This window comes from Anas acuta, chromosome 1 (assembly GCF_963932015.1).
Source record: "Anas acuta chromosome 1, bAnaAcu1.1, whole genome shotgun sequence".
Classification (NCBI taxonomy): Eukaryota; Metazoa; Chordata; class Aves; order Anseriformes; family Anatidae; genus Anas; species Anas acuta.
In genome coordinates, this window is record NC_088979.1 from 21456769 (window position 1) to 21512222 (window position 55454).

Here is a 55454-nt window from a genome sequence, read left to right on the forward strand (position 1 = left end):
ACAGAGCACTCAGAGTATGCATAAATGGAGACGAAGGAGAAGGCATCATGACTTTGTTAGGGAGATCAAGCTGACGTTGCTGTCCAGGCCAGAAAGCAGATAGAGGTGAGGGGAAAGGAAAGTCCTGAAGCTACAGCAAGTGAATTTGTGTAGCACAATAATAACAGTGTGGAGGAGAGGGGTTTGCAGGAGTGGCAGCATCCCCTCTGGCAGGCAATGCTGCAGGGTCACCCCACCTTGCCCAGCCCAGCTCGTCTGTGAACCCGTGGCTACCAAAAGTGGGAATCATGAGTCATAAACCAGGTGCTGGGGCTGAGTTTAGTCCTGAAGCTGTAAGAACAGCATCCTGTGGCTGAGCCTGGGCAAGTAATTCCTAGTTTGAAAGCTGAGGGAACCCGAAAAGCCAGAGGAGAGAAGAAGAGAGTGGGGTGGTGGGATGAGTCGGGGTTGTCGGGAGTCGAGGCTGAGGAAAAAAGAGGAGCAGAGAGTGGGACCATGTGGGTGAAAAGATCTGTCCTGAGAAGCAGGTAGAGTTAGGAGGTGGGGAGCAGGTCATATAAAATCTGAGACTCACACCCACTAAGAAATTGGGGCCGGAGTCAGGGAGAGTGAGGTGGGGCTGAGACGAGTCAGAGGGGAGGGGAGGTGGTCAGCCTTTAACTGCTGTTAAAGGCTGACCACTTGTCAGGTAATATGAGAGGTGTGGAGGCTGGAAAGGCACCAGGAGAAGGGTGCCGAGCTCAAATAAGTAGCCTGGTTAGAAACTCCAGCAAGAAGCACCTTACATGAAGAGTCACGCACCACTTAGAGGTGCCCCGCAGCAGCAGCTGGAGAAAAATTATAGCTCTGTGGTACACGAGAGGCCACAAGGAGAGATAAGTAGGAAACCTCCTCCTCCGGCCTGGGGAATCAGAAGGTTCTTCCGAGGTCATTTATTTTCTTCAGAAAATCTCTGTGAAGTCCACTTGTGACATCAAATGGCTCATCTCCTCTCATGCCAGACTGTTCCAAAGATAATCATCACACATCTCGCTCTGTTAGCTCAAACACCCAGTTCTTTTACACAGATCTCCAAGGGATGGTGACTCCACCACTTCCCTGGGCAGCCCATTCCAATGCCTAACAACCCTTTCGGTAAAGAAGTTCTTCCTAATATCCAACCTAAACCTCCCGTGGTGCAACTTAAGCCCATTCCCCCTCGTCCTGTCACCAGGCACGTGGGAGAACAGGCCAATCCCCACCTCACTACAGCCTCCTTTAAGGTACCTGTAGAGAGCAATAAGGTCGCCCCTGAGCCTCCTCTGAGGACACAACTGCACACACATGGCAGGAGATGTTCCTCTACGGATGCACCATACCCCACTAGTGGCTTTTGCCCTGGACACTGCAAGGTTGGCTGTCTCCTTTACCCTAGGCTCTCATCAGAGGGAGAAAGATCAGATTTGAGAAGTCAGATATCAATATCAGTTGGTTGGTAGGTGGCCCACTGCATGCTCAATGTACTGGAGCTTCTTCAAAGCTCCCTCCTGCAATCCCATCGTTTGCCTGTGCAAATGCCTGGATTTCATTTTTGACACTGAAAAAAAACACCAACATTTTTCAATACCATTAGACCCTCTTCTCTCCAAGCAGCCCTCCTTTTAAAACCACATGCCACTGACATGAACCTAGCTAATTTTGCTCACACAACAGCACTCTAAAACAAACAAACAAAAATCCATAATGCAGAATTAGCCCTTGGTGAAATTCCAGCTGACAATCACCTACTTAGCACATATCGTAGGTGGTGTGGCCCTGGCAGGACTGGTTTAACTGCAGTGTTTGAATTCTGCAGCAGAGTGCAATGTCCTCCCTCCCACAGACACCCAGAGCTGTACCTGAGCCCGAGTCCTAGTGTGGTCACCGACCCTGACTGCTCTGGGTGGCCTGGAAGCAACTGAAGGTAAAGCCCAGGGTGACCCTTCAGCTGTCTTTGCATCTAATTATGACCTCGGTAAATCTGTTCCACAACCATAGTGATTCAGGTTGTCTTGTGTTTGAATACTATGGGGTGGCACTTACCTTTGTGTCACAGCCTGCGTAAAATTGAGGACACATATTATGCTACAGGCTTGGGGCAGAGCAGGGCTACGAAGCTGGTGAAGGGCCTGGAGCACGAGTCCTGTGAGGAGCGGCTGAGGGAGCTGGGGGTGTTTGGTCTGGGGAAGAGGAGGCTCAGGGAGGACCTCATTGCTCTCTACTACCTGAAAGGAAGCTGTGGGGAGCTGGGGTCGGCCTCTGCTCACAGATAACCAGTGATAGGACCAGAGGGAATGGCCTCAAGTTGGGGCAGGGGAGGTTCAGGTTGGCAATGAGGAGACATTTCTGCTCAGAAAGAGCAGTCAGGCACTGGGACGGGTTGCCCAGGGAGGTGGTGGAGTCACCGTCCCTGGGGGTGTTCAAGGAGAGGCTGGACGTGGTGCCTGGGGACATGGGTTAGTGGGTGACATTGGTGGTAGGGGATGGTTGGAGCAGATGATCTTGGAGGTCTTGTCCAACCTTAATGATTCTGTGATTCTACAGCAGTCAGTATTCCTCTTTGCTTACTAGTTCTAATCCAGCAGAAACGCTAAATTTCATTTTTAATCTTGGGGCTCTTTGAAAAGAGCACAAGAAAGGCATTAGGAAAGGCCAATATTTACATCTGGCAACCAAAACAATTTACAGAAACTAACCAAACACCAAGCCCTCCAGTCAGCCAGCCATTCTGTAGCTCAGAATTGCACTTTATTAAATCAACATCATGAATGTTTATTTCAATAATTTTTCAAAGATATATACAGTTTCACAGAATTATATATTTATATTTAAATTATTATCATTTGTAATCTAGTTTATTATATGGGGTTACATGTGTGTGTGGGGGGGAGGGCTTTTCTTCTCTAGTACCATGTATATGTACCAAAACAAACAAAAAAGGTCAACTGTGTAACAAAACAGAATCAGCACAGTTCGCCAAGTACTATTAATTCAGTTCTGAAGATTTGAATTTCTTTATGTAATGAACAAACTATTGGTGAGCTGTGAATGAACTAATCATGACTGTGCTTGGCTGCATTCTTCAACTCAGTTTTAGTTAGAAAAATTGTTCATTTGAATTTATAAAGGAATAAAAAATGTTTTCAAAAGACTATTTAAAGAAGATAGAACTTGTCTCCCACACTTAGTATGTGAAAGCTCTTGCTGTTGATGTTGATATTTCTGTATGAATAGCATTAATCATCCATAAACACAAATCTGTGCCCACATAGGTTTGAATGCACTGTGTTATTATGGCACACTTGGAACATTTTTAAAACTTTGACCATTGCTATTATTAGCTCCATTGATTTTAAGATGACTGGGATTTAATTATGTGAAAACTTCTTTTCTGTTATATGTAGCTGTGCATTGTCATTGCAATCTATGACATGGATTCTTTACCATATGTGAAGCTATTGAAAAATTCTTTTAATCGAGCCCAAATTGTCAAGTCTATGTATAAAGTTACACTTTCAAATTTGAATTACACACCTATATTAAAATAACCTACGACCTTTTGACCTTTCCAGAGACACTGAAAGTATGTAGCTCCTTTTTTTTTTTATTATTATTTTTTATTTTTTCTGTTAATAGTGAAAAATATTTAGCAGACAAATAGAATTTTAATTCATAGTGAGACAATTGGCTCCAGGCACTTGCATTTCAAAAGCTTTTGTTTTTAAATACATAGCCTGCTTGCCAGCATAAGAGTAGCAGTCTGAAAACATCCATGCTTAGACACTGCAGAGTTGAAGCATTTCCATGTCTGCATTCAACTTCCATTGGCACGAATGTGTCAAAATGTTTTTCAATTCCTCCTCCTGCTCTAGGAGAAACATTCAGGAACTGACAAATTTGTAGTAAATAACCCTCAAGGTGGCCATTAGCAAGAGTGGGGATTTACATATAATTATCTAAACATCCACAACAGACCAATCTGCCAAAGAAATGGAGTGCCAAATGTGAAAGCTGACTTTTAATCTCCAGATCTCCCGTCCTATAATTAAAAAAGTAGCAGCAACAATGGGAAGCCAGCACTGATCTAAGTAGACCTAGAACTTTATTCACCAAATGTAGTAATTTGTGAGAAGTATTTCATTAAATTATTAATCACATAACTTCAAACTAATTTTAAACGAGAAAGAACTTCAGCCTCAAAATTTATGCAGACCCTGCTCGCAGAATGAGAAAAATGCTTCATTGCTCCTCATTTCACCAGAAAATGTTGCTATTTGCATAGAATCAGCTTCTCAAGGACAATGCACTGGGAGAGCTGTTGTTTTTCGAAGGTCTGTGTGCTTTTATGGAGCATTTGGAAGGTCTAAAATATTCAAGAGCACAAGCCTTCAGTACTCCTTGCTTCTGCAGCTTTTACAGTATCCTATCTGTGTTCCATATCAACAAAGGTATTTAAAATCCACAACTCCTATTAAATGTAATGATTAATTGGATTTTTCTAGTCTCTCTGCATGTTGACCCCTACAATCTTGGCCAGCCCTCGAGGGAGCTAAGCAGAAAATGCCGTGCTGCTCTTGGCACTTAAGTAAATAGCCACAAAATGTCAGAAAGTCTTTCCTATCCATGCACTGCCAGCGATGGAAATTGGAGTCAGATCACGATTTAATGAAATTATCTCCATGAGCAGATGCTAAATGCCCCTCAGTTAGAAACCACCAAATTGAGCGTGTCACAATAAGGATGAGTTGAATATAAAAACCAACAAGGTTACACTCCAGTCCTAAAAGCTGCCATACCTGTTGCACAGAAGCAGAAGAACAAGCAACCAGTTTATGTAGGGTTTTACCCAGTCTTGCTGCCAACTTTGCGAGGATTTTTTTTTGAGATTCAGTTTTTATGTGCACTTCATGTCTGGGCACAATGCCAAATGCAACAGTCATTGCAATGTCAGACTATAGGCAGGAGTCCTGCACAGGAGATTTTTGACAGCTCTCTGAAACACACACATTTTCTTGAAGGGAAACACCGAAGCAGGACTGGATTATCCAGGACTCCACAGTGACGCTCTCAGTGACTTGAAAAGGGGAAACATAACCCCTGTTTTTAAAAGGAGAAAAAAGGAACACCTGGAGAACAACAGGCCGGTCAGTCTCACCTATGTGACAGGCAAGATCATGGAGCAGATCCTCCTGGAAACTGTGCTAAGGCACATGGAAAATAAGGAGGTGGTTGGTGACTTCGAAAGACTCTGGGGAGACCTTATGGTGACCTTGCAGTACCTAAAAGGGGCTATAGGAAAGCTGGGGAGGGACTCATGGTCAAGGGGTGTAATGACAGGACAAAGGGTGACAGCTTTAAACTAAAAGAGGGTAGCTTTAGACCGGATATTAGGAAGAAATTCTTATCTCAGAGGGTGGTGAGGCCCTGGCACAGGCTGCCCAGAGAAGCCATGGATGCCCCAGCCCTGGAGGTGCTCAAGGCCAGGTTGGAACTGAATGGTCATTAAGGTCCTTTCCAACCCAAACCGTTCTATGAGTCTATGACACCAAGCATCCCCAGAAAGCCACATTTTTCATTTTTAAGGACATGTGGCAGCTGTTTTTTTTTCCCACATTATTCCCTTTCAGAGCATTTCTAATATTCACGTTGACATTGAAGTAGTTAAAGACAAATATTCACACGCTGTAGCTGTTATCACAGGTATGTTCTTTAAGAAAGTTTTCCATTGAATGGCAAGCTGTGTCTTTTGATGGATTTGAATATATCTGACATACAGCACAAACATTAGAAGATGCCATTTTTGGACTTGTAGGCTCATAGTGCAGGCTGATAGGAGGCAGCATGTTATACAGACTATCAGCCTGCACAGCTTTTTTTCTTTTTATTCTTTGCACACCCCCTCCCTCATCCCCCAGTCTAGCAGGATGCTCATTGTTTTCAGATTTCAAGTGTAGGACTTTTTTCATCTCCCTCTAATCCTTATTAAAAAGCTTACAATATTCCAGTTAGTTTTACTTTTAAAAGTTGCCAAATTTAACCCAAAGCAGTGTTTTGCTGCTTTATATTCTTTAACAATTACTGTTACTCACTGAAGCACAAAATTATCATGCACTGTAATTTTTCTAAATGCTGAAGTTCTTTTTTAATATATATTTGGGGAAAGAAAAGGTTGTCTTGCACACAATCCCATAATGTAAAAAGACTATAGACAGCTTAGAAACTGTAGTCATTTTTGTCTCAATTCTCCTCTGGTGAATTATGATTTTTTTCAGTTTGTAATATAAGAGGCTAATTAGTGTTTCAATATATGTGTGGAAAATAGCTCGTGGTCTCAGGCTGGGGTCCCTACCACTAATGCTTTGCAATTCAGTGGAGAGGCCCCTGGTGGAGCAGGCTGTCCCCCTGCAGCCCATGGGTCCCACATGGAGCAGATCTCCACGCTGCAGCCCCCCCATGGGTGGAGGAGTCCCCGGTGGAGCAGGTGGATGTGGCCTGGAGGAGGCTGCGGCCCATGGAGAGCTCCCGCAGGAGCAGGCCCCGGGCCGGAGCTGCAGCCCGTGGAGAGGAGCCCACGCAGGAGCAGGGGGGCTGGGGGGAGCTGCCGCCACCCGTGGGGGACCCGTGCTGGAGCAGTTTGCTCCTGGGGGATGGACCCCATGGGACGGAGCCGTGTGGGAGCAGTTCCTGAAGAGCTGCAGCCTGTGGGCAGCCCCCGCAGGCTCAGTTCGGGAAGGACGGCATCCATGGGAGGGACCCCACGGGGAGCAGGGGCAGAGAGGGACCGCGAAGGAGTGGTGGAGATGAAGCGCCAGGGACTGACCACAGCCCCCATTCCCCCGCGCTGGTCAGAGGGAAAAGGTGGAAGAGGTTGGATGGGGGGGAAGGTGTTTTTGGTTTCTTTGCTTTGTTTCTCACTTCTCTAGCTTGTTAGTAATAGGCAATAAATCTTACTCTCTCCCTACTCTGAGTCTCTTTTGCTTGTCACAGTAATTGTTGAGCGATCTCCCTGTCCTATCTCAACCCTTGAGCCCTTTGCATCGTATTTTCTCCCCTTTCCCTTTAAGGAGGGGTAGTGTGAGAGTGACTAAGGTGGAGCTCCACTGCCCACCCAAGTAAAACCGCCCCGTGCCACTGACAAAGATGTTAAATAGTGCCAGTCCCACTATAGACCCCAGAGGAACACCACTCATTACTGATCTCCACTTGGACATTGAGCTGTTGACAGCAACAGTTTGAGTGTGGCCATCCAGCCAACTCCTTACCCACCAAGTGGTCCATCCATCAAATCCATTCCTCTCCAATTAAGAGACAAGGATATCATGCAGGACAGGGTCAAATGCTGTGCACAAGCCCAGGTAGATGATATCATGGATAGAGATATCCCTTAGTAAAATTTTTGTCCTATTAGAATACGTTGGGATTTCCAAATAGAGTAAGGTATCAAAGAAATCTTGGTATCTAGCTCCTAATGGATCTGTTGCTCATTCTGATAGACCCCTGATGTAATAGGGCCATGTCACCACACTGAACTCAAGCAATCTCAAAATAATTTGAAGTTACCTTCTGTAAAAGCATATCGTTCAATTTTCAGATATATTTCATGTTCTGTAACAATGTTAAGGACTGCTTCCATAGTTTTTAAAAACAGGAAGAAAGGGGTACATCATGGTTGTCACATTTGTTCAATCCCATGACTTCAAAAAATCATTTTTGCTGTTGGAGAACCTTCACCATAGATGCATAGGGATTAGAAGACAAAAAACCTCCATCTCTTTTCAATGCAAAAATCTTAAATATTGATCTAATCTCTGAAATACTGTTCACTAATTTAGCAGACATTGCCTGCATCTATGCATCTGCAGTCTTGCTTGACATGAAAGATGCAGAGAGAGGACTGACATAACGTTAGGATAATCAGTTCCTAGAAACACAAATAAATGTGCTCACATGGAAGTATAACTCGAGTTGAATGTCATTAACACAACTCGTAACAAGACAATTAAAACTGCCTTTACAATAAAGCAACATTTAGTGAGAGTTGAAATAACATAATAATCACACTCGAAGCAGCTGATACGTGATTGCTTTATGACGTGATGACATTCAGACTCTTAAGAGCCAACGCTTGACAGCAGCGAGACTTTTAGGCATTCGTGGATATTGCATCACTGAATAATATAGCATGCTAGTAAAGTATTTGGAGATCTTGAGATTTTTTTATTTTTTTTTCTACCTTAAAAACAGTAACAGGAAATACAAAAATGAAAAATACTCCTAGCGAAAAGCTGAAAATGCTTTCTGGATCAGACCGCTGCAAGATCATACTCCGTTCAGCTGAAACATACACATAAACTGTTTCTGGAAGAGCACTAAGTAATGTAGTCATATCGACCTCACAAATATGTGTACAAGTAGAAAATTTTGAATTTAGACTTAACAAATTTTAACAAAGCACACACATATAGGCATGACTAATTAAAGCAACAGAAGCCGAGAGTATGGAGGATGTTTTGGATACACCCTAAATTCTCCCAGCACCTGAGATCTTCATTAAATTTTTTACCTTTTAGGAACTGTTGCTTTTTTATCTAGTATTGCAGTGAATAATTGCAAAGTTACTTCTCCATTTTCTCTGTAAGATCTCCACTCATGAATTGCATAACCTGTGGAATGCAGATCAAGGACATGACTGATGATCCTTCTGTAATTAAAGCTCCCTAATGCTGCCAGCACAAGCTCTATACAAAGAGCTAGGGAGGCAGTACCTCTGCCCTTTTCTGAACCCTTAAAATCTCTTGTGAAGGCAGCAATCACAAGCTGTTAGAGGGAAAGGAAGAATATAATCATTTGGACTTTTGGGAAGAAACTGGAAGATACCCTTTAGTTCATTTCAAAGCTGGTGATGTCTGCAAACAATCCTCCTTATGTATCCAAAACACACTTATACAAGCTCCCCCAAAAGGAACTCAATGACCATTTTCAGATTAACAGATTTCTTAGTGTTAGCCTGAAAATTAACTCGCTAAAAGAAGAGAAGAAAAAAGAAAAAGGCAGACAATTTTGCAGATGTTTTTGAACATAAGCCAAACAAAGTTTATTTCTGCCTCACCAGACTCCATCATTAAAACTGGAAACAACAGATTTCAGAGATCTCCATAGTAAAAAGATGAAGCCAGTGTTTGTTTGCATGGTAGTTGACCTGCATAGTTCAGTTGTAACAACTGATCAGCAATGCTGCTGCAAAATGAACAGCCCTTGAATACAGATGATGTAGAATATTAATTTTGGCAATAATTGAGTACTTGGAGGCTTGCATGTAAAGAGACAAATGTATTATACATCTCACATTACACTGTGAGAGGTTAGAGGATTTTTGAAGCCTTACAGGACAGAAACCATAAAATGTGCACATTGTATTATCAAGAGGGAAAACAAAGACTGAATTTCAAAGACATACAATCTTGAGATCAACCCAGACAAACATGGGGGGAGGGAGTGAACAACTCAGACTATAAAGCCCCTCTATGAAAGCAAACAAACCACATCTGGATTATTTAAACTTCTGGAAAAAAAGTCACATAAACATTTGCAATGTAACGCTGCAACCCACAGATTTAACCCATAGTAAGATTTCTCTTGTACAGGCAATTGGAAATTTCTGTGCAAAAAAATAAGAAATAAAGCTAAGGAAGTTCTGTTAAATGAAGATTGAACATTTCACATAACAAAATTTCTATTTAAAGGGTAATCGTAATAATAACTGATCATCTTAAACCCACAGCTGAAAGACTGGACCAAACAGAACATAAAATTCTTTTAATTTTAATAAGGGAATTAAAAAAGTAACCAGAGGCCTCAGAAAAGTAACGAAGTGATAGAAACTTTCATCTTTATATGCACCAAGGAGGGCATATGCAACAGTGCTTGTGAAAATGCTGAGACAAAGACATGGGAAGCAAGCCAGGATGTCCTGTCCAGCCTTAAGCTGCTGCTCCAGAAGGATGCAGATCTTTTGTAAGTCTTGTGTGAGATCTGCCAGTCCTACGCAGATGTCTCAGGGTATGGCAGTAGATCTGAAACGGCATCACATCTCTACGTGCTAGCATCTGAATGTCACCTAAACCTGACTTATGAGTAACTTCTCACAACAGAGTTCATTTTAGTCATCCATACATGAACCTGAACACCTTAAAGTCACAATTTCTGTACACTGAAAGACCATGGATGTGGTATGGTTGTCACAACTACAAATACGGCAGGGTATGATCTTTATGATCTGTTTGTAAAAAGTACATACATTCATTGCAAACAGCGGCGTATACTCCAAGTGAAAATTAACCTGATACCAAATCACACATAGATAACAAAAAGAGATTTTTACTAAAGTAATGCACCTTTTTCTGCTGATGGTGGACTCCAGTTCTTTCGTCAGTCTCTCTCTTATGCTAATACTGTAAGCACTCCTATTTTTCTTTCTGTTTCCCCTCCCACAAAGTGGCAACCGAAGAAATCAATTAGGTAACTTGAATGCACATTTTGTAGCAACATAAAGATTTTTAGAGGAAATGGAAGTCAAGAAAAAATGGTATTTCAAAACACTCCCTCTTCTCTGCCTCAGAGATCAACAACTGACTTAAAAACTAGTTTTAGAGAAGTGCACCACCAAAAACATTACTGCCACCAAACCATTATTTGTAACAACAGACAGAGATATAAAATGCACCATATTTAAACACGCTTCTCCCTCCATGGCTAAGGGCAGTTAACTTAATACAGGAAGCTCCAGATACTTTTTAGGTTTGAAAACACTGAAAAGCACAAAAGACAGCAGACTGACCATCGGGGCTCTGCAAAGGATGCAGTACTTACCTTTAGAGAACATACTTTATTTAATAGAAGTTTTTTGCTCCAATATACAAAATAGGGGACTGCAGTCCCAATTAACATTTACATAGGTACACAGCAAATCATTTCCACCATTTACAACAACTGACGACTTTCCCATACTCCCCTCTGTACTACAGCCAAGAAATAATCCTATAATGCTTTACATACCAATCAGTCATATTTTGCACTTCCCTGCCTCTTTTCTTTTCTTTTTTTATGAAGTTGCAGTTTCTGATAATAGTTTAATTGAGAACTTCCGATTATTTCAGCTGCACTAAAAGTAAAATGAAATATATAATTTGGAATACTATCTCAAAAACCCTATACAAAACGAAAGTCAGCGCCTTATAAAAATATGTGGCAGGAGTAAAACCAGTGAATAAAATGAAAATGTTTTGAATTTTGTTAGGGTATAAAGTATTTAGCAACTAGTCTCAGATTTTGACTACACTAGGAAAAGAAAAAAGAAAGAAAAATAACAAAAAATTGTCCATTAGCAAAAAGTAACATGACAGTTCTTTTACAATGCTGTACCTTTAGTATGCAAAGGACTTCATCCTTCTAACATGCACCATTAACCAACCGGCTCACTCCTCAACCCTTTTCCCACTGAGGGCTTAAAACAGGTGTTAAAATTACTTGAATCCCTTAAGAAAAATCCAATCCTATTTCTGCATCTCCCACAATATTTGAGCTTTACTTTACAGTGCTGGTAGTTTAATCATGATACATAATTTTATACAAAAGAATTCTAGCCAAACCAGGGCTTTAGAAACTTTGCATTTTACAAAAGCAATTTGTTACAGCATGACAGTTGCTAAATAGCCCAATTTATTTAGTGACCCTGTTAAAGATTTGTTCAACTGAGCGGATAGGTGAAGTCATTTCCTGAGCTAAAAGATACAGGTAAGTAAATAGTCAGTTATAGCAGCAGACAGGAGACATTCTTGTCAAAAGTTGTAACAGTATCAATAAAATAACCTTAGAAAACTACAATAATGTAAAAATCACTAGCTGAAGAGGGGTGACAAGGACATCCAAGACCTGATTGCCATCATCTGGAACATATATCCCCTGACTTTCCAGAAATTACATTCAGCTACTGTCAGACAAAGTACTGTTAAATGGAAGAATGTCAGTCAGATCACAGTAGTTCACATTTATTACAGATCAGGTGTTTTGTCAAGAGTTAGTTCTTAATGCTGTTTCGTAAACCTAAAGCAGGGTAAAACAGCTGGTTTCAGTGAAAAACCCTACTCTTCATTCTACTTTTAAAGGAATGCAGTATCTTCAGTCTCATTAAATTTTAAGCTTTTTTCTTTTATTACTTAGAAAAAAATATACTTGAGACCTTGAGTGGTTTTTGAGACAGTCACCCATGTTATTGGTAACATAAGTGGATCTGTTTTTAAGAAAGGGAATGATATTCTGAAAACAGCTTACTTTGATCCAAATCATTCTAATTTGCTTAGAGTACAAGATATTAATAAATTATTAAAGAACTATAAAGACTGGTATACCACCGCTGCACCATCATTTTCTTTTGATATGCATTCTTAAAAGTCTTCTGTGTAGTATTTGTTCACTTTTTTCATCCATTAATGGAAAGATGATATTCTAGTTTAATTAAATCAAGTACCTCACTTAGATACCAGTTCTTCCAGAAGGAAATCTCTCTCCTATGTTACTAATCTTTTTAAGACATTGTAGACACTGTTTTTAGAATTTATATTGGCTCTTCTTTAACATTTTAACATAGTTTTAATTCAAATTAATATATAAAATTCTCAATACTTGTTAGAATAAAGGACAGTCAGTACACAAGATCCTAAGTTACAATAATTTATAAATAAAAATAAACTATTACAAACCAAACCTTTCCCCATACGGAGATTAAAAGCCATAATCTTGACTGATTGTTCCCGATCATACATTATAAATAACGTAAGCTTCTTCAGAGAAGCAAAACATACTTGCCTCCCTGACACCAGTTTATATCTTCAGTTAAACTACTACCATCAAGAAGGCAATTGGGCCCAGATATATCTTCTTGCTTACATGTTAACCCTCCCAGCCTCATTCTTTCAAACTTAAGCACAGGAAACTAAGTTCACAAAGAGTCCTTTACTTTTTATATGCGAAGTCTGTATAAAATACAGATTTCTAATGCTCCTATTGCACCAACCTGGCAGTGCAGTTAGAACCTGACTCAAATTCCACTGAAGTCCATGTAAGGTTCTCCAGTGAGCTTAACGGGCTTTGAATTAGGACCACAGAAACAGCATTACCTAATGGAAAGCTCCTGCAAGAGCGGTTGGTATCTCTTTTTTGCTTACGGGATGCAGTGAAGACGTGTAGTCAGCGTGATACCTGAGCAAATAAAATGGTAATGATATGAAGGTTTTAAAAATCTCAAACTCTTTGCTTAGTTGTGTGCAAACTGTGCTACCACCCCTGGAGCTTCCTGCTTTTCTTCAGTGCTTGCTCCATTCCAAGATAGAGATGCGAGGCATAACAATCTCTCTCCGCTACAGTTCCCCCTCAATCCCGAGACTGATAGAAGAGGATGTAACCAGACTCAGAGTTCTTTGAGATGTCTGATGTCAACCCGTAGAATTCTTCAATAGCTTGTGCATCAATTTTCTGCATGTGAAAATCCAAAATTTTAACGTGAGATTACCTTGCATATTACATATACATCACATTACGTACCGCTCTAAAATATGTTCTCAAACAAAAATAACTTTCACATATTAAATAAAATAATCAAATCCCAATAATTCTTAAAGTTGCTATGTTTTCAGTCTGTCATCAACTGCAAAGATGGTAGAGTATACATATGTTTATGTATGTATGTGTGTGCAATTTTAAGGATTAAGTGAACCTATCAGTGTAACCCAACGTGCATTGTTTGTGCAAATTTCACACAGAAAAGCTTTAAGGATAACAATATCCCACTAAGACTTTAAATTCACAATGAAGAACATATGTACAAGACATCATTTCTCACTCTAAGCAGTGTAAACCAGTCAACTGCAGATGAGAACAATGAGAAGGCAGAGAATGAAGGCTGATTTTTTCTTAGTTTTTCATACAAAGTTTGCTTGTCATCCTGCCAGCCTGGAAAGTCTCCTATAGCCAAGATTTTTGGGGAAAGACTTAAAGTGTCTGCCAAAAACAGACATTTTTGAAATGAGTATAGTCTGGTTTTCTTGTCATCGCTTTTTATACAAAAGAAATTGAAATTAAAAGCAAGCTCTCTTGCTGTATTTTAAACCAAGGATAATTATGCTACAAACAACAAAAAGGTGGAAAGATGAACTTTCCTTCACTTAGGCAGATATTATTTGATCTCATTCCTATTATTTGAAATGAAACCTCTCTCAGGAAGGAGCAAGTCATTCCAACTTGACTAACCATGGGCCAGGTGTTACTGGTTTGGAATTGGAGATTGTCCCTGATCTTTGTGAAATCATACGAGATCTACCACAGTGGCCTCTCTTTTCCTTGGAGGAAATTGAACTTCTGACCCTATTGAGACATTTCAATTTATGGTGTATCTTGATAAGACATAGAGGCAATCATTCTACTTTCCCAGCAACCCTGCGTATTTCCACGTCTGTCATTTCCTGTGTGAAAAATGATCCATAACGTGGCTTGGAGATTAGACTCCTTAATACCCTTGTCCTGCCAATTAACACAGTAAGTCCAATACCTGTCTCACTCATTTTTCTTCTTTTTAATTATACAGTACTTTTATAATGTAACAAAAAATGAAAACTATTCATTGTACTGGCTTAATTAAATCTAATAAAAGACATGGACAGCACAATCATACTTCTGTTCATGCGTAGGCATAAAAAAAAAAAAAGGAAGATGACAGAACAAGCAAAAAACCTAAAACAGTACAAAATACAGACATGAGCAGTTTCTGCTCTTTTTCTCAATGAAGAATAAAAAATAACTGATGAAACAGTTGACAAAGCAAAAACTGGTGAAGGGATTTTTTTTGTTTGTTTGTTTGAATACCACGAATTCCTGGAAGCATGGCTAATACTAGCAAGAACACCAGAAGCGAAAGACTCCTGTTTCAGGGACTAACTTCTAGATTTTACGCTGAAACTCAGGAACTCACTGTTTGTCTATTTTGATGCTTGTTGCAGCTTTTTCTTAAACAATCCAGGACATTGTACAAAACAGATGACCAGACTGATCCATTCCAATAATTTATAACCTTTTAGAAAATATGCACAAATACATTCCTCCAAGAAGTTATTTACTCTCAGAGAAGAACTGCAATAAAACCAATTTATCTGCACCTTTATTTGCCATATACTCTGGCCACAGGCTCAGCTTACTAAACAAAGGTGAAAGACAATGGCCATAAACAAAGAAGCTTCTTTTCAGAAATATACAAAACAAAATGCAATTAAACTTACTGTGCAGTCAAATTGCAAGGTGCAGCTCTGCCCTTACAGTTATTGATCATTTAGATTGGGATTGAATAACTCTTCTCATTAGCGTATCAGTCTTTTTACTTTAAATAATCATGCACACAACAAGGGCTGCAAGTGCTCAGGTTGGTATGAGAAAAAAGTCCAGAGTATACACAAAGCTTACCTCAACAATATCATCATCAAAAAGCAACCAAAAATCATGACTTTTCACTATTGCAATATAATGTCCTCTGTTAGGGCCACTGTAAAATAAAATTAAAAAAAAGAACACAAACTATAACACATGTATGTATAAACATATTTCATTAAAGTGTTTTTTTCTTGTACAAAAGCAGTATTTAACAGTAATTGAGATGGGTACCAACACAATTTCTGCTTGGATGTTTTTTTTCGTCTTCCACTTAAATTATTTTCATAACAATGTCTCACGTATCTGTATTAAATATTGTGCTAAAAAAAGGATTATGCATAAACTGAGAAATAAGCAGCACAGGCATGAAAATATAAATGAAGGGAAATAAAAGAGAGACAGAGAACTTAAATCAATAAATGATTCTGATGCTTCATAAGGACAGGATAGATCTCACACCAGTTCTGATCTTCATAAAGAGAATATGTAGAGCTGTTGTTCACCTACAGGCTCAATCAGGAATCTCTTCATTTGCTTGACTGCAAATAAAAACTGAATTAAACTGGCAATTTAGAAGTTTCAAGAATTCTTACAGCATGGAAAAGTCTCCCATTTAAACTAAAACAGTTCTAATGCACAGCTCTTCAGTTTGTGGCAGACAAGAAATTTCTCCACAACCATGACAGGAATGAAATCTGTAAAAGTGTCTTACTAATTAATCAGATTTCAGGTAAGAAGATGATACACTTTCCAAACTAGCTACACCTTAAAACTGAAAGTGGACAACTACCTAAAGTAGTTCTGAAACTGCCTGAACCTGCTAATGACACTCATACAATTTTTGTGTTTGTATCAGGGAGGGAAGGCTGCCGTCTATGAGGGACATGTTTGCGTACCAAATTATACAACCCAAAGTAAAACACAACTAACCTGACATGGCTGTGAGAATGGGTACGTTTCCAAGATTGAGCATATGTAGGGCTGTACTGTTAGAGTGATAACTCCCTGCTACTCTGCACTCTGGGACCCAAAATTGGACATTGAATTCCAGACACTGCTTGGTCAATGCAACAGAGAGACTGATAAACTGGAGCAAGGCTAGCAGCAGGTTACTGCATTTGTCAGAGAACTACAGCACCAGGTGGGGTAAGAGAGGCAATGGTCACAAAGCGTGAAAAGGGAAATTCTGATGTGACATAAAGGGGAAAGAAAGTACAGTGAGAATGTTGATAGACTGAAACAAATTGCCCAAAGAGGCAGTAAAAATCCCCATTCCTAGTCATAAAACTGAACTGGGTACAGCCCTGAGCAACCTAATCAAGTGTCAAAGTTAGCTGTGCTTTAAGTAGTTGACCTCACAGTGTAAATTATTCTATGATTCCAGATGTTAAATCATCTTTTTCCACTTTGGCGCTTTTATTTAGTCGATAAGTAGTTTGTACAGCAGCCCTAATTTGAAGACTTGAAACCATAAGAACATCTATGGAAAACAGCAACATCAAATTTTCTTCTATCTGGGGGTGTTTTAGGAAAGGTTGGATGTGGGGCTTGGGGACATGGTTTAGTGGGTGACATTGGTGGTAGGGGTATGTTTGGACCACATGGTCTTGTAGGTCTTTTCCAACCTTAATGATTCTATGATTCAAATACAAGTCTAACAGTCACATTCTGAAAGCAAGGAAATAAAGTAATCAACAAAACTCATAACATATATTTCAGAAAATGTTGATAAAGTCTGTAAGAAACACACAAAACCCTAAAGAAAAGCCTTTATAAAGCAGTATCTGTTCTAAAACACTTTCCCTCTTCCTTTTTTTTAATGATCCTATGATCCTTAAAAGTTATTGCTTATATGACATGGGGTATTTTTATTTTATTTTTTTTTCTTTTGACATAGATAGGCTCATACAAATAAACCTATGAAATATACTGCTTCTGCTTTCCACAATGAGCTGTCATGGCAACAAACCCATATATTACCAGGATTCGTAGCATCTCTTCACAATGCTTCCCTTGCTAATAAACTTTTAAGAGATCTTTAAATGCTATTAATGACGTGATACTGGGTGTTTTGTTTTCATAAACACAGTTAAGCTTACACAAAAATCGCTTACATAAAATATATTGTTATTACCTTCCACAATGAACTACCACAGCAACAAGGTCATACATTCTGTCAGGATTGGTGGCATCTCCTGAGGTGTTAAATAAACGAAGCTCTAAAGGAAAAACTACTCTATAAGAGAGTTTTGTGTATCGATGCAGCTGATCCATGTATTTAAATCTCTTCAAATGGAGAGCTAGAATCATAGGAAGCTTTTTTACTTTCATCCTGAAAAACACAAACATAAAAATGCAGTATTTCCAATATTGAGCCAAATCCTTCAGCTGATACTGACTAACTGAAAACGTATCTACTGAGGTCTTTAAAAAAATTAGAAAGATACTAAGATCATCAGCCATCTTAATAATACAGAACTTCCCCCTTGTTGCTAAAGTAAAGGTGGATTTTAACAATTGAGAGAATTGTAAATTTATTTAGAATAGAAGCTAAATGAAGACCCGTGAATAACCCATACAATAGTTCAGACATAGAGGCCTGTATTAGGTTTATGAAGCAAGGTTTTGGTAGTGGGAGAACTGCAGAGGTGGCCTTTTTGAGGAGCCCAGGAGCTGCCCCACATTATATAGGAGCCACCTCCAGCCAACTCCAAAAGGAGCCCACCGCTGGCCACAACCAAGCCAATAAGCAATGTTGGCTGTGCCTCTGGGAGAGCAGATTTAAGACAGGGAAAATCTGTTGTGCTACAGCAGCTGGGAAAGAGAGAAGTGAGCAGCAGCCCTGCAGCCCCCAGGTGAGTGCAGCAGGAGGCAGGAGGTGCTCCAGGCAGGCAGCAGCAGTTCCCCTGCGGCCCGTGGAGAGGCCCCTGGTGGAGCAGGCTGTCCCCCTGCAGCCCATGGGTCCCACGTGGAGCAGATCTCCACGCTGCAGCCCCCCCGTGGGTGGAGGAGCCCCCGCTGGAGCAGGTGGATGTGGCCTGGAGGAGGCTGCGGCCCATGGAGAGCCCCCGCAGGAGCAGGCCCCGGGCCGGAGCTGCAGCCCGTGGAGAGGAGCCCACGCAGGAGCAGGGGGGCTGGGGGGAGCTACCACCCACTGGGGGCAACCCGTGCTGGAGCAGTTTGCTCCTGGGGGATGGACCCCGTGGGACGGAGCCGTGTGGGAGCAGTTCCTGAAGAGCTGCAGCCTGTGGGCAGCCCCCGCAGGCTCAGTTCGGGAAGGATGGCATCCCATGGGAGGGACCCCACGGGGAGCAGGGGCAGAGAGGGACCATGAGTGAGGGAAAGGAGAGGAAGCATCTTGGACTGACCGCAGCCCCCATTCCCTGTTCCCCTGCACCACTTGGGGGGAAGAGTTATCAGAGGGTGGATGGTGGGAAGGTGTCTTTACTTCACTTTTAGTTCCCACTGCTCTAGTCTACCAGTGATAGGCAATGAACAATATTAATCTCCCTTACTATTTTGCCTGTTACAGTAATTGGTGAGTGATCTCCCTCTTCTTACCCAACCCACAGAACTCTCCATTGTATTTTCTCTCCCTGTCCTTTTGAAGAGGGGGAACCAGAGACTGCTGTGGTGGCGCTTAGCTACCTCCCAGTATCAAACCACCACAAGGCCATGTAGCACAGAATTCATTTTTAAGACATACCTCCCTAGAGCTCTCCCGAGTTCCCAAATGCAAATCCTATACCTCACTTGGTATACATTGGAGGTATCGCAACAAAGTTGTTTCAGAGATCCTGTGCCAGTTGAACTTCCCATTAAACTGGCCAAGTCAAATAAGAATTTTAAAATAGGCAATACCACTTTGCCACATTTCTGTTACTCCACGTTTTCCTATCGAGCTGTTCATTTAACATTGCCAAGGGATACAAACAGCACACTGTTATTCAGCCTACCTGATGCTACCAAAATAAGATAAATGCTATGCTCTAAGCGCAATGATTTTGTATACATGTTGCAGCTTCATTTTATTGAAGTCAAAGCCAGAAAGTGATAACTTAATTTTACTGAGGACTCACCGCCCCCCTTCTCTAGTTTGAGGTATTGAGATCTCACGTCAGTGCTTACAAATCCTCATCAGCCAAACACAGCTGGCCTGGCAACAAACAGAAACTTGCACCCTCTGAGCGATAAATTTGCCCACAAAATAAAATAAATTTGCCACAAAAACAGCCACCAAGTTAGAGTGCAGTGCTTCTCGGCATGGCTTATTACCTTAGATTAGCACTGTGCAGAATTTGTCAAACTTTAGCCCTGAAAGGTAGCTCAAAAGTCTCAGCAATACAGCTCAATGAAGGCTTCAGATGTGCCTAAGACTGTATTTTCAGAATGTCAGTAAGTATGTTTGTACAACATAATCCTCTTCCAAAAGATAAGGGACTGGGGACAAAAACCTTGAAAACACACCTTCCTTTTCTTTTCTCATTAAACTTAGACTTGATAGTAACTGAAAAAACCTGCTAGACTCAAGTTTTCTCTTTGTCCTGCAAGGAAACTAGGAAATAAAATGTTGAAGGGGTGGAAGATGACAGGAGCAACTATTTTTCTGGACAGTTACTTTATGTTATATTACTGAGATATGGATATAATTTCTGCTCCAATTTTTTCAAAATGGATGTCCTCTTTTTAAAATGCAGTTGTGTTTGACAATAGGAGCTCTTTCACTGGCCAAAAATTCACCTTTTCTAGTTGAACAGACACTAACATGGATAAACTTTATGATATAGAGAAGGAAGAATATTATGACTGCAGTGAAACTGACCTTAAGGGTCACATGAAGAGTAACGTATAAACAATAAAAGCTGTGTTTTGCCAATACATCAGTGCCTACAGTACAGACTTATGTCAACACATCTTATTATTGGTCAGGGATCATGTTGCCTCCCACACAGAAAAAAAGCTAAGGCAACAGAAAACAACAGGACAGACCTTGCTTCACAACCCTCTCATACACATCAATTAGTAAGCTTATGCAATGTGTAAAAGCAAACTTGGCAGATGAGATATGCCAAAAGCCACGTGTTCAATCTACGGTAAACCAAATAACCAGAATCAGTGGTATAACCAGTAGAGCATGTCAGTGTTCCCATCCCTGATGCTCATCCATATAAGCAGACAAATACTTTCTTAGGTAATAAATAAATACACAGTACACAACATCAGAGTTTTTTCAAAGGTGTAAACAAGACTAAAAGAAATATTAGACAAGAAATGTTTTTACACAACATAAACTACAGGCTTCCACGGAACTTCAGATGCTTTTCAGGAGCACTGTCATGCAGATGTTTAGCACAGCTAATCAAAATCTCAGTTAGCAAAAAGTGTTATTACAAGCATCATTCAGACTGAATCAGTAAAAAAAAGTGCTATCAAACTGTCTCTTGCAGCAATCGTAAAAAATATTTAATTATTTAGAGAAAAACAAGCTTAAGAAGTCCCATGAGATCAGTAAATTTTCATTACTATCCAGAATTTTAAAATAATTATTAGTAGTTTTAGCTTGTCTTTTTATCTTATCTTCGGTCTTAAGACCATTATTTTTGTCATTCTTAAAATAAATAATAGGCCTCCCAAAACACTTGACATGGATTCTCACTACTCATGGAAGTAGCCTCGATGAATTCAAGCACGAGGAATGTAACCAGGTTATTCTTAAGTGGAAGAAGAGTGAAAACAATTAAGAGAGACAGAACTTTCTCCTCATGCCTCATATACACAGAAAAGGAAATACAAGAGTATTTTCAAGAAATAGTTGTTTTTTTTTTCCTTCCCTGAATCTGATGTACCTTTTATGTGCTTCTTGCTTACTGCGACATTCTTCACAATAATATTTGTATTCACTGCACAGAGTTTCTGTATTGCTGAAACCCCTGAATAAAAAAGATAAAATTATATAGATACTAGTTTCTTACCAGAAATATATATAAACATACATAAATAAACAGAAATATAATTTTATTACGTTTACATAAAATAAAATTTGTTACATAAAATGACTATGAGTTTTACTTCCTGCTTTCATAGTTTAAAAAACAGACAAACAACCAAAATATGGAAGTTCAGATTTTTGCATCTACCTTAAACAGTGAGTGATTGAAGTATTCTGCTCCACATCAACTGAAAGGTCTAAGAAGTCTTCATCTTTGCTGCTTATCTGCAGGAAGAAAAGACAGGCAGATTACAGCTAAAACCTGTTACACTAATTTGCCTCTTTTTCAGCATCATTTTCTATTGACAGAATGCATCATTGCCCTTGTAATAGCTTTCAAAAATTGCTACAAGTGAAATGTCTTTGCATGTTAGAGATTTGCGAGATCTGTTTCTGATTTTGTTCAGAAAGAGGAAGAAGGAAGCGTGTATGTGTCCATGGAAGTATACAGTGCCAGTGATTATGCTGTGATTTTAGCTCAACAATAATTCCAGGTTCCTTCTACACCTCAGACTTTTTGAAAGAATATAATTACTAGGATTTTTCTCCTACATAATGCTCTCACCTCTTCTCTTCCCCTATGATTTCCTCTTATTGACAGACATGTATTTGCCTACCATAGCATTCCTAATAAAGAGCAGAAATGCTCTGAAGACTCCTGTTTAGATTCATAAGCAACAGATGACATATTTGTTGGTAAACAAGAGCTTGGGACGTAGTCTGATAGAGGCAGAACTGTGGATAACATCTACACCACTGCACACAGCATGGGAAACGAGCATGGTGCAATTAGAAAACTATGACCTTACTGCAATCATGGAAACTCAGTGGGATGAATCACAAAAGTGGAACACTGGAATAAAGGTCTACAAGCTCTTCAGAAGAGACACACAGGGAAGGAGGGGCAGGGGTGTTGCACTCTATGTTAGGGAAGAGACTGATTGAAAATCAACCGTGTTATTAAAATGTTTAGGAAACAGCAAACTGCAACCTTAGCTTTTGTCTGCTAGTGTTTCCACTTTGTATCTAGAGATACTTGGTGTCACTGGTGAGAATGTCTACTGCCTTTTATGGCTCCTACATACAAAAGTGAATGCTTTCAGAAAAGGTGCCCAGCTGCAATTTCTTGATTGAAAGCAGCTAGAGCTAAATATCTACAAGAGAACAAATTAAGTTCATCTTTAAAACATGTGAGATTTGTGTTCCCTAAGAGAAATTTGAAGCTTTTCTCTGATTGTCAAGAGAAGAGAAGCACACAGTTCCTAAGGGCAGCAGACATGGAGAATAAAAAGAAAAATACAGCTGATCAAGACAATTATTTCTGAAAATTAACGTAATTGGGCAAATCAAAAGAAAAAAAACACTTATGAAATTAACTTAAAACTTTCTCTAAATATCTATGAGAGGACTGGAGAAAGATTTGTCCCACTATTCTATAATCTTTCCAAGAATAAGCATTCATACACAGAAAATATGCCACTGTGCCAGTATATATCATGTCTACAATAACATTCAAATGCTTTAGTGTAATGTTTAGACTTCCAGAATATATGCAGAAAACTTCCAAGATGTTTTTAGGGCAGGCAAAAAGAGCAACCAGCACTTTCAGCACATTGCTCATTTCCCATTCTCAGAGTTGTAATGCAGCTTAGGTGTATGGAGATAACAATTCTTCAAAAGATGTCATTGCAAGCCACTTTCAGAATTACCAATTTGTGTTTGGAACACTAAGAACTCTGGTGGAAATCACTGCAGCCTAGGAATTAAGAATGGCTCAGAAAAAAAATCAGTTCTAGAAAACATTCTGCTGCAGTCTTCAACGAGGACAGCTAGGATTAAGGTGCTGTATGATCAGTGTTATTCAGACATGCAATTAAGATATTACTTTCTCTCTGGGTCTAATCAAAGAAAATTCCAAGAAAGAATGAAAATATCATAGGTGGCTTTATCACAAGCAGAAGCTGTAAGGGCAGGAAGGCAAGTGGGGAAGAAAAAAAGGATGTATTACAGTTGGATGAAAAGGAAATAGGTACTGAAATCAGAAGTTTGCAAAAGGAATTTTTCCATTCTTAGTGATAATATTGATATACTGCCTTCAAGAACCTCTCTCAGGTTAGCCGGTCATTGTGCACTTTGGATCATGAAGAACCATTACAGTTTTTATTGAAAGAATAACTAAGTGGATTTTTTCCATTTAGGCTGGTAACTTAGAATATGCTATTCTTCATTTTTAAGATTTTTCATGGAGTTTTGTTTGAACTGTTAATTTATGTGTACAGTTTTACTGAAAAAAAAAAATCACCTCTCATTCTAACCACGGTCTCTTCTTCTCTAGAGGTTATATTTTCCAATAAACATCACTAAATTCCTTACTAAAATGATCTCATTTTCAAAGCCATGTATTTCAATCATCTGTAGAATGAAAGAAAACCAAACCTAGAAACAGACATGGTCATCACTTGCAGAGCAAAGCCCAGATGTATTCAAAAAGCCTTTTGAGTGCTCCTAGCACAATACATGCATCCAAACAATGATGTACCGGAGTGTTCCAATATTCTGATGAAAATGCATGGCACATTGTTCTCACATGATGGACATAATCTCCACTCAGACTGCACATCTGTAGTCTGATGGCCAACGCCACACAGAACACAAAACCCAGATGGCTGACACCCAAGGAATCTGTATTTCTTTCAGTTGGGAATTTTGCTAGCAACGTGAATCAGCTCGTGGACAAAAAAGCTTTTGCAGCTGTAAGCTCCCATGTGTGCTAAGACAGAACCTATTTTTAAATTAAGCTGAAACAAAGGGCATGATTTGTTGTGGGGGAGGGAAGAGAAAGTAGGACATAGTTAAGTCTTCAGTACAACTCCTGTAGAAAGACCACTGAGTTATTCCTTACTGCCTTCCCTCAGTCCAAAGTAGAATTTTTTATGTTGATGAATCATACCAAAACAAGAAGAAGACCACCAAGTGAACTAGAAAACCCTTATCAATATCAGTCTGATGCTTTTGATCCAAGATCATTTCCCCCTTTGTCAATTCCATTATTGTATGGTTCACTGATACTCTTTCCTGAAATGTTGAGGAAAACTCTGCAAAACCAATGAACTTCTAGAACATTTTTATCAATCAGCTACAATAAAATTGTAAAATTCACTTAATCATACTTCGTATCTCTATCATGGAAGGGGGAATGCATCATGACAGGAAATCACATTAAAAGAATATAAAGACAACTTACAATATGCTTTGTAACTTATTTAGTTTCTATTGTAGCTTGACCCAAAACACTGATCCTTGTTAAATAATCATATCTATGTTTCTGATATTCCACTGACCATATTTAAACTGAGGATAAACCTTTAAATAGTACGTTAACTTTTTAGATCAAAGGAGGGCTAATGAGACAGTGTGTCCTGGAAAGAAGCTCTATAATCAGGACAATTAAAAATACAATAAAATCTTTCCATGCTGGCTTTCAGGAGCATCTTAAAATATGTTCCTTCTCACATGGAAGAAAGATTGCATTTTGTATTTTAAAATGCATTAAGTTCTACATTTAAATAATAATAAAAATTCTAAGGTTGTTTTCTTATCATTAATAAGCACTAAATCATCCCTTATTGCTGGGTAAGTATGCAAAGTAATGCAATGTAAATCTCAAGTCATCTGCTACATGAGTTATGTTCAAGTACTCCTTACATTTTAAGTTCTTTTTCTAAAAACAGAAGGACTCTAAATACCAACAACTTCAATAAACATTAAACCAATCCTATATACTCACTATATTTGAAAATAAGACACTATTCACAGTACTATTACCTATTTAATAAGTGTAAATGTGTTTCTAAGTGCTTATTTTCAGGTCATTGTGTTTTAATTAGAAGCTGATACACTGAGTAGACAGAAGCTGATAAAATAGTTTCCCAGCTGTTAGGAGTTAGAATACAAAAGCCCTAGTATACAAAAAGCAATGTGTATTAAAAAAAAAAAAAAGGCTTGTGATAGATATTCTTTAAAATTCAATTAGTCAAGGAGGCATAGCTGTGAACAGCCGTGACATATCTTGTTCTGCAATAACTAACAGATAAATAGAACTAAACAATATCAGTAAAACTCAAAATTGTGATAGGTCTGATAACTAATAATTAATGCTGGTAAGTAACATATCAGCACTTTTTTATTATGTTAAGGACCATACCTAAATCAAAATCCTGCCAGGTATTATTCACTATGCCACGGTGAGGAAGCGTTATGACACTGGTCATTAGACTAAGCTAAACTCATGTTTCAGGAAGAAAAAAACACAACACAGTTTAAGAACTAAAAGAAAAGTGATTGACAGTTGCCATAAGGTAATAACTAGGGAGGAGAAATGTACCAGAAAAGATTGTAAGTAGAAATCAGCACTTAAATTACTCAAAATATCATGCTCTACTGAAGTCTGAAGTTGCATTATATATGACGTTAGTAAACTTTTTTTTTTTTTTACATCAAAAAGTGGTGGGATTTCTAGAAGACAAAAAAGAATACATGTGAAATATATAGATTTAATCTGACTAATTCCTCCTTTCCAATGTCATGCTGAAATATATGCATTATGTAATTAAAGAAAATAGGTATGAAGAGCCACACAAAAAAATGCAGTCATTTAGCTTTTTACTATATCTAAGGCATAGACCGTGACAAAATTACTGTAATTTTCAAATTGTGCTGTTTTTTCTTTCTCAAGGAGGTAAAATTCAATTACAAGTTTTTCTCTGAAATATATTCTTTCTCTTACTGTAGAACTACTCTCAAAGAAATTTTGGTATAGCTCACTCAAAGAGGGAGTTTATTTATCAGGGTTGAGTAGCAGCAAAATACCTGTGGACAGACATTTAAGTAAAGATTACTTTTCCTGTATTTTAGGTCTTTGAGTATCCCAGTCTAATGCCTCAGTGCCAACTGGCATCCACAGTATGCTCATACAAATGTAAAATTTCTAAAGAAAGAAACTAATTTGTTAGTCTGTTAAGATAAATTCTTCATGCTTCAGAACTTTGTTTCATCATTCATGTATTAAGTAAATACAGACTTACAGTTTCACATGTAAGACATCTGGTTTCGTTTGTTAATGTTCCCTGAAAGATTTCATGAACCCAGGTTGGGTCTGGTGGGCTGTTATTTTCATTATCAATGTTGCCATTGGGTAGGCGACCATTTTGCTTCTCTTGTTTTCTTTCCTCTTGCAAGATATCCGCAATTGTATTTAATAGATAGTTCAAGAACTCATGTGCATCCTGCTGCATGTAGTTATCAAAAAGCTCTAAAAGATTAAAAATAGCAATAAAGTGGTTAGTATTATACTACAAACAAGATTTTAAAAATGGAAATTTCAAAATCAGTCTTTGTTTCAGGTCTTGAATCATTTCACAGTAAACACTAAAATCAGTACTTCACATATTAAGCCAAAAATATAGCAGGGGGGTGGGGAGAAACTCAGCTTACATACACATAAACATCTCAACTGATCAGAATTACCAGAAAAGTGAACCATTCTGCAAGAAAACTAGAGCACTATTCTGGTAACTAAACATTGGTGTACGTATAGTGGCACCTGAAATTTTACAGATTTTAATGGTTTGGATCTCCTACAGGGGCTACGCTGTTTTAGACAAACTTAGGTCAACGTGTTGGATAACACAAGGCATGTCAAATGCCATTAGATGTTGATATTTTCACAATGAACTCAGAACTTATGACAGGAAATATTTCATTGTTTATCTATTCTATCAAGGAAGAACATGAACAGTAAATGTTCAAAACATTCCTTTATTGATTTTTACTTTTAGGGGTTTAAGGCCACCATTGCTCTGTCATAAATGCTTTGCTGTCAGAAATAGCAATGAAAATAAAATTCAAATGTCAGTATCTCAAGTTCTTAAACAACATTGGTTTTTGCAGATCTTTTTAAGGCAGTGTTTGTAGGAGCTATGTCACATTAGCCTGAATATCTACCCAAGGCAAGAACAAACAAGCTTTTTATTAGGACTTGAAGTAATAAACAGATCTATCTTTTAAGATCTGAAATATTGCTTCCAGAGATTGGTGTATGTAGCAACTTTATTACTGACAGACTTGTTGGACAGATAAAAACACGGTCACTATGTTTTGCAGTTCACATTGGTTTATCAACATCTCTAAGCATAACAATCATAGAATTAATTCAGTTGATGGGAAATAGTTTTGCTGGCACATACTTGCAATGTATAGCAATACTACAGATTTAACTCTCTTACAAGTCTATTATCTTGTTTACGTTCAGACTGGTACCACCGTGAAAACAGTTTATTGTAGCCCCTTGAAATACCACCTTGAGACATCCTCTGCTTCTACAAATCCTCACTTACGGACTAAGAAAACCTAAAGGGCATTGAACCAGATTTATTAACAGATACTTCTCTCTGACCAGGAATTCTTCAAAGGAAATTTTCCTATCAGTTTAACAACCATGCTATATTATTGGCTAATATCATACATATTTGGTTTTTTTTTTTAGCATTCACATCAGTTAACTGTAACTTTCAATTTGCTCTTGATAACACTAAGAGACTGGCCTTAACAAGAGGAATAGTTCTTAGAATTGGAAAGATGAATGAAGAATATCCTCAGTGATGAGTAAGTTTTGAAATGAACACAGGGACTACATCAAGGCTTTACTATTATTCACTATCATTCACATTGATGCCATCCAGGAGTAAACTTTGAACACACCAAAAAAATCCTGAATTATTAGCAAAGTAGGGAGAATATGATGCTAGTCTGTATCATTTGGTTAAACAGTGCAACAGGGCAGCCAAGAATATGAATCAAGTAGCCTATTTAATGAACTCCTACACTATTTTTGAGAAGAAAAAGTTCTACTGTGAATCTAACCACCTACAAAGATCTTTATTTAATCAAGTAAATCACGGCAGAACAAGAGCTACAAGTCTCTTGAGGTAAAACACTCCAGAGGTTCCTCACCATGTTACATCACAGATCTCTCGGGGATATCTGCCCAGCCAGTAAATTAACAACATTGTTCATTTTATGATTAGAAGAAATTTAAGTAAACGTAACAGTATTCCTTCAGGTGGCTTCAAGGCAGTTGCTGCTTCACAGACAGTTAAGCTTTAAGGTCATTAATATATGTATGTTGGATTCAGGCTTGGAAAACAAAGATTGAATAGCAGCATTGTAGTGTGGAATACATCAAGTTTATGTTCTCAGTCATCTCCCTGGTACAGCTGGATACTGACTGGAACAGAATTTTGATTGGTATTGCATACCTATCTGATTCTTTCTTAATCCTACCCTTCTCTAAAGCTCAAAATTGTGTACAATAAACTTGTAATAGTATATACAAAGTCCATGAAATCACTGCTCAACAACTTAGCCATTTAATTCAGTAGAAAAGGTGAGAGCTTCATCATTGAAAGACTCAAAAAGCCAACAAGAGCTGAATTTTCACATTTTTTCCCTCTGAATATCTTCCAGTTCCTTATCCTGTGTAGAATTTCAGTGTCATGACATTATTAAGCATTTAAAATAACCCTTTTTGTAAAGAACGTAATGTTTTTCTTTCTGCTTTACATTTGAACCCTTCTCCACATTTGTCATAGTCAGTCAACATTCATTAGCCAACTAATGAAATAATAATGAACGATTTCTGTAAATACATAAAAATACAAGGACAGTTACTCAAGTACACTTACTGAAGAACTGAAGGATAGTTTTCTATTCTGCTTAGGTAAGACATTTCTTAATGTCTTACTTAATGCTATTCAGGTAAGAAACAAGAAATGTTAAAAATCTCTGGCAATCTCTTAAAATTTGGGATATCTATTACAGCAAATTAGATTAACAAACACTGGATTTTAAGCTAGATTCTTGCAGGGATGTCTCAATGTCTGCTCCATACATTCAATTTGGCATTCAATTTTACATTAAAAGAGTAATGATCTTTTAAACACAAAATAAAAGCATTGCATTTTGGATGATAAAATTACAACTCTTAGGCAATATTAGCAGGCAAGTTCAGAAGCAGTCTCTGACAATACATTGATTTCTACACAAAGAGAAAGAGAAGAGGATTCTCTCAAAATAGATCCAGGGTTACACCCTCATTCTAGGGTCACCTCGTTTTTACCCTACAGCACCAAGAACACTTTTCATCCCTAATAAATATGTAGGTATTCCACTATTTCAACTTCAGAACCAAATCATACTTGCTATTACACAAGAAAAAGAAAAAAAAAAAAGTTACCATTTTCTTTTCGTAATCTTGTTATAAATTTCTTGGGAGGTATAACTCCAACTTTTTTCTTCTGGGTGGCTATACTGTGGAAAAGATCAGCTAAACATGTAAGGAGGTTCTCTTTTTTTCTTGGTTGACTCTTGTACGCTAAGACTTTGTCTCGAAATGGGCGACAGAAATAAAGTGCCTGAAGAACTGAGTTGCAGTAGCATGTATTTCCAAACTATAAAAGAAGAGAGACATTTATTAGCTTGCATTGTATTACTATAGACAGGTAAAATTAAATCTGAAGTATGAGAAAATTCATAAGCACGGCAAATTTTCTGCAAGTCATTTCTGCAAGTCATTTATTCTTGACTTTACGATGTTAAAGCATATTTCTGTTGTGCAAAGGATTAACAAGGACACTAAGTAAATGCAAAAAAAAATGTAAATTTGAACAATGCTGTATCATTTTGTCCTACCTGTAAATTTAATTAGTAATAATATTTTGCATTAACTTGGGTCAAAACGTGCAACAAATACCACTGATTTCACAGCTCCCAAAACATGGCCAAGTAAAAATATGTCTATTGCATCTATCCATCTAGCCACAACAGCGAAGAACAGGCACAGCATGACCTTGTACTGTGAAGAAACTCAGCTGTAAATTAAGAGAGCTGTTCAGACACTTCAGAAATTGGATTCTCCAAATCTTATTATTTGTGATCAATGTCAGAAATAACTGCTTTAACCTGTTTCTGTATTTTCAATTCTCATTTTAGGGTGACAGGACTGGCATTCCAGTTTTCTTCAAACACTGAAACGTGGCTTGTTGAGGATCTGAAGCTATGTCACAGGTGGTAGTTTCAAATGGAGATTAGAAGGAAAAGGACACACAATTTGGACATGGGCAGTCTGAAAGAGGCACGCCACTGAATTGAAGTGGGGTAAGCAGAGTCAGCTTGAAGAGCATCCATAACTCCGTTTGTGCCAAGATGCTCTCTCTGTTCCTCTTCCCTGAATTCCTTCCAACTCTTAGGCACTGCTTCCTTTGAGTCTTGCAATCACTGACACTATCGCCAGCTCACCCCAACATGACAAACCTCCCCGTCACCTCTGTGAAGGCATCATGAATTGTCAGTGGTGAAAGTCGCTCTCATTTTATGCTGCCCTCCTGCAGTGAAGCCCATTATCTAACACTGAAAGTGTCAGAAAATTCTTTATAAAGCCCTCAGCAAGTAATCCAACCTTTCAGCTGCAGTCACTCAACCTGCAAATTGAAGCACATACCTACTAGGCGCAGCCTGTAAAATGTGAAAGTAATGTTTTTATGCTTTATATAAAAATATTAGCATATACGGGTACCAAATTATATTGCGATGGGGAGACTGTTACACAGCAAACAGAGTCCATTTAGAGGTATTAAGAGCAGCTTCCATCAACAGAGAAAAAGCACTAAAAGCTTTTACATCTTAGGAGTAATGGGGAAGTAACTGTTTTCTGCCCTCTACCAATTGAGACAATGACAAACAAGAGCACTATGCAATTTAATCAGAAAGCTGGGAAGGAAATTGTTTTTTTTTTGTTGTTGTTTCGTTTTGCTTTTAAAATAATGAAATATGGCTTCCTAAATACCCAAGATTCACTCAAAGAAGGAGAAGTGTATTTTTTTTAAAAAGACATGAAGAAGTCTTAAGATCTCCATATTAAAAAGTGAGGAAAATAACACCTGTTAATTTTACTTTTTAAGCCAAGGAAAAAATACAAGCTATATCAGCTTCTCTGAGGCCCAAATCCGCACTCAAACAGGTTAATGAATTTAAGAGGAAAAGAGGGCTTTTTTCCTTATAGGAACAGATGAAATTATGCATTAGTTTATGTCAAATCATTTAATATTATAAGCCATTTATGACTTTATAATTAGAAATAGCAATATACAAAAGTAACACATTAAAATGTTTAAAAAGTTCCAGTTAAATCAAATGGAAAAAGCGCTAAAAACCTCTATACCTGATGTCAAAAGATGAAAAGGTCGTAAATTAGAAATTTCATAACATTCCCATTTCAAGAAGGAATGCTTTGATTAGAAATTAATTACAATGACAAGCATGCAGTGAGAGGCAAGCAAAATATGAAGCAACAGGCAACACTGAACAAAACTGTGGAGATTAAATGCAACGTGAACGTATGTTAACCTACACGTCTATGGATTGGAACTACAAGCAAGCAGATCAATTTCATACGGTTTTCTCCTACCAAATTCAAAATGACAGCAGGCAAAAGAAGACAGTTTGAAAACAACTGCCTGAAGACAATTTTATTAGATCATGTTTATTTTTTATGTAAAGCATCAGTCTCCATAGCTGCAAAACCTGATGTATTTTTTTTAAATACAAGGTTCCGATAGGGAAATGGGGAAAAGGTGGGGAGGTTTCTCTACTAAGTAAATAGGAAACTTTGTTAAGAAATAAATGCTGGTCTTACGATCATTATTACTTTACACCTCACTTTCCATCTTTGACTCCAACCCAAAAGCACAGCTCTAACTTCAAAAACAGCCAAGACCTTGCTGCAGTCCTCTCATCCTTCCATCACCAATTGAATAATGTCAATCTGGGCCTTTTCAGCCTCCACATTACGCATCACTTTCTAATTCTCCTCCTTCCATACTCAGCTCTCCTGCTACCCTGGTCAACTGACACCTTCCCTCTCTCCTCACTTTCCAGCTAACAAAAGCCAGTTGCCTCGGAAGCTCAATGCTTGTACAGAGCAATGCTTGCACACCTTTTTACAATGAGAAGTTTGTAACCATAAGCTCTATGTCTTTAGTGTTACTGTCAGCACTCCAGCACCACTCTGAAATAGGAAAATGCACAGCACTGAGCACCCATCCAGCTATTCAAAACAAGAAGGGTATTTAGCTTGGTTTATTCAAAATACAGCTGTAGGAAAACAAATGCCTTTGTAGTTTGCATCAGAGTAACAGTAGGAAAATGTAAGAAAATACAACCATGGCATTTGTTATCTTAAACTTTCAGCATGTACAGGACACTGACACTCCTCCATCTGTCCCTTTGGAGACACTTAACAGAGGCTATATACAGGGGAGTTATCTTAACGGATATTTTCAAGTGGTTTATTGTTTGTCTCCTTGTTTCTGTGAGGACCACCTTAAGATGTACATACATAAGAAAGGCTATTTTCATAGCCCATCCCAATCTTGCTTCCTGGTCCCATTCTCCTTTCCTTTGACAGCTGCACAATCTTTGCTGTTACCCCTTCAGCTTACTCAGCTGACAAAGGAGCAACGTGCTGGCTGCACTGGGAAAAGTGTTGTCCACAGGTCAAGGGAGGTGATCTTTCTCTTTATTCAGCAGCAGTGAATCCACACCTGGAGTGCTGTGTCTCATTCTGGGTCCCCCAGTACAGGAGAGATACAGGAGAGAGTCCAACATAGGGCCATGGGGATGATGAACAGACTGGAGAATCTCTGCTGTGAGCAGAGGCTGGGGGAGCTGGGGCTGCTCAGCCTGGAGAAGAGGAGGCTCAGGGGGATCTCCTCCATGTCCCTAAATCCCTGAGAGGAGGGTGCAGAGAGGCCGGAGCCAGGCTCTGCTCAGTGGTGCCCAGTGCCAGGACAGGAGGCCATGGGCACAGCCGGGCACCCAGGAGGCTCCCTCTGAGCACCAGGCAGCACTGCTGTGCTGGGCGGGTGACGGAGCCCTGGCACAGGCTGCCCAGAGAGGCTGTGGGGTCTCCTCCTTGGGGAGCTCCAAAGGCCGCCCGGACGTGGGTCTGGGATGTAGTGTTCCTGATTAAGCAGGGAGGTGGACTAGGTTACTTCCCCTGAACCCTTCTGTGATTTTACGGAAGCTGAAATGTTTCAGCAGCATGACAAAGGTTGGCCAGAGTTGGAGAAAGGAATGAGACAGGACTGCAAATCAGCAGTTTTCCTGATAAAGCCTGGAATTATCCTTAAAAAATAAAATAAAAGGAAGAAAAACAAAACAAAACGAGCTAGATTTGCATTTGGAATGGTGAGACTACAGCTTTGGTAAATACCATAATACATATACCATGTTAATGTTTAGCTTATCTACTTGAGCCATGTCTACATAGGCAATCTATACTTATTGAATCTCTTACGTAAAATCTCGCTTCAGGCAAGAAAACTTTCTCTGAGCTGCTATTAACTGTCATTCCTATGAGTTCAGTCCCTCCAGATCACACTAGGAACACGAACTTTATTTTTCTTTGTACTTAGCATTTGGCTCTACAGGAAGCGAGAAGGAATCAGCAGCAAGTCTGACATGCACTAGGGTTTGACCCCAATCGGGCAATCAGATTTAACTGAATAAAGTGCTCATGTCAGGCATTTTTAGAGGAGTTGCTACCTCTGACAGATAGTTCACAAAGATCTTCAGTTTAGTGGATGCAAATGGCAGCACTTCATGCTACCAACGTTTTGATCTTACCACTTACCTAAAATATTTCCTGCTGATTTAGTGAATGGTATTGTTCTTTCAACTGTAAGCTGAATTTTCCATGTAGAGCTTTCAGTTACAGAATCAAACACCCCATGAGCCACCTGTTTTCCACATGTTTAAAGTGGAAATATATTAGCATCATATACTTACCCAGCCTAACATCTGAATTGAGGTGGTTAGAGAACTGAAATTTCTAATATGTGGTCTGCAGGTTGATCTCGCATTAGTTTATTGACTACTTGGGTCATTTTAAGAAGAGTTAATATAGACACATAACCAAGGTGGAAGACAAAGGCTTAAGCTGAGCCATTGTTCCCCTCCAAAAAAAATAGAATAATACTTTTACACTTTATTTTACGACATGGCCAAGACAGCATAAGCCCTTTGCATACTACCATAGATCATGGGACAAACTTTTAGAAGTGCTGTACTCTTGAGAGAAAGGGTGGGTAGTATCTAAGATACCTGTTTAAGTTTACTAAGAGGACATCGCAAGATTTAAATTGCCTCCTGTCCTGGCACTGGGCACCACTGAGCACAGCCTGGCTCCGGCCTCTCTGCACCCTCCCTTCAGGGATTTAAGGACATGGATGAGATCCCCCTGAGCCTCCTCTTCTCCAGGTTGAGCAAAATCTTATAGGGAACAGTGTACCCCCTACAGTAAGTATTAACACCTAAACTCTTCTATTTCATCTTTACAGAAAAAAAAAATAAAAAGCAATGCATCATTTCGAAGAAAATTCAACTTCCACAGGAAAGGAATAAATTACTAATTTAAGCCATGGCAGTTAAGCTGCATCTAAATCAGCTTATCAGTAAGAACATTTAATGACTGCCCAGTGGATGCCGGGATTTTAGACTCCTAAACCATCTTAGTGCTAAGAACCTAGAGGTAGAGACATATGCTGTAGTAGCAGGACAGCGTTACAAGTAATTAGTTTCACTACAAAAAGGAAGATGCTATCTCATGTAAAATCCACCTGGTTTTAGTACACACTTTCAAAAAGCCCCCAAAAGAAAACCATTAATAATTTATTTCAGGCAGAACCATGCAACTTCAAACAAGATACACTTTTCATGAGTAACACCAGAAATTAAATTTTAAATTATTCCTGAAAACTAAGAAATGAATTGAACAATTCAGTGTGTTTTTCCACACTTGCTTTCCCCTTTGGGCTCAGTATATTTTTTTAACATCTCAATAAAAATAGCAGATGTGAAGGCTTGATACTTTCAACAGCTTCACAGATTTTTTTCTTTTACTGTATTTATTCTCTTAGATTGGCAAATTACCAACTACGTGCTATATAATTCTAAACAGATTTTTTAATACTTCTACATTTTAGCTGCAAGTGGTTTAAAAACTATCTTACAATAAGTAAAATGAAATAAAATATTAAATAACTAGCCCAATTTCAACTATTATTTCAGTAACCTATTTCAACAAATATGCTGATAATTAAAATCCATTTCAGTAAGTGTGTATATTCAATGTCTGTATATTTCAATGTTTTAATTATTGACCCAGTCACAGTCTTGCAATTCAACAAATCCAGTCACAGCATTTCAAAGCAATCGAGTTAGGAACTGAAACTTACATTAACCAAACCAAAATAGTGTTCATTAACTGGAAATTGTTCCGGACCAATCTCTTTCTCCAAAGCTGAGGCATTGGCGCCCTAGAAAAATCAAAAGCAGAAAAACATTAGTGTTGCAACTACGTACACAGGGAGTTTATCTGGTTGAGAAAAAAAAATCTAGTGATTTTTTTTCACAAGGATAAATGACTCAGATCTGAAAATTGTAAAATGAACAACTACAGCCATGAGTGGCAGCTCATACACATCAGAGACATCAAAAACACAGTCACAATTAAGAGTCTGACCACAGCACACATCTGGGGAAAAGAGCCATTGTTCAAGCTATGTTTTGTATCATGTGTACAGACCTTAGTTATGCATTTCACATTATATTTCAATCCTGATTCTCACATATGCATACTGGACAGTTAGTTCAAAGATTTTTATCCCCCAGGCAATCACTGATTTACTTCAATTTATCTGTGCTTGTACACACACAAGATTACTGGTCGCAGCTGTAGACCTTTCTATACCAAACCTGCATCTTCAGATCTCAGATTGTAAGGCTCAGGTTTTACTGAATTTACATATACTGAAGCAATCCCTCTAATCAGGAGAGAGGAAGACAGAAATAAATACAGACTAAATACAAAGAATGAATGAAACACCTTCCTGCTTGTACTCCAGAGGGGGAGAGGAAGTGGAGTTTGTGATCCAGGTCAATAATCACACATGGCAAATTAAGAAAACATGTTTAATTAGTCTGTTTCTTAATCCAAATACAAGCTTATAGGCAGGATAACAGTACTCATGAATGCAGGAAAATCAGTCCTTTGAGTTCTCTGTTGATCTGCACTCTCAGGATGTTTAGATTGGCCACAAAATTGTTTAACTCAGATCTTAAAAGCAGACAGGTCACCCAGCAAGAAGCTGTGCCACAATATAATATTTACATGCTTATGATGAAGAACCTAAAACCCTTTCACCACCAGAATTTTATTTCTACATTATCCAAAATGCCCTAGATAACATATTTCCAAATACGTTCTGTTCAAGAACATCTCAAAGTAAGTTGCATCATTTTTGTGTATTTTTATGCAATCACACTGTTGGTGTGCTGTATTTATTAGTTTCAGAGTGCAGCTTCTTTAATAGCAATCACATTAATATAATATTATGAAGTAGATGATAAAAGGCCAAATGATGCTTCCCTCAACAAGCATAATTCTCATACTCAAGCAATGTATCTCACACAAAGTTAAGAAATGCAGATTGTTCATAGGAAGCAGACTGGATGCTTCCACTTAAAATGAAAAATATAAAATGTTTAAACTGTTTTGTTAAATACCTTGACTTTTGTAAAATTAAAAGATAGCACAGTACAGCTAGCCTTCATGTGCATTAGAAATGCTGCAGACTTTGCCCAACACATCTGTTGGTTTTGATCCTCAAAGAGAAGTCAGAGAAAGTAACTTTGGTTACTCTGTGGTTCCAGATGATGGCTGTAGACTAAACTGGTGCAATAAACAGTGGATTTCAAAGGAAGAAGATTTTTAAATTATTGTTATTTTTCATTTAGAGATAGAAAAACCTCTGCTCTGGAAGATTCAAAGAACAAATAACTTACTTTCTAGAGGTCTCACTCTAACTACTTTTAGTGAAAAGCAAATATAGCCAACCCTTTGTTGCATAAAACATTAACATACATATGCTCTCTATCAAACTAACACATAAGCATGGATATTTCAATCTAAAGTCAAGCCTAAGTGAATCTAAAATAGCACATACTATAAGGTAAAGAATCTTAAAAACAAATGCAACTCCTTCCCAACTAGTTCTTTTTGTTTGTTTTTACACAAAAGATGTAGCAAATGGCCCTGGACATAACACAATACAACCGAATCAAAATCACAAACTGCATTAAAAATAGCAGTTAGGATTTTACAACTGTTCTCAAATGGTGCTGGTTTTGATAAGGAAAAGTTGTAGAAACCCTCATTTAAGATTAAAGTGCTCCATGGCTTCTGAATATTTGGTGTTGCAGTATTATTGAAATACACCCATGAGTTCTGGCAAGGTGGATATTATTTACAAATAAATACGAAAAAAAAAAGGAAAGGCCTTTTTATCCTATTGTTAAAATCTCTACTTCATTAAAAATAAATTCAAGGGGTTTAGGAAATTCTTTCTCTTTTCAAAGCTAGGGTGGAGTAGCTACTCTTTTCTATCTTTGGAAGGGAGAATATTATGATATAAACTTTGATGTTTCTGTTTCATACAGACCTGACCACTGTATTTAGATTTCTAGCACAATAAAGATCCCAACTTATCAGTAAGTAAAATGTGCTAAGACAGGCCGATACTAACAGTACAGTTTTCGGATTATTCAAGGCTGTTTCAATCGAGGCTTAGGCATTCGCATGGTTTCAGAGCATGGCATTACTTTTGTTTGAATGCAGTTGTTTATGAATGTTTTATCAGTACAAACCAGCACGGATGTTTGATACCAATATAAAAACCCACAAGTTACTAAGACTTCCTTCTACAGCCCTCTTTTTGTCTGTCATAAGAAGATGTCATCCCTCCCCACACAGTAATCACTTATCCTGTGCACAGCGTGCTGGCTGCAGGCGGGGAGGACACAGCATGCAGCAGGAGCTTACAGAATGTGCTGAAATAAATACATCTGGCACGTAAGAACTATTTTAAAACCTAACTATCCCTCACTCTGAGTGGTTTCCCATTTAATATTACAGTACACATTATCAGTTCCAGCTGATAACATATCAAATACAGATCACAGGATGGTTTGGGTTGGAAGGGAGCTTAAAGCCCACCCAGTTCCACCCCCCTGCCATGGGCAGGGACACCTCCCACCACACCAGGTTGCCCAAAGCCCCATCCAGCCTGGCCTTGAGCACCTCCAGGGATGGGGCAGCCGCAGCTTCTCTGGACATGTAGTGGGGAAGCACTGTGACACCACCAAATAATATGGTACCATATGATATTTTGGACAAGAGGTCAGCAGTGGTTTAAAGCAGAAGTGGAGTTGTACCTCTTTACATGAGCCACGACAGATTTACTGGACTTGGGACTAATGGACTTTCAGTCTATGATGTATGATGCAGAGTATAAAAGTTCTTCCTCTGCCATCTAACTGGGATATGGGAAGATCCCAAAAGGATTCTCTTCTTCTCGGGGTTCACTGAACAACCCATACAACTGGTGCTGGAAGGATGTAGTATCTTTAATCAAGTACAGCTAATTCTCCTGATTTTCAAGTTTTACAGATATAGGTTCTCTAAAAGTTCTAAAATAGACAAAAACAAAAATTCCGTAACATTGAGCATTTCAACAGGAAAGGAAAAAAAAAATCTAACACGCAGTTATAAGATGGGTTCCCTTTCTTTTTTTTTTTTTTTTTTTTAACTTGCTAAGCAATAACATTGCTAAGTATTTCCACTTTTCTCATTGCCTTCTCTCACTGCCCCGGAGGTCACACTACTGTGGTACCACAAGCAGCGGGTCTCAGAAGCACTAATTCTAACAGCTAACATATGGATAAGCTTACAGCAGCAGATCTGTAAAGCACATCAGTGGGTGTTTATGATCTGACATCCACACTAGTTGAGTTTCAGATGTTTTTTGCCAGATTGGTTTTAGACTGGCTGTGTGACTGAACACTCAGCTGTGGCTGAACTATGCTGCTTGATTTAGTTTCCACCAGAAGGAATTTAATTTGTGCACAGTAAGATGACTTCAAGATGTAAACCAAAGTATAGTAAAATTCAGATGCCTGGAGGAATCAGTTCAGAAGTGCACACTGAAACACTAATGTGAAGGCACTCAGCACTTGTCTGAAGAAAAAAAAAAATCTACCCTGCACTGAAGTACCGTCTAAAAACATGTCAGTGAGCAGGCAAACACGACCAGTTTTCAAGTGTCCTACCCTGTTGTTATCACTCAGCCTAGCAGACAGCTCTTCTCTTACAAAGATTGACTCACAACCAGCCTAATGTGCTTTGGAGATTACACTGGTGTCAGTCTTAGAGGGAGGGGGGATGCTGATCCATCCCTTTCTAGAATAAACATCAGTTGGTAACGAATGGCTCATCTTCTCAGTAGTTTGCTGTAATAGTTTTATTCTTTAGATTTACTGGGTTTTAAGTTTCCTGAGTAAAACCAATGATTTAACTTTTAAAAGAAATTTCTTACCTCAAAACTTATATTTGTTGTCAAAGTTCTGAAAGTGTCTTTCTCCCTTCATTCATGCTCTATGCTAGATCCTTGCCCACAATGCTTTCTACCTTACCCAAGAAGCAAGGAACAACAAAGACAAAAGGTGACTGATGTGACTAACCACGTTACATAGGTATATATAAGCCAAAATTTTCCAACTTGACTTAGCTATAGGCAAGTGAAAGAGTATTGTATTAGAAGATGCTTCCTTGTCTGTGCCACTATTGCAGCTGTACAGGATTTCCTAGTCTAAACTAATTAATGCATGGTGACTGACGGAGTCTTCTATGGAAGAAGAAATACAAAATTCTACTCTTCAAGTCATATTTTATTAGAATATGTAAAATCACACTTTTCCATCTCTTATATTAGTCAGGACTAAAAGCAAACAGTACAGCTACATTAAATCAGTTTATATCGGTCTGTTCAGCTGCAACCAAAACAGAAACACATTTCTTACAATATTGTTTCTGGCCCAGGAAGAAGCAAAATATGCTGAGTGGGCTTCAGTACTGCTTGTTGTTAATTTATTTGCAGAAGAACATGCTCTAGCAATACACAACTTGATAATCTAATTTGGATAGCTTCAGCTCATGCTTTTAAAATACTTACAAATAGTATTTTTTTCCTTAATTAATTGGTTTGAGACATAGTCCCACGTACTCTAATCATACTCAATAGTATTAACTCAATCGTCTAATTGAGTCCATAGTAAAACATCCCTGCACAGGCAAGGAAGATGATTGCACAGCACAGAATTACCTTCACTTCCTATTCATCACGTCTACCACACCTGTCTTTTTGAGCCTCACTGGGCACACACAACATATTTTCCTTCACAGCAGGCAGACAGACAGACAGTCATACTTCCTTCTGTTTTGAACACTGAAGTCAAACCTAAGGTACTCCCATACACGAAGCTGAGAATCTAAGAATTAAGGCTCTGGGCTCGGCTCTTTCATGGAATGAATCTTCAAAACACAGAAAGATGCAATTCTTCCCAGGTTGCTGCCACACTTAAAAATGGATTTTGACTGTAACCCTCAAAGCAGAAGGAAATCTTATCACAACAAATTAAACACTGCCAATGCAGTAAGCCGTATTTATCTTGTATAATTCCAGAAAATTCCTGGGATAACGCTGTTCATGATATCTGGTGATTTTGCTACAGGTTCCTCCAAACAGATGGATTTTTGCTAGTATCAATATAACACCTTTTATGACACTTATTAAGCAGGATCCTAAAAGGCCAACACTAGTACCTTTGTAGACTTCTAGTTAAAGGTTGAATTATACATGGACAAGACAGGAAGTCTGTGCGATGTATTCAAAAGAGGATCTGACAGTGACCTTAGGAACCTTTCACTGCCTATAAAGACCAGGTAGTTAAAAGCATTATCCCCATGTTAAACCAAACCAACCAAACAAACAAATCCTATCACCCAAAATAAAGAAGGGAAAAAAATACAGTAACACATTTGCTCAAATGATTTTCTTAACTCACACTATAGTGTATTTTGAATACTCTTTTAATCCACATAAATTCCTGTTTAATAAAAAAAAATGTTCCTTTCATAATTGCCTATTTTCATGTACTTATTAAAAATCTTGAATTAAAAAAAAATGGTAAAAAAAATATTTTCCAGTTCTGTAATATTTATGTTAATATACCACCTCAATGTATTTATGCTAGTACATCATTTATGTTAATAAAACATTCTGGTTATAGACTACAAAAGTTATCTAGGGTTGTTTTTTGTTTTGTTTTTTAAAGATCAGATAGATTTTATTTGAAATATGTCCTTTGTTAAAAGCATTTTAATTTATGAAACTTCCTAAACGAGGAAAACAGAAGTTACTCCCAATACAGGCCTTTTATCTTCCTCTTTCCTTCAACAGATTTGAGAGAGAATAACAAAGAATGGCAATTCATGGGCATTAAGCCTTTTACCACATTTTAACAGAATCATTCCTACAAGGCTTAATGCAAATTAAGACTTTCATTAAGTCTTAATTGTTGTTTTGCTAGTTTAAAAAGTAACAAAGACTACTTAAAAGACCAATCTGAATAATCAAGCTTTATGTAGTAATGGGATCAGTTGGTCCCACTGACACAGCTAAAAATTCTCACTGTTGGAAAGACGAGAGTCCAAGTTTGTATTTTATCGTTTCTTCATGCTTAGAATGTACAAAATGAATGTATGTTTGCATACAAGTAAAAAGACAAAGAAACATTTATATAATTGAAATTATCCAGCTACATAATATGCAAACTAAGTAATCCTCTGTGCTGGGACAAATACTGCTTTATAGCTACACAACTTCAGTACTTTTTTCTTCATGTCTCATATTTGACATTTTTTTTCTATGTATTTAGAGTCAATTTTGTCTAAATTAATTGGTATATTAAAATGAGCCATAAAGACAGTGTTTTAAAGAGCAAATGTGTAGACTTTTATTACTTCACAGTAACGTTACATCTACAAGAATGATGATGACAAATGCCACAACCACGGCTTGAGTCTTAGTGTCATATTCATCAAGAAAAGCTCTCCCAATTAGAAATCCAACCCATGAGTGAACCTCCCTGCAGCAGTGTAAGCTCTTAACCTAACTGTCTAACACACACTTCTCCAAAAATGAACGTGCCCTGCAACAACACCAGTGCCTGAGCACTCCAGCCTGCTGATCGAGGCAGGTCCAGGCCATGGTGCCAGAGAGCAACAGAGCGGCTGGGAGGCAGCACATGTTCTTCATGTTGTTTCTTGCCAGCCCTGCTACATAAGCAGGGCAGACAGCCGGATAAGGAACGCCACAGTGCTGCTAATTCCTCTGTGCTACTTCACTTTAGCCCTCTCACCCACTGCTTTCCTTCCGATCACCTCCTCTCTTTGAAGTTTCCTTCCTTGCTGCTACTTGCTTCTTCCAGCATGAGTCCTCCTCTCACTTTTCTGTGGAATCTGTTAAACTGATCATCAATTACTGTTGAAGTGTTGTAATTTGTGTTTCAGAGGAGATGGTAGAAAGCAAAGGAGCTGCAGTGAGTACGGGACAGCCATTTCTAGCTGACTGCAAGCTCTGGCAAACATCAATTTACATTAAGTGCGGATTTCACAATCAGGCTTGAAATGCCTATTGTAAACAAACAGCTCCTTGAGCAGTAATGAAGCCTGTGTACGTACACCTACCTCAGAGTTAACTATAAGCTGCAATTAAGGGTTTTATAAAGCCTCTCCACCATGACATCTGAGGCAGGCTGCACTGCGGCCTTCCCTCAGCGGGGCGCTGGCAGGGGCTGTTCCCCTAAGCAGCCTTTCCCCACGTGCGTGTACGAGCTCAGGTATCTCTGAGACCTCTTCTTCCTTGTCAAACGGGACTGAAATGGGCACGAGGGTACTGGTGGGATAAGAAGGCAGGCAAAGGGCAACAGCCAGGCATTCACTGTGATTCCCCTTACTGCTTTCATAAACAAACCTATAAACAAGAATTCAGACTGTAAGACATGCACAAACTCCTCACACAGAACACACTATTACATTATAAAAGCCAGATTTACTACAAAGTATGTGTTTTATGCCAGTTTTGGGGGTTTTAATTAATTGCTGAAGACATTCAATGGCCAAGTACACTGACCCCGTAAATAAAATGTTAAACTAGCAAATAGAGAAGGATGGTTTAGACAAATACCTGAAACATTAAGCAAAATCTTTTCGTGTCTAGCACTGCAGTTTACAGATTAGCAGTTTGTAAATTTCATTAAGCTTTTTTAGGTCATGCTAACATAATCAACCAGTTTCTAGAAGAAACACAGAAAAACAAGTACTGCTACTATCCTAACTTCCTTCTCTATGTCTGAGACTGACACCTTTCAAACTGCAAAGGTAACTTCTGTCCTCTCCTTACCAGCCACTAGAAGGCTTGACACCTTCCACCCACTGAGAAGTGCTTGCTGGACTCTAGACAACAAAAGCAAAAGTCAGAAGGACTAGATTCAACCTTTATTTTATGGCGAGTATAGCTCAGGGCACATCTTGCTGCAGTTAACGTGGGTTATTTTACCACTTCCCAGAAATGCATTAAAAACCCAATATAATTCAGTCAGGTAAGACTTTGATTGCAGGTCAACATGTGGATGAGGGTGAAAGGCCAGGTTCTACTTCTACTGTAAAGACATCAAAACCAACAACAAAGCCCACCTTATAACCTCATCCACTTTGCAACAAGACCGGTGACTAAACCAGGAGCAAAGGTGTTTTCCAGTGCTCTTCCACAATCTCCAGCCATGTAATTAAGACTTATTACACCACAAGAGCTGTGATAGAGAGAAGACCAAAGGGGTAGAACAGCAGAAAACAGCACTACGGGAAGAGCTCTGGCATAATTGATATGAACACTGGAGTATAGATAACGAATTAATGAAGGAAAAAAAGTCCCCTTTGTCCACAGAACGTGCTCCTGCAAGATCATCTCCGAAGGCACTGTGGCTAACAGATTAAAACTCCTGGACATGCTCACTCTTCACTGTATCTACACAACCTGGCAGTGCTGGAAAACCTGGTTTATTACTTTCCAGTATTCAGAGCTTGAACAAGGGTAAAACGCATTGAATATTAGTGAGTGAGCGGAAGCGAAACTAATTTGGGTGCAAAAAAAAAAAAAAGAAAGAAGCCATAAAATGTGGGACTGAGATGGAAGAGCTTCTTCAACATCGCTCCAGACTGCAGGTGTACGTATGTGTTAGTCTTGTGTAAGCACCAACTGTCTCCTGGCAAAAATTACCTGTTACTGGTTCTGTACTATCCAAATCCAAGATGGGAAGCAACAGCCTGAGAATTCTTTTAAGAGGCATGGGCAAAGGGCAGGGAAACCTTGTGAGAATTTTCAGAAAGCTGCTGAGAGCCTATCAGACGGTGGGTAGACACAACTAAGAATTGCCAGGAAAATAAAAGTATTGCTCAGCATTTATATTCCTTTTTGCTTTTGAAAAATTAATGCTTAAGCGTGATTACTATATGACTGAAAATTAAAGGAGTCATTCTGGACAACTCCAAAGTAAATTTCAAGCGCTTCTTCTCACTATCTTAACTGAAATATTTATAAGCACAATCCTATATAAATTAGTGCCAAACTCTTACATCCTATTCTAGCTACCACGAGTCTCCCTATTAAAGCTTAAGCATCAGAAAGGTGCAGGAAAAATCTTATGCCCACAGTTTATCCACTTCAGTGCACACGATTACGACAGGCCACACAATATCTAATTGACATCAGAATTTCAGCTTTACGGGTATAGACGCTTTAGTTAATCATAACATTCTTAGTTGAAAGCCTTGTTTAGGTATTGACCTGCATGCCAGTGACATATAATTTCTAATAACCACAGATACACAGAATAATCTGTAACTAGCTGCTTGGCCCATCCAGACCTACAACTTCCACACTGTGATAAGCAGAGAAGCATTGTCCCATACTGGACCTAAATGAGGGGACCAGCACTGAACCCATGCTGACACAACAGGCAGTGGTCAACTGTAGGTAAAAAATGAGTTAGCTACAACTGCACTACAACCAGCCTGTCCTAGCTCAAGGATCACTTCGGCTCCTCGACAGTCTTAACCTGAAATGTGAGTGCTTCAGAGAATGGAAACTCCTGGTCCTGCATTTGGTCCTAAGAAGACCTTGGTGGTAGCTCATGAGCTCAGGAAGTCTGGCCCTAAGAGTCCAAATGAAAAGATGTGATCTCCCATGTCACCAACACCATTATTCCAGCTGATCAGCACCCACCTGAGCAACCCCACCCCACGGGCTTATGGCCACTCACTCCAAATTCTCAGAGGCCAGCTCCGAATTACCTGTTGGAGATATTAAAGACTCTTTGCCATAAGATTTATGAAAATCATAAATCAGTTTCCAGTTCTGCACACATCAGCATTTCCCACTCCTTGACACCATGATACATTACAATCCCCATTCAGCAAATTAACAAATGGGAGGACACACAGAGAGTGTTTTTCCCCTAAGCCATCTCTACCCCTGTGGAAACACATTTGGGAACAAGGATTTTGATCTGTCCATGGAAGAGTTAGAAAAGAGCACAGTGCAAGATAAATCTTGACCTGCTGACACATCTCTTCTATGACTTGCAGTGCCTTCTACTTGTTTCCTTCCCCTAAATTCAGCATTCCCTCATCGGGCAGCCTACTGAGCTCCCCACCCCTCGTTACAAAGGAACTCCAGGGGAGCCTCACCACCTCTGCAAGAGAGCCATGAAGAAGCAAGCCTGCTATCGGGACCCGGAGCGATGCCCCAGTGACACCCCAATGTGTGGGATGCCACCACTCCCCCAGGTCCCCAGCACAACACCCACCTGCCAACAGCCTCTCGCCGCCCCACAGCACGATCAAAGTGCTCTGAGGGATGGGGACCAGCAGAAGGAAGCCACACAAAGCCACCTGAGGCAGCGTCCTGGGGCTCCCCCATCCCTGTTTTTGGTACGTTTGGGGGGACAAGCTGCTCCCCAAAGGCAGCCCAGCCCCAAATACAGCCCCAATCCCAATCCCAACCCCAAACACTGACCCAATCCCAGCCTTAATCCCAGCCCCAATCCCAGTCCCTGTCCGTGTCCGTGTCCGTGTCCCTGTCCCTGTCCCAGCCCCGGCTCTCACCATGGTACAGATGGAGGCGATTTTGGAGACTGTCATTAGGATTTCCATCCGCCCAGCGCCATCTTCTGCCCAATCACAGCTCCGAGCCGAGCCGGGCCGGGCCGGGCCGGGCAGAGGGAGGAGGAGGAGGAAGAGGAGCAGGAGGAGGATGAAGGCAGCGGGGCCGGGCAGCCCGCGCCCCCCCCGCCCGCCGCGGGGACGCGCACGGCCCCAACGGCCCCAACGGCCCCAACGGCGGCCGAGGGCGCGCGGCCGCACACGCACGCGCGCACGCTCGCTCGCGCGGCCCCGCCCCGCCCCGCCGCCGAGCAGGCCACGCCCCCCTCCCTGGCCACGCCCCCTCCCTGGAGCCGCCGGGCACGCATGCGCAGAGGGGGGGGAAAGGGGGGCGAGGCGCTTGGGGCCGTCGCCCGCCAAGATGGCGGCGGTGGGCGCGGGGTGGGTGTGAGGGCGCTCGGCGGCTGCTCGCAGCTCTCCAGGCAATGTAGTTCTTAATGTTTCCACCCCCTTTTTTATTTATTTTTTTCGTCTGTGCCCATAGGTTTCAATTTTAGGGGTTGCAAGGTGCAATTCTAGGGGTTGCTGTGCGGAATGGGGAGGTTTGTGTGGAGCCGTGTCACTTTCCTACCCCTTGGGTTCAGCTTCCTTCTCTCTTTTTTATTTTTATTTTTTATTTTATTTTATTTTGCATTTTTTGGTGATGAAATGTGCCTGCCTCTTGGGTTCTCTTTTTTTGTTTTGTTTTGTTTATTTATTTATTTATTGGTGGTGAAGTCCACAGTCACATCCTACGTTGCTAAGGCTCCATTTCATTTTATCAGCTGAATTGGCTTTTGTTCACTGAGGAACAGACTCGATATGGGGAGGAAACAGGGGGGAAGAGAACTGAGGGGAGTGAGGGCGAGCGAGCAGCTTCCTTAGTGTGGATGCTGAAAAGAAGTGGTTACCTTGTGGCATGGGGAGAATGGAATTAGGCACAAATCCCAGCTAAGCAGCAAAAGCAAACTGAAAATTGAGCTAAGGAAACTCCTCTCTCCTATCAACATCACTATAATTGCAGGTTAACTATGGGGTGACTTCTGCTTCCAAGCAGCAGCTGTTCGTCAGAGCCATTACTAAAGGGTCCCTCTTGGGATGAGGGGTAGGGAGAGTCAAGCACATAAGACAGACATTTGGGATCCTCTCTCCTTTTCTTTTTCTTAATCAGCCTCTAGATTAACAGCTCCTTGCTTTCATTGAATCTGAGATTTGCCCAACCTAGCTTCAGACATCTCCAAAATGAAGTTGACCTGTAGAACAGGCATTTATATCAACTGCTTAAGGTGTCTGCTTGGGAACGAGGTGAATCATCTCCTAGATGTGCCTGTTTGTCTGAGGACTACAACGGAAATCTGGATGACTAGTCCAAGATGTTCATATCTGCATTAAGGAGGCCTAAAATTAGCTATGTCTCACCCTGGCTTTTTTCACATATGGGAAACATATAGCAGATTGGGATGCATTATTATTAATGATACTATTTAATAGGACCTAGATCATAAAGACATCACTGAAAAAAAAGATATTTTAATAACTATAAATTTAAATTATGATACATCTGTGATTCCGTGGTTTTCAGAAGTAAACATTTTGTAGCAACTAAATGAATGTAAAGAAAGATTAAGTTTTCCTTCATGTGAAACATATTATTTATGTCTTTTAAAAGGTTTCTATCTGAGCTATTTATTGCAACCTGAGATGCTCAAGCATTTCTTTTATATAATAGACATGGTCCAGAAGTGTGTATTTCATAAGTACAGTATTTGAGAAAATGAATACCTCCTGGATGACTACATTCAGAAACTGTTGCCACAGAAACAATGGGGGAGGACAGCATCAAGGGGATGAGAAATAGAAACAAAAGAAGTGGATTGGCCACCCAGGAGCAAAAAGACCAAGGGAAGATACATGTATTTGACCAGCTAGACACACCAAGCCATCAGATACCCAGCAATTCATCTATTGAAATACAAAGCTGCAAGATCCATATTTAATAAGACTCTTTTACAGTATTAGGCCCTCTACAAAAGAGAGTCCTGTATAATGTGGAGTGGACAAAGTATTCAAAGAAGGACACCAGGACTGTATGGCAGGATGCTGTCTCCCCGGAGCAAGAATGCAAAATGTGATTGCACTACTGCAGAATTCTACAAGATTATCTGGGAGATAATTCAGTTTGCAGCCAATAAAGTGGCACTGAGTGGAACCGTACGGGCTGTAGAAAACTGAATACTGAAACACTGTCACTGCCTATTAAAATGTGAAGAAATGATTGGCCATTATTGCTTAATTGTCACAATTGGGATTTAAAGTTAAATATTCCATTATTTTGACTGGTTTGGGTAGGGTAGACTTAAGATTGTGTGTGTGTGCATACTTGAGGAGGCAGAGCTTTGAGAAGAGCCACAGAGTTGCTGTAATGTGTGTAGATCAGGATGGTAACTAACCCTGTCTGAGAGGAGATATCAGCTGTATCTTGTATCTCCGGGGAGAGACAAGATCCTCCTGACAAAGTGAGACAAGGGCATCTTTGCCAGCCAGCCTGGACTGGAGAATTTTCAGCTGGGGACAATGGGAGGGAGGCTGTGCCACACGGGGAAGAGAAGAAACGGTGATCACGGGTGGTAAGAAAATGGTGCAGCATGCTGGGAATAAGAGAGACCACAGGAACAATGAAACAGGGTGTGAGGGGCCACCCACCCCAAGGGTATGTGCACAAACGCCTACAGCCTGGGAAACCAGAGCTCTGCAGGGGTGGCATGGTGGGAGTTCAAGATTACCTCATTAGGCAAATTAAGCCTTCTTTAAAGGATTTTTGGAAGTCTCTGATCACAGGCCCCGGGTTTTAGGGGGGATTTCAGCCTACCTGACATCTGCTACAAGCACAACACATCACAGTCATGATTTCGGAAGGGCGTCGGGGATGATTTATTGGTAGTGGATGGACCAGCCACAGGTGGATCTGCCACTTCAGCAAGGAGGAACCAGGGGATGTGGCAATCAGTGGCTTGCTCTTCAAAGCCTTGGCCAGGAGTGGTGTTCATGACCCTGATGAGGCTGAAGAAGGAGAGCAACAGACTGCAGACCCTGCACTTTAGGAGAACAGGGTTTAGGTTATTCAAGAAACTGGAAGGTGGCATCCACTGGGCAGCAGCTCTGAAGCAGCTCAGGAGAGCACAAGGATGGTCCGTGCTAATCCTGAGGAAAACAGATAGATGTATTAGGATTTTCAGCTATGGGAATGCAAAACTTGTGCACTCTGAGGAAAAGGAGTGGCTAAATGGAAAATTAAGTTAAGGTCAGGGTTATCGTAAGATCTGTATTGCTTAGTAAATTCATTCCATTCAAATGTAGGCACAAGTAGAGTCACTCAAAAATACAGTGAGCAGGTCACACCTGTGGAGATGAGCTGTGTTATGGAGAGCAGTGACTGAATTTACAACAAAAATTAGTTTCCAGTCCAATGTTACAGCATAGATAAATAGGGGAGTCTTTGGCTGTATAACCAGGGATGTGGCAAGCAGCAAGAGACGTTGTTTTGTCTCTGCATATGGCATTGGTGAGATTCTTGTGGTAATTCTGCACCAGCATCTGGTCTCCTTGTCGAAAGAATGCTGAGAGGTTGTTTGAGGCCAGAGAAAATTCTTGATGTGGGGAGACTTAAAGGACACGATCTGACTGCCTGCCTTATCAAAAAGAAGACTGGGAGGTGACCACAGAGATCTTTAATCTTGCACAGTGAGAGGTATAACAAGAAAGAAAAAAAAAATCTGTAAGCTCAAGCAAATTAGAATTAGAAATTACACACTTTTTAAGAGTGGATTGTGACATTAATGGTTGGGATATGCTGCTGAGAGAACTGCTGCTTTCAGCATCTCCTAAGGGTTTCAGCTGAAGAATAGGTGCTTTTCTCACAGAAATGTATTGGTTGAGTAGATAGAATTAGTTCCCTGCCCTTAAAATCTATCCTACTACATGGTGGTTGTTGTTATTATATAATATTCAAATTACCATGGCACCTGGAGACACAACTCAGAGGCCAGAGCTCTTTATCAGTCCTTGTATAAGACATAGAGAGAAAATCTGTTCAATCCTCTGAAGAATTTACAATCCAAGTATATAGAGGAGTGAAGAGAAAACATGGCAGGTACGAACTGCTGCTGCTCACCCCGTGCCTCTCCTTGTTTCGTAATCTCATGGTTTGGCAGGAGCCCAGCTTACTCCGGGGTGTGTGTGTAGGTTGGCTTGAAAAACTGAAAAGTAGGCATGGTACACAGGTATGTTTGTTCCCGTATCGTCTATCTGCAACTGCAGGTGGTTCTGCCGAGGCTGGGGCACGTCAGGTTTTTGTTCCTGTTGGCTGACGGCAGGATTGGTCCCACGAATCTGCTCGCCCTGTCTGCTAACCAGTCAAACCACCGAGCAGCCAGACTGTGGCTGCTGTGTCTGAATGCAGACGTGTTGTGTCTGTTGTCAGAGCAGTGTGTAGTATGACCACAGGATCATAACCTAACAGGACCATAGGATAATTCGGGTTGGAAGGGACCTCTGGAGGTCTCTCATCCAACCTCCTGCTCACAGCAGTCAGCTCTGAGGCCAGAAAAGCTTGCTTTCTGTATAAACCTCTTTACTTGTTCTGGAAATGTAATTTTAGATCCAGACATGATAGCATGGAGTTCTAGTCCTTGCAAAAAGATCATCTAAATTCACTGTCTGGATTTTTACTGACACGTAGCCCAGTGAAGGTCATCCACCATCCTCATGGCAGAGTAAGCAGCCCTGCTCTGGCAATACACCTTACCTTGTGGGCAACAGGTGTTACAGGGTTTGTGCCACGAGGTAGCAGAGTGAGACATGAAAGAAATTTTTCCTCAACTTTTATGTCACGAGTCCAAGAAAACCTGAAGCTGAATGCAAATCATGCAGAACTGGAATCTTAACCCATTATGTGAGTGAAATTGGATCCTTCTTGGGAACAGCAGAGACAAACAGGAAATATATTTTAAAAGTCGTATCAAAATATCTCGTATTCACCGACAGAAAGTTAAATATCTGGATTAGTAGACTACTAATTATTTTTTTCAAAAATAATTATTTTCAGAGCAGCTGAATGTGCTCTCTGGGAGCATTGGCTGAGGGGTGATGGCTGGCCAAGTGAATATGGGAGGATCCAGGCAAATAGTTAAAACAGGTGAGGTGATACATTTTATTCACAGTTTCAAAAGAAATAGTTCAATCTTAGTTATAATCATAAACAAATTGTTAATAAATTATCACAGAAAACTATACAAACTATGGAAAATTGTGAAAACTATACTTGTACTAAAGACAAATATTATTTTGTTCCTTACACTTTTCATTGGTAAATCCTGGAACATTTTACAGAGAAGTAATGAGGAGTAATCATTATTAGACCAATTCTGTAAACAGAAAACACTGGTGAAGGAGAATTCTCTGGCAGAGTAAAACTGGTTCACGATGATTTATACCTTACGATAATTTCAGAAGACCGAAGCTTTCCTCAGTCATTGTGGCTTTGTTTTTAAGCAGAGAGCAATATTTGTTTCTTGCAGAGTTCACACATGAAGATATTTGGGTGCTTGCATTTTTTTACTGCTCAGCTGATACTGGCATCTTGCCATATGTATAGCTGGCAAACAGTTAACCTTTTATTACGCAAAAGATTACCAACATCCAAAAAGTTAAAAGTCTGAAAGAGAAAATAAAATATGCTGCTAAACTGAATACAAATTTCCACCAACAGAACTTAAAATACACATTAGGAAGAGAGGTATCCAACAAGGCTGTAAAATAAAATCATTTATTTGTGCTGAAATTAACAGCAGATTTGTAAAATGTTATCACACTTCGATTCTCCAGACTCCTTGAAGAACGTGGAGTTCTGTCTGAGCCTGAGAGTAATGCAGTCATTCTTAGAAAAAGAGTCCATTTATACAGTGATAATGTTTTTGAAAGATGTCGTCATATTCTCCAAGAGAAATGTGTATCGTTTGGGTCTCCATGATCTCAATATGAAAGTACGCAAGCTAGGGATGGAAACAGCAACCGTGTGCTTTTTGACATTGTTCTGAGCATCTGCAGAGGCCTCTGCAGAATTATTTGGAGAAATAGGGCCACAAGTATATCTAGAAATAAGGCTGTTTAATATTGTATCAAAAAAAAAAAATCTTTTATGGATTTTTTTTAAAGAAAATTAAATGGATTTGATCCTTGACACAGGCACCAGGGGAACCATTGTTACCAACTCACTTCAGTTTCTCCATAGAATGAAAACCTCAGAAGTCAGTGACAGTTCCTGAGTGCGCTAAAACTAATTTGGAAAATCCATTGCCAGAGGTGAGAAGTACAGGATGCTGCTTCGGTGCGTGTGCTCCCTACCAGAGCACCAAGCAAAGCTTCCCACCGCAGTCAGCAAGACAGTATTTTTGTGATCATTGCAGCATTTCTCCAAAAGTGAGATTAGCTGTCATGTACTAACAACACTGACGCACAATATGACAACAGGCAGCCTCCAGGTAAGGAGCCTTTGTATAATTTCAGCCTCCCCCACTAACCAATTCTTTACAGCACCAAGATATAAAGGAAGCTGGGGAGGAGTATGTAAAGCAGCATGCATATGGCAGATAGTTACGTAGTGGAAAAAATGATCAGTAAGAAGTGGAAAAAATGCTCAATACGACTTTGTGGAGATAATAAAATTGCTAAAGAACGTTTGCTGTTAATAGCCTGTGTTTTTCATGACACTAATGGGTGGTTCATTATTTTTGTTTTAATTGAAACATATGTCACAGTTAGCAATATTTTGTGCTTCCGCTGATCTGAAGCTATTGTTCAAGTGCGTGTTGCAATCAGTTCTCAAACAATGCTCTCTTTGTCAGCAAGACAGAAGTAGAATGATTTTGGTTTCTTCTCTTGGAAGATTTATACCCTGGAAAATCCATAGTTTCCCTCTGTACTTGCAGATGGTCAGTTAAATACTCCCATCTGGTTATACTTACAATTACTTTTCTCTACAAACTGAAAACAGGGAGGTACACAGGTTATTGCATGTGCAGCAGAACTAATAAAGCTCAATTTCATATGGGCTTGTGCCCTGTGTCTTTACACTGCAGTAACACAGGCACCACCTCTTTGTCCCAGATGACCCCATTGCCTCCTTCCATTTTCCCCGTGCTTTCATTTCATCTTCCCCCCCTGCAGCACTTCTTCTAGCCATTTGACCTCTATTTCCTTGGCCTTTTTTTGTCCCTTCACCTGCACTGTCCCTCTCCCATGGATAAGCTTTGGCTGCCTTCAAGGGGCACAGATACTATTTATCTCACATTACTATTTTACTTATTCCATGAAGGACTCCATAGTTTTCACAAATATTAATTAATTGATCCCTAACTGCAACTCTGATCCATAAATCTGTGCTATTATTCCCATTTTACATATGGGAAAGTCAGTCAATGTTATCCTTGGTGTGTCACAGCTTGGTCAAGTTTATCCCTTGCTAATTCCCAGTTTCACTTCTCCTTGACTCGCCATTATTTTGTTCTTTTTTGGCTGTACGTATTTGTTCGGTGCAGCTGCTGTTGTCTCATGGACAGGGGTTGTCAGAGCGGAGCTAACTCGTTATGTTATCACAAGCCTTGTGATAATTTGATAGCTCCCTTCCAACTCCAGCTCCTGGGGTCAGGAGATGAGGATTACTTGAGAAAATCACCTTTTGCTTCTTATAACAAGTTTCTAGCTCAGTAAGCTAGAAAACCAAAAGATGTGAGAGCAGAACATTGAACATGTTCAAAACACAGTGAAAATAAAAGCACATGCATTTTTTTAAAAAATGCAACTGTTTTAAAGCAGCTGTATCTTGTGATACCAAGGAATCGACTTCAGGTTAATGATTCAGGAAACTGTTCTGTGTAAGACTGCAAATGCTAAGGACCATTTCACGTTTTGGAAAGAAGTCTGGCCTGCAAAAAGCAAATCACTCGGTGAAGGCTGAAGCTTGCTGAGCACAAATTCCAACAAAGTCCTAGGAAAGAGTATATAATTGGAATTATAAACACATGCGAAGCGCCTGCATGCAGAGCACAGCGTGCTTTTTACTCCTGTGGTTTCTGAATTTGATTCTTCTTTTCTTCCAAGAAGAGGCTACGAAGGCAGAACAGGATTTTCTTTTAGCATCCGGAAGATACGTACAAGCGCAGTAAACACAATGATGTTTGCTGAAAGACTGTTGCAATCTGCTCAGTACTTGAGTTTGCAATAACTCTGCTTACTTCATGCATTATTAAAAAGTGCCTTTTGCAGCACTGTTAAAATCATGTACAACTTCGTATGTACTCACACAGCAAAGCAAATTTAATTTGGTGGAGTTTGAAGATAAAATTAAATTTGTGTTTACTGGAATTCAGCTAAGGCTAAGTAGAAAACATTCCTTTTCTTGAAATAAAACTACCAATATTTTATGAAGCCCTTTCCTTCCAGCGAGACTCTTTGCCATTTCATAAGCAAAGACAATTATGTTAATGGCTCTGATTAGAACAATTAAAGAGAAGTAAAAATGGCTACCTCAGATGCTAGTGAACCAGTGCAATTTCATAGAGTACTTATGAAACAGAGAATGATTCCACCAACATTTTTACTTTACTGATGTAGAGAAGTCAGAATCACAGATTAATACAATCT

At 39.6% G+C, this 55454-nt stretch overlaps 1 protein-coding gene across 1 annotated transcript; it reads right to left on the reverse strand.

The window, feature by feature from the left end:
* Positions 1-9085: 9085 nt before the first annotated feature.
* On the reverse strand, positions 9086-47019 carry USP12 (ubiquitin specific peptidase 12). Its single transcript, XM_068672097.1, has 9 exons — positions 46719-47019; positions 35833-35913; positions 29775-29988; positions 26566-26792; positions 21630-21706; positions 21339-21422; positions 17627-17824; positions 15526-15604; positions 9086-13548 (listed from the first exon to the last, which is right to left on the reverse strand). The coding sequence occupies exons 1-9, from the start codon at positions 46764-46766 to the stop codon at positions 13447-13449; spliced, it is 1110 nt and encodes a 369-aa protein (XP_068528198.1). The 5' UTR covers positions 46767-47019; the 3' UTR covers positions 9086-13446.
* Positions 47020-55454: the final 8435 nt, after the last annotated feature.

Excerpts from the sequence above, each read along its gene's own strand:
- USP12 (XM_068672097.1), bottom strand. The coding sequence starts at position 46,766 with ATGGAAATCCTAATGACAGTCTCCAAAATCGCCTCCATCTGTACCATG. Across the intron at positions 29,989-35,832 it reads ACTATTTTGGTTTGGTTAAT|TTTGGAAATACATGCTACTG; the intron begins GTAAGTTTCAGT and ends CTTCTTTTATAG. Across the intron at positions 21,707-26,565 it reads GATGTCTTACATGTGAAACT|ATAAGCAGCAAAGATGAAGA; the intron begins GTAAGTCTGTAT and ends TTCTTCCTGCAG.